Here is a 72,089-nt window from a genome sequence, read left to right on the forward strand (position 1 = left end):
GTGACCTTTTTCTACTATGACACCTCCTAAAAACTACACCTACATCCCCCTACTAAGTCACATGGACAAAGTGACTCTCTCTAATACATTCACACCTATTTATTTAATATCCACACCTCCTACAAGAGTCATTCAAATGATGCTCTTTTATTTAATGCTTGGCCTTGCCCCTCATGGTTTGGACTTGGGCTTCTTGGGCTTGGGCTTTGGGCTTGGGCCTCATCTTTTGCAAAGACTAATAAGAAGAACTTTAAATGCTTTGGCCCTTGTCCATTTCTTCTATTGATAACATCTTTTTTATTCTCATCATACTCCCCAAGTTGGAGAGAATTCGTCCACGAATTCAGTACTCCTGCATAAAACAAAGTCAGTGTGCAATTAGATAAGAGAATACAAGAAAAAATAGGCAAACATGACTTAGTATGTTGAAATGTTGGGAGTTCAGAAAAAGATGTCCTATACATAGTCCATGTTGGAAAAGATTGTTTAGAAATGATATTATTTGAAAAACTAGAAGGTATGAAAAAATCATCCTTAACATTCTTCATCCAATATGGTGTATAAGTAGGAACCTTGGGTAATGAACAAGACAAAGAAGAAGGATACCTTGTAGGCGTAGCACGAGTCAACAAAATTGAATTAGTTGAGAAGGTATTATGACTCGGTTTAGCATGTACTTCATTTGTTTTTTCATTTTCTCTTTTAGTTTCTTTGGGATTGGTCCTATATGCAGGGCTATTTGGTAAAGAAACCCCGAGCATGAAGTCTATTTGGTGTTCAATCCCTCTTAGAGGTGGTAAACCTTTAGGAGGATCTTGAAACATATCGTCATATTCTTTTACCAAATTGTCCAAACATGTGGGACTATCCTTAGCTGACTCACATCCAATAGTCCTAGGAATAGCTAAAAAAATAGGCTTTTGAGTAACTATTACCTTTGTAACTTGTTGTGTCGACATGAGAAGGCTTCTCTTGGAATTTTTTTATATCATTTTCTTTCTCTCTCTTTTCTCTCATTTTAACTTGGTCCTCATGAACTTCCTTTGGAGAGAGAGACTTAAGAATGACTTTGTGCCCATGGAAGTTAAAAGACATTTTGTTGGTAAAGCCATCATGAAAAACTTTTCTATCAAATTGCCATGGCCTACCTAAAAGAATATGTGTGGCTTCCATTGGGACAACATCACACAAGACCTCATCTTTATATTTGCCAATGGAAAATGTAATGAGGACTTGTTTGTTCACCACTATCTCACCCACCTCACTCAACCATTGTAACTTGTAGGGCTTGGCATGAGAGATGGTAGGCAATCCTAGTTTGTCTACTACTCTTGTGCTTGCCACATTTGCACAACTCCCCCCATCCACAATCAAAGAGCAAACTCTATCATTAATAAGACACCTTGAATGAAAAATATTTTCTCTTTGAGTTTCATCAAAAGGTTTTAACACTTGTACAAGCATGCGTCTTATTACTAATAGGTCACCCTCATGTGGGCTTTCACTTTCACTCTCACTTGGGGATCTAGAAGGTGAGGAATGTCTAGAAGATTCGGACTCATGCTCACTACCATCTACCCCATCATGCATATACATAGCTCGTTTAGAAGGGCAATTAGAAGCAATATGTCCATAGCTTAAACATTTAAAACACTTCTTACTAGACGTTTTAGGTGGTGATTTAGGCCTAGAAGTGGAAGTGGAAGGCTTAGATTCTCTAGGTTTGAAAGTAGAGTCCTTAGAATGCTTGCACACTCTCATGCATGCTTGCATAACATTTTATCCACTTGCATAATTATGCTATCTAACTCTTCTTTTTACCCTTGATGTAGATATGACTTCAGGGAAAGATAGGAAGAGGGCCTTGCTGGAGCTTGCCCGGACTAGGGGAGCCAAGGGGACTGGTTCTTCCTCCTCCACCACCGAGCCTATTGCAGCACCCCCTCTCTCGGTCGCGCCAGCTGAAGGCCCCGAGCCAGAGAGGAAAAGAAGAAGGCTAGTAAAGGCCCTTCCCACCACTGTGGCGGTCGCTGCTGAGCCTACCCCCTCAACTGAGGAGGAGAGTTCTGGCTCTCCCCTCATACATCGCAAGAGGAAGCATCAAGAGGTTGGGGGGCTTCTTCTCTCAGGCCTAAGGGAATTGAGGTGGTACAGATCGAGGAGGGTTCACCCTCACCTCCTCCTGCTCAACCTGCCTCAGCACCAACTCTCTCTCTCTCTCCTCAGCGCCTCCCATCTCCGACGCCTCAACCACCCTCTCCAGCGTCACTTCCACCTCCACCCCCAGCGGGCTAAGTTATTGGTCAACTCACTCCACCTGCTGGGGGTGACTCTGCCCATTCAGGGGGTCTTTCAAGACTTCCTGCATCACCACCACCGCCAACCTCTGCTGCTATTGCTGAAGGTGGTGATGCCAGCTCGCAGCCAAGCGGCTCTGGCGCCAGCAATGAGAATTTCAGTCGGGTCATTGCCATGGTTCGACACTTCATACGCAGCCGCGAGCTTTTTGAGTGGAGTGGGCAGGAGGTGGATGCGCACTTGGCTAAGCAGACAGTGCTTTCCCTGGAGTTTTCCACCCAACACCGCAAGCAACTAGTCCTGGAGAAGAGGATCAACGAGCTTGAGCACGACAAGGAGTCACTGTAGAGTGACTTTGAGGCTGCCCAAGGGTCCGTGGATCTGATGAGGGACATGGTGGAAAAGTCCAGGAAAGAGTACCTATCTCAGGTCCAAGAGACCATCAAGACTGAGATCTTGATGGGGCAAACTGTCAACGCTCTGGACAGCGAAGTGGTGGAGCTGCGGAGCAAGGTAATCAACTTAGAGGCTGAGACTTCCTCCCTACGCCAACTGAACTCACAACTAAAGGAGGATCTCAAGTCCACCAAGGAGGAGGCCACTAACGAGGAGAAGAAACTTGAGGAGGCGGTGAGTGAGCTTTCTGGAGTGAAGATTGAGTTGTCTGAGGCAAAGGGCCAATTGAAAGAGGCTGCCTCTTCCATTGCTTCCCTTACCACCGAGAAGAACGCTGCGGAGACTTCAAAGAAAGAGCTCGAAGCTGAGAATGCCGAGCTTATGAGCATGGGTGCTGATGCCCTTGTTGATGGGTTTGAGCTGGCACTTGAGCAGATTCGATGCGTTCTCCCGGATTTGGACCTTACACAATTCAGCATTTACCATGAAGTTGTAGATGGCAAGCTCGTTCCTCCTCCTTGAGCTCTTTTCTTGTAACTTTATATTTCTGCACCATTCCTGTACTTTGATCTTATATAAAACTTGGTGTGAATGTATATATTTGTTTCAGCTATATGTCTTTTTCTCTCGCCTTTTCTTAAGCTTTGTCTTTCTTCTTGCGCGCAACTAACTGTTGACTAGCTTAGGTTTAGCGCGATCTGTACTCTTTGATCTACCTTGATCACGACCAACAACTCCCTTAGCTTGTCTTTTCGACAGTTCTTATGCACAGCTTCGTACTGGATGACTGACTAGGCGTAGTCTGTCTGCCTCAGCTTGTTGTGTAAGAACTTGTTTGGAAAAGTTTCCTCCGACAAGGCACAACTGATCAGTCATCGTTCTTCAAGCAGCGTACCCACCAACAACTCATCAGTCATCGTTCTTCGGGCAGCGTACCCACCAACAACTCATCATTCATCGTTCTTCGGACTTCACTTTGCTTCTCTGTCGCTCTAGCGCTGAGTGCATAGAGGACATCGATCGTCAGAGGTGATACCTTGTTTTGGGGGAAGAAGAGTGTTTCTCGGTAACCCCTCTTACTTTCCCCAAGGTCATCAACCTTGGGCTGATCGGGTTATTCTTTCCCTGCCTCACTCCTGGGGTGAGAAGGGTTTAAACTAAGAGCTTTACTGGGCCAATATTGGTATATGCCAAGTGGGTAAGGACGTTTGTCAAAATCCTTCCTTTCCCTCTCTTGGTCTTACTAGCACCCCTGGCCTTTCGAACCCTAGTCGCCTACACTCACACCTGGGGTGATGATGTGAATGTAACTACAAGAACACATGATTCTTGACATTCTTAGGAACAACTTGAGCTGGATTTGAAAGGCACTTTACTTTAGAATTGGATCAATGTTCTAAATTCAAGAAGTCACCAAAACTAAGCACCAACCAAGACTCATATTGAAGTCCATGTATTGTCAAATTGAATCAAAACAAAAGGAAAGAAGAACAAGAATTAAAACTGGACAGAATTAAGAAACTAGCTACTGAACCGAAAAAGAAATGTACCGCCCTGGTGGTCGGGTGTGATGACGTGGCATCCTGCTACAGTGTAGGCGTGTTGACAAGGCGCCAGGTTGGCAGAAGGGGAGGAAGTCGGGGGGGACGCGTAGTCGCCAGTTGTTAAGCTGGCGTGTTCCGACTTCCAGTTTACCCGAATGGGCGATCGCCAGGTTGAAGATGAAGTCGCCAGATGTAGACCCAGGCGACCAAGCAGTCGGAGATCGCCAGAACAAGCACATCGCCGAAGATGAAGGAGAAGCAAATTATGAAGGCGGCCGGCGAGACCACAGGGAAGGTGTATGAAGGCCCTAACTCGCCAGTTCCAGATCGCACTCCTAAGTTAGCTATGCACTGGGCAGTACCATGCATAAGTAACTTAGCCAAAATGAGAGTAGAAGCAGCGCCAAGTCAGGGAGCCTCCAGATGATGGCACGTGTACAGTTGGATGCGAGCCACGTGTCCAAGTCTGTAACTGTCAGGAGAGAGAAAGCCACCAGGTATATAAGAGTTCTTAACAGATTTTCTGAGGTACGCACGTTCAGTTCATACACTTTACGTTTGCGAGTTAGAGCTGATTGTGAGAGAGGATTTGCACGGTTCTAGTTCTCTTAGTTTTTGGTGACCGTCACTGACTTGAGCGTCGGAGTGCGATCGGCCGCAGCGGCGCCGTATCGTTTCTTTGCAGGTTCTTGAAGTAGATCCCGGAGAGGAACGAAGGTAAGAATCGGCGCGCACGTCGATCCTTTGACGAGGCATTCTCCAGTGCTCCGGTCAACAGGCAGGATCATCAGGCGCCCACCGTGGGGCCGTGTAAAACTTGCTCCCATCCACAGCGTGAGTTCGTGGAAGTTTTCGAGGTTTTCTGCGTGGTTGTGTGCTGGTGCAACCGTCGTTCGCAGTTTCTTTGAGTTTCGTTCGGTGAATCTGCGTTTTGAACCGTTCGTTTGGCTTTTCGATCGGTGGAGTAAGGTTTACTGCTGCTTACGCGTAATCTGTTCGGTGGAAGTTCGAGTTCTTTCGCTTGTTTGGTTGTTCGCGGGAAAACGGTGGTTTTTGTTGAAGTTGTGGTTCTCTTCGAAGGTTTGCGGTGTTCTTGAGTTCTTGCGCAGTTCTTGAGTTTTCTCCGATTGATCGCTGATTCGATCGTGGTTGAAGTATTGTTTGCTGTATTCTTGTGGTTCGCTGAAGTTAATGAGAAAATGAGAAGCAATCGTTCCAGTCCCGTGGCGCCTGTCGCTGCCGAAGGCGACGCCGCCATGACCATGGCGCAGATGGCAGAGATGATGCGCTCGTTGCAAGCAACTGTGGAAGCTTCGCGCGTAGAGCAGGCGAGGATACATGAGGACCTGGTCGCCTCTCGCGCCAGGAACGAAGAACTCAGCAAGGTGACTGAGGAGCTGCGTCGAGCTCTTCAGGAGCAGCAAGGACGTTCTTCTGTTGAAGAGGTGGCACCGTCGACGCCACCTCGTGTTTTCCCAATGCCATTTGTTCAGGCGATTACCGACACGCCTATTCCCACGAGCGTGGTTCCGGTTAAGGCTGCCTTTACCGGCGTGGAGGATCCAGAGGCTCATCTGACCACGTTCCACACGCAGATGATGCTGTCGGGAGGGTCAGACGCCGTCTACTGCAAGATGTTCGTGAGTACGCTCCAGGGAACGGCGATGGAGTGGTTTGTGAGCCTGCCTAACGGCCGCATAACCAATTTTCAACAGTTCTCGAAAATCTTTGTCGAGCAGTACATTGTGAATAAGGCACCGCCCAGGGTGTCCTATGATTTGTTTGATATAAGGCAGTACCATGGGGAGTCCCTCAGAGACTACCTCAATCGCTTCGGAGCGCAGATGGTCAGATCGCCAGCCAAGGATGAAGAAATGCTGGTCTATGCCTTCAAGAAGGGCGTGCAGCCAGGGCCATTCTGCGAGGCCTTGATCAGGGCTCATCCAGCGACGTTTGCTGAAGTCAGGCGACTTGCGGTGGCCCACATCGCCGACGAGAGTGAAGTCGCCGAGAAGAGAGGCAGCGTGGCTCCCGCCAGGCCACGCGCACAGACCAGGATCCAGCCGCAGAGGGTGCTGGAAACGGCGGCGGCGGCCAGAAAAGACCAAAGGACTCGCTATCCTTACGACAGGAGAAATAAGGGAAGAAGCCAAGCGCGCCAACAACCAGCATGCCGGGAATACAATCGCCCGCCTAAGCACAAATTTGTCATGGGACTAGCGGACCTGATCGCTATCCCCAACATATCAGCTAGGTTGAAGGCGCCTGAGAAGGTGGGCGACAAGGTGCTGGGGACAAAGCCGGACGCCTGGTGCGAGTTCCACCAGTTTTTTGGCCACAACCTGGACTCGTGTTTGTCTTTAGGATACCAGCTCGACGATCTGGTTAAGAGCGGTTTCCTGAATGACTATCTGCTGGATAGAAGGACGGGGGGAGCGTCGAGTTCCCAGCCAGCAGGTGGAGAACCCAGCAACACGAGATGCCTATCCACGGGGAAATCCACACCATTGCAGGGGGTTTCTCAGGTGGTGGATGCACCGCATCGCAGAGGAAAAAGTATGCGCGATCGGTGATGACAGTGGACATGTTTGAAGATCACTCGCCAGAAGTGGACATTACGTTCACAAAGCAGGATCTTCGGGACGTTGTGCCTCATGACAACGATCCCATAGTTATTTCGTTGGTTACGGCGGGAAGGAAGGTCCACAGAGTTCTGGTGGACCAAGGAAGCTCGGCAGACGTGATGTTCTGGCCGACTTTCACGCAGCTGGAATTGCCCCTTGACCAGCTGAGGCCCTATGGAGGGTGCTTATATGGGTTCGCTGGTGACCAGGTGGAGGTCAGGGGGTACATTGAGCTGAGAACCACGTTTACAGATGAGGCTGGGTCGAGGACGGAGAAAATCAAGTACCTCATCGTAAACGCCCCTTCAGCATATAACATCCTGTTGGGAAGGCCCACTCTTAACAGGATAGGTGCCATTCCGTCGACTCGGCACATGAAGGTGAAGTTGCCGTCCATGGAGGGGGTGGTGATCACGATAAAGTCTGATAAGAAAGAAGCGAAAAGGTGCTATGAGAATAGCCTGAAAAACAAAAGATCAGTGAGTTATGTAACAACCACCCCGCCTCCCGGTGTGAAGCCCAGACCGCCGGTAACAGAGGAGGCCGCCGGAAGAGACGTGGAAATGGTGGATGCTGAGCTGGGGGAGAGGAATGCTGGCCTGGAGGAGGAAGAGGCGCGGAATCGCCCCGAGGAAGCAAGGGAGCAGGGAATCGCCAGGGCGGTGATCGCCAGAGAATCCAGGCCCAAACCTGTCGAGCAGTGGCTCGAGAAGGAGATCGGAGGGAAAATCTTCAAGCTCGGAAGATCTCTGGAGGTCGATCTCCAGGACCAGATCGCCAAGGTGATTGAGCGGCATCTGGACGCGTTTGCTTGGTCCGCTTTGGACATGCCCGGGATCGATCCCGACTTCTTGTGCCATCATCTGGCGATGGACAACATGGTGAGACCGGTGCGACAAAGGAGAAGAAAATTCAATGAGGAGAGGAGGCAGGCGATCAGGGACGAAACACAGAAACTCCTCGCTGCAGGCCACATCAGGGAAGTCCAGTACCCTGAATGGTTGGCAAATGTCGTACTGGTGAAGAAGAGCAATGGGAAATGGCGCATGTGCGTCGATTTCACCGATCTGAACAAAGCTTGCCCAAAGGATTCGTATCCTTTACCAAGCCTTGATGCCCTGGTTGATAGTGCTGCCGGGTGCAAGCTGCTGAGTTTCCTGGATGCCTTCTCGGGCTATAATCAGATCAAGATGCATCCCATGGATGAAGAAAAAACAGCCTTCATGACGGAGAGGTCGTGCTACTGCTATAAGGTGATGCCGTTTGGGCTGAAGAACGCGGGGGCCACGTACCAGAGGTTGATGGATCGAGTACTTGCACCGATGCTGGGAAGGAACGTGCAAGCCTACGTCGATGACATGGTCGTGACCTCGCAGGAGAAGCTAACCCAGACAAGTGAAAGGGGAATAGAAGCTAACCCAGACAAGTGCGCTGCCATCTTGGCGATGAGAAGCCCGGCTACAGTGAAAGAAGTCCAGCAGCTGACAGGTCGGATGGCAGCCCTATCTCGCTTCGTGTCAGCTAGCGGAGAAAAGGGACATCCCTATTTTCAATGTCTGCGGCGCAATAATAAGTTTGCTTGGACGAAAGAGTGCGAGGAAGCTTTCGTCAAGCTGAAGGAGTATCTGGCGAGCCCGCCGGTTCTGTGCAAACCGCTGGCGGGAATCCCTCTCAGGTTGTATTTCGCTGTGACTGAGAGGGCGGTGAGTGCGATGCTCGCCCAGGATCAAGATCAGGCTCAGAAGCCTATTTATTTCGTGAGCAAGGTGTTGCAGAGCCCAGAAACGAGATATCAGGCCCTGGAGAAGGCTGCGCTGGCTGTGGTGTTTTCGGCGAGGAGGTTGCGCCACTACTTCCACAGTTTCACAATACTGGTGATGACTGACCTGCCCATCCAGAAGGTCTTGAAGAAACCTGACGTTGCGGGAAGAATGGTGAAGTGGGCAGTGGAGTTGTCAGAGTTTGACATTAAATATGAGCCTCGGGGCCCGATCAAGGGGCAAATCTTTGCAGATTTTGTGGTTGAGCTCTCATCGGAGGCGACGCGGGTTGAAGGAGACAATTTCCGCTGGGTACTTTCGGTGGATGGATCGTCGAACCAGCAAGGCAGCGGTGCTGGAGTCATATTGGAAGGACCCAACGGCGTGCTGATTGAACAATCTTTGAGGTTTGCCTTCAAAGCCAGCAACAATCAAGCAGAGTATGAGGCGCTGATCGCCGGTATTTTGCTGGCCAAGGAGATGGGAGCTAGGGTGCTGATGGCTAAGAGTGACTCGCTGCTAGTCACAGGGCAAGTAACCGGCGAGTTCCAGGCTAAAGATTCACAAATGGCGGCTTACTTGGCGTATGTGCAGGAATTGAAGAGTTCCTTTGCCTCCTTTGAAGTAGTGCATGTGCCCAAAGAGCAGAATGCCCGAGCTGACTTGCTTGCTAAGCTCGCCAGCTCAGGCAAGGGGGGTAGGCAGAGGACGGTGATTCAAGAAACTCTGAAGACGCCGAGGGCATTTGTAGCAGATCACCTGGTCCTTCAGATAAGCAAGTCGACGGAGAGAGCAGCGAGAAGCCATAAGTCCTTGACGCAAGAAACTCTGAGATCGCCGAGAGTTAGAGCATGCCGAGGAGAGAAGGTGGACGTGATGCAGGTCTGCGCCGCCCATGAGCCAGACACTTGGATAACACAGTACAAGCGGTGTTTGGCAGATGGCCTCCTCCCGCTGGATCCAACAGAAGCTAGGAAGGTAAAGAAAAATTCCAGCAAGTACACGTTGATTGATGGCGATCTGTACAGGTTTGGGTTCACTCACCCACTCCTGGAATGCATACACGGCGAGAAGTGCACGAGAATTATGGCAGAGCTCCACGAAGGCATATGTGGAAGCCACGTCGGGGGTCGAGCTCTGGCCGTGAGGACTCTCCGTGCAGGCTACTATTGGCCATCCATGAGAGAAGATTGCAAGAAGTATGCCCAGTGTTGCAAACAATGCCAGCAGCACGCCGATTGGCACAAGGCACCTCCCGAGGAGTTGAAGTCGATCTATAGCCCTTGGCCGTTTCATACTTGGGGAATCGACATCCTGGGACCTTTCCCACTGGCGATCAGGCAGATGAAGTACTTGGTGGTAGCGATTGAGTATTTCACCAAGTGGATTGAAGCAGAACCAGTGGCCCAGATCACCGCACACAAGATCGAAGGTTTTGTATGGAAGAACATCGTGTGCCGGTTTGGAGTGCCTAAGCGCCTGGTATCAGATAATGGGACGCAGTTTGCAAGCCACCTGTTGAAGAAGCTTTGCGAAGGGGTGGGAATTCAACAAGTGTTTGCATCCGTCGAGCACCCTCAAACAAATGGCCAGGTGGAATCAGCTAATCGGGTGTTGTTGAGAGGTTTGAAGAGAAGGCTTGAGAAAGCCAAGGGAAGTTGGGCTGAGGAGGTGCCCCGTATAGTCTGGGCGTACCACACCACCGAGCAGTCAGGAACCCATGAGACCCCGTTTAGCTTGGTCTATGGGTGTGATGCCATGATTCCCGTGGAGATCCAGGAGAGCTCGCCGAGATTCCAGAACTTCGTAGAGGAAGATTCGAATGAAGAGAGAAGGCTGAACCTGGATCTGCTGGATGAGGTCAGGGAAGAGGCGAGGTTGAAAGCTGAAGCTGTGAAGAGAAGGGTCGAACGAAGATACAACTCTAAGGTGATGCCAAGGCAGTTTGGAGAGGGCGACCTGGTGATGAGGAAGGCCCACCAGTACGAGATGGAGAATAAATTGTCACCCAAGTGGACTGGACCGTTCAGAATAACCGAGGCGCTCGGGAACGGGGCCTACCGCTTAGAGACGCTGGAAGGAGGGGCGATCCCTCGCACCTGGAACGCCACACACCTGAAGTTGTACTATAGTTAAGAGCTTTGTAAGTAAAGACAAACACAAATGTTATATTACAATGTCTCGGTTAAAACAGTTTCAAGGGGGCACTCTTTTTTCCCTAAGGAGGGTTTTTAATGAGGCCACCCAATAAAAGAAGAGTTTTCGAAGTATAAGGTGTTTTCAGATTGCATGTGTGCTATTTTCAAAAGTTTTGAAGAAAGACCTTGTCATTTGTACATGATTTAAGGCAAGAAAAGATATATCGCGTGCTTTCTAAAAAGTTTTAAGTCCTCATCGTCTTTCGGCGATTGGAGGCACCAGTTAAGTTTTAAGTCCTCATCGTTTTTCGGCGATTGGAGGCACCAGTTAAGCTTTCAAAGTCCTCATCGTCTTTCGGCGATCGGAGGCACCAGATGGAAGACCTCAACGCTATCGCGCGTCCTGAGGCAAGTAAAAGACCTCCTCGCCGTCAAGCGAGTGCAGGCGAGAAAGAGAAAAAGTCCTCCGTGTTTCTGGGAGCGAGAAGATGTAACTCCTGGGGCAATGTAGAGGCAAGTTAAAAGACCTCCTCGCCGTCGAGCGAGTGCAGGCGAGAAAGAGTAAAAGTCCTCCGTGTTTCTGGGAGCGAGAAGATGTAACTCCTGGGGCAATGTAGAGGCAAGTTAAAAGACCTCCTCGCCGTCGAGCGAGTGCAGGCGAGAGAAAGAGAAAAGTCCTCAGTGCATCCGGGGGGGAGGAGATGTACACCCTGGGCAAGTTGAGGCACCAGATAAAGTCCTTATCGCCGTTGTGCGAGCTAAGGCCAGTTAAAGACCTCCTCGCCGCCGAGCGAGTGCAGGCGAGAGAAAGAAAAGGTACTCAGTGCATCCAGGGGGGAGGAGATGTACACCCTGGGCAAGTTGAGGCACCAGATAAAGTCCTTCTCGCCGTTGAGCGAGTTCAGGCGAGTTAAAAGACCTTCTCGCTCACGTGCGAGCATAGGCAAGATAAAATCCTTCTCGTCTCGAACGAGTTCAGGTATGGCGAAGAGGGTGGAAGAAGCTTGAAAGGTGGCTAAGGTAGGTTCGAAGAGAACGCCTAGTCAGCCAGTCTTTTGCTCTGAAGTTCAGGGGGGCAAAGGAAGATCCCAAAGGGCGCTTCTACCCCAGATAAAGAAACGATTGCCAAAGCATGAGGCTAGGAAAGGCTGATGTTACCAAGAGGTCTTGGCGATCGGGAAGAGTTTAAACGACGGCGAGAAGGTTGAAAGACTTGTTTGATAAAGCAGGTCGAGTGGGACGTTGTTTGAGCCAATGATTGGGCTACAGTTCGCTGCTTGAAGGGTATTCTTGCAATAAGGTTAGTTGCCTTAAGAGTACAAGTTGTTTAAAGTGATTTTTGCTTAAGTTTGAATTGGCTCGAGGCGGTTACGTCAAAAGTCGCGTTTGCAAAATCACTAAGTTAAATCCGACAAAGTTAAACATGCAAAGAAGGTTAAAGCGCTTAAAAGGGGTCAGGGGAGAGAATATCCAAGCCTTGTGATTGAAATAAGTATTTGATAGAAGCACACATACAAGAGTTTTTACAGAATAACACGAGGGAAATCATAAAGTAGCAGATGAGGTGGAGTTGATTAGTCTTCAGCAGGAACGACCTTTCCATCTACTACTTCGTTGTTCAACGACACCATGCTGAGGTCGAGATCGGGGAATAGGCATGCGAATTGTTCCCGAGCGGCTTCGAATCCAGCAGCCAGAATCTGAGCAGAATTTAGCTTAAGTTCTTCAATTTGCCCTTGAAGTTCTTCAACCTGTTTCTTGAGCTCTTTGTTCTGCTGCTCCAGCTCTTCAACCTGTTTTCGGAGTTGTTCGTTGGTCTCTTGAGCATGGAGAAGGTCGTCAGTAACCTTCTTGGATTCCGTTTGAGCTTGGGCCAACTCGGCAGCCATCTTTCCTTTCTCCTTGTTTGCCTCGGCGAGATCAGCCATGGTGTCGTCCCTCGCTTTTTCTACTTGCCCAAGTAGCTTCTCGCGGTCGATCGACTTCTGCTCCAGTTTTTGCACCCTGGCGGCGTCAGCTTGAATGTGAGCCTCCAGGTCGCTCACCTTGGTGCGCAGAGGCACGATTTTGCTTTCCAACTCGACCTTCTCTTGGGCAAGATCGTGAACTTTGCGGCGAAGGTCAGCAGCTTCCTTGCGCGCCAGCCTGAGCTCGGTATTAAGGGCATCCTCCACTCGGGAGTGATCAAGTTCTGCGAGCGTCAGGCTGAATGACATTTTCTCCACCTCGACCTTCATAGTGCTGTTTTCAGTCTTGAGGTGGTAGAGATCGTCCTGAAGCCTCCTGGTGGAGCTCTCCACAGCCCTCGTTATGATCGATGGGATATCCTCTGCTATGGTTTTGAGTTTGGCAGTCAGAGGTTCCCACATCCTTGTGACTTCAAGGGAAAGGTTTGCTGCTTGGAGAGGCGCCAGGGGGGCTTGTTGAGGGTTCTCGCCGCCACCTTCCTTGGCAATATCTTCAGTGGTTGCTTCCTGGCGTGGCGACGCAATCGGGGATTCGGTAATCAGGATTAGAGAGGTATGAGCCACCTCATCCCCGATTGGAGCATTTTCTGCAGCTGAAGCGTTTGAAGGGGGGCCCCCTCCAGCTGACACGTACGGCGTAGAGGCGCTTGGGGGGTCCTCCAAGAAATTTGGCTCTTGGGCCTCAGCTGCAGGTGGCGCAGTGGCCAGTGGAACTGCTTGGACTGGTGATGAAGGAGCTTGTGGTGTTGGCGATGAGGGAGGAGGAGTAGGCGTTGATGGTGGTGTTGAGGTTGGAAGAGGGGGTGGGGCAGGTGGTGAAGATGGTGCCACCCTTTTCCTCTTTGTAACGAGGCCATCCTCGGTGACCTCGTCGTCCTCTTCTTCCTCCTCTTGGACGACTTGGGGGCTTTCCTTTTGGGTCTCTTCAGGACCAATTTTTTGCGTTGGGCAGGTTCCTTCGGTGGTGATCGCCCATGGACAATGGCGGCCTCCACCACTGAGTTTGGTACTGTTTGAGAACCGCTCGCCAACCCGTGGCTTCGGGCGAGTGTCTTCAATTCGGAAAGCATGTTCCCGGGCAACATGTCGTCTGCATGGAATGAAAATGCGCGAGTTAACTCAAGGGAAACGAATAAGTGCATAAGTGTAATAAAGCAGCAAAGCAGGTAGTATATGCAGGAAAGTTAAAACCAAAGTCTTGCGCATAGCGCACAAGACGCCCAGAAATAGCTAAAACAGAAGCAATGTCAAGACAAGAGTGTAATGTCCTAACCTATTCGGATATCTAGCTGATCTTCGTAGAATTCGAAGCATATCAAGGTGGCAGTGAGGAATGATACATTGGCGTCCGCCACCTTCTTCCAGAAGAGACAAAGGTCTCTGTCCAAAGCTCCCATGCTATCAGGACTTCTGGGCCTCCTGAAGCAGCTCTTGGACTCCTTTTTCCCCTTGTCCACCCAGTACAAGGGGAAACCGTCGAGAAGAGAGGTGTCCTTGTCGTTTGCACGTACTTGGACAAATTTCCCCTTCCAGTCTTTGTACGATTGTTGGAAGATGGTAAAAATGGATCTCCCAGCAATCGCATTCAAGCTCACCCACAGGCGGTCTCCTGGGTGCTTGGCTTCGAACAGGAACAAAAACACGTCCACCGACGCGGGTAACCCCAGGTGGGCGCATGTCACTTGGAAGGCTCGAACAAACGCCCAGCTGTTGGGATGAAGCTGGGCGGCAGCAATGTTGAGCTCAGTCAGAAGTTCCCTCTCGAATCGAGTGAAGGGAAACCTGAGCCTGACCTTCTTGAACAGGGTCGTATAGACAAAGCAGAAGGGCCCGTCGGCGCTTACTTTGTCATCAGCACACACGGGCAGGTCAGCGGGGCAAGGCAGCACCATCATCTTTTCGTCGTGCTCCTTGTGAAACGATTGGTAGACCTCGTCTCCCTTAGTCAGCCGCAAGACTGCTCCCGCGGTGTTCACGGAGGACGTCTCTTTTAGGAGGGTTGGGGTGGCCCAAGGATATAATGTTTTGAAGTCTGGCAGAGGGACGGGGGCTCCTCCAGCATTAGGTGGAGTCGCCTGGGCCAGAGCAGGTTGGGAAGATGCAGGCCTCTCAGCCTGCGAAGAGGAAGCGCCACGAACTTGCGTTGAGTCGTGTGCTTGTGAAGGAGGGTTTCGTGCTGATGGAGGGGGGTTCGGGGTAATCTTGGTGCGAGTCATGATGGCAGCTGCAAAGGAAGAAGAAAGGAAAAATAATCAGGGGGGTTACGAAGGCTGACTCGATCATGGAAGGAAGGTGAAAGACGAACGAATGTGAGTTCGTTGCGACGATCAACAAAGCCCTAAGTTACGCAGAAGGAGAAATGGAAAAACAACCCACAGCGTATGCACCAAGCAGTTACAGGATGATGCGAATCGGTGAAAATGCAAGGAAAACCAGCAGATGAAGGAAAGTAATTACCTTTCGATGATCAGGAAGTCGATGGAGGAAGATGGTGATCTGGAGCGTTGAAGAGCGTTGAGAGTTTTCGCAGAGGGAAGTTAGAGCGTTTGCAAGCAAGAAGAAAGTGATGGAACAGTGGAACGAAATGGGTTTAAGGGTTTTCGAAATGGTTTTAGGAAGCGCAAACGGCAAATGAAGAGAGTCGTTGATGAAGCCACGCGTCGAGCGATGGGTGAGGGGTTTGGTGGAGCGTCAGAGCAGCAGAAGGTACAACCGCTTGGAATTCCGCGTCAAGGCCACGTAGATCAGTGTTAACGAAGGCTCTTTCAGTCTTTTCGCTAAGACAGGTCTTCGCTTAAGACTGGGGGGCTTGTGTACCGCCCTGGTGGTCGGGTGTGATGACGTGGCATCCTGCTACAGTGTAGGCGTGTTGACAAGGCGCCAGGTTGGCAGAAGGGGAGGAAGTCGGGGGGGACGCGTAGTCGCCAGTTGTTAAGCTGGCGTGTTCCGACTTCCAGTTTACCCGAATGGGCGATCGCCAGGTTGAAGATGAAGTCGCCAGATGTAGACCCAGGCGACCAAGCAGTCGGAGATCGCCAGAACAAGCACATCGCCGAAGATGAAGGAGAAGCAAATTATGAAGGCGGCCGGCGAGACCACAGGGAAGGTGTATGAAGGCCCTAACTCGCCAGTTCCAGATCGCACTCCTAAGTTAGCTATGCACTGGGCAGTACCATGCATAAGTAACTTAGCCAAAATGAGAGTAGAAGCAGCGCCAAGTCAGGGAGCCTCCAGATGATGGCACGTGTACAGTTGGATGCGAGCCACGTGTCCAAGTCTGTAACTGTCAGGAGAGAGAAAGCCACCAGGTATATAAGAGTTCTTAACAGATTTTCTAAGGTACACACGTTCAGTTCTTAACATCACCCTAAACCCTAAACCCTAAACCCTAAACAAAGCACAAAGCTGGAAAACAGAATGTAAACGGTAGAAAATGAAGGAAACACATTAGGAAATGAAACTACCGAATGGAAAATTGAAGAAAGGAAAGAAGACACTTATATGAAGATGCTTGCTGGATTTTGAGGATTGGAAGAAGCCATTCACGCCACTTGGAACCTTGAACCAAGATAAGTGATGGAGTGCCACCACTTGAAGCTCACCATAGCTCACAAGATAAGGCAAAGAAGAGGAAGACTCAAAACTCACAAATTCTCTCCCAAATTGAGTATAGTCTCTCTACTATAAAATTCCAATATCAATTGTGAAGGACCTAAGCCCTCCTTTTATAGGAGTAAGGGCTGGTCATTTACATAGCTTATTCCCTAAGCTACCCAAAAAACTCCTAAGATCACACCCTCCTTACTAAGCTCACTCCCCAAGCTTCTAGAATTTGCTAAACTAAAGCCTAAAGATGCTTTTACAAAATAGGTGTCTCATGTTTCCCTCTAAGCACCTTTCTAAACATTATTCTATATTATTTACAATTTAAAAGAAACTATAAAGAGAGATATTTAATATGAAGCCTATTATTTGAGAGTTTGTAGACTTCTTTATCTTTAGGCTTGATCTTCTCTTTGACTTCTTTTAATTTGTGAGAAGACTAGAAGGAAGAACTTCAAATGTGTAGGTGAAAATCCTCTTCCTTCATTAATAAAATCCTCTCCTAGTGGATATCCATCATACTCCCCGAGTTGGAGAGAATTCGTTCACGAATTCAGTACTCCTGCATAAAACAAAGTCAGTTTGCTATTATATAAGAGAAGACAAGAAGAAATGGGCAAACATGACTTATCACTTTGAAATGGTGGGAGTTCAAAAAAAGATGGTCTATACACAGACCATGTTGGAAAAGATTGTTTAGGAATGATATTATTTGGTAAAATAGGAGATATGAAAAAATCATCCTTAACATTCTTTATCCAATATGGTGTGGAAGTAGGAACCTTAGGTAATGAAAATGACAAAGAAGAAGAAGACCTTGTAAGCGTAGCACGAGTCAACAAAAGTGATTTAGTTGAGAAGGTATTAAGACTCGGTTCATCATGTACTTCAATTTCCTTTTCATTTTCTTTTTGAGTTTCTTTGGGATTGGTCCTATATGCTAGACGATGTGGTAAAGAAACCCTGGGCATTAAGTCTATTTGGTGTTCAATCCCTTTTAGAGGTGGTAAGCCTTTAGAAGGATCTTGAATCACATCTTCATAGTCCTTTACCAAATTGTCCAAACATGTGGGACTATCCTTAGCCGACTCACAGTCAATAGTCCTAGGAATAGCTAAAAAAATAGGCTTTTGAGTAACTATTACCCTTTTAACTTGTTGTGTGGACATGAGAAGGCTTCTCTTGGAACTTTTTATATCATTTTCTTTCTCTCTTTTTTCTCTCATTTTAACTTGGTCCTCATGTACTTCCTTTGGAGAGAGAGACTTAAGAGTGACTTTGTGCCCATGGAAGTGAAAGGAAATTTTGTTGGTAAAGCCATCATGAAAAACTTTTCTATCAAATTGCCACGGCCTACCTAAAAGTATATGAGTAGCTTCCATTGGAACAACATCACACAAGACCTCATCTTTATATTTGCCAATGGAAAATGTAATGAGGACTTGTTTGTTCACTACTATCTCACCCACCTCACTCAACCATTGTAACTTGTAGGGCTTGGCATGAGAGATGGTAGGCAATCCAAGTTTGTCTACCACTCTTGTGCTTGCCACATTCGCACAACTCCCCCCATCCACAATCAAAGAGCATACTCTATCACTAATAAGACACCTTGAATGAAATATATTTTCTCTTTGAGTTTCATCAAAAGGTTTTAACACTTGTCCAAGCATGCGTCTTATTACTAATAGGTCACCCTCATGTGGGCTTTCACTTTCACTCTCACTTGGGGATCTAGAAGGTGAGGAATGTCTAGAAGATTCAGACCCATGCTCACTACTATTTACCCCATCATGCATATACATAGTTCGTTTAGTAGGGCAATTAGAAGCAATATGTCCATAGCTTAAACATTTAAAACACTTCTTACTAGACGATTTTTGTGGTGATTTAGCCCTAGCATTGGAAGTGGAAGGCTTAGACTCTCTAGGTTTGAAAGTAGAGTCCTTAGAAGGGATGTTTGAAAAAGAGTTTTTATTTTTCCAAGAAGAGTGGTAGTAGTTATCTTTAGAAGAATTTTTGAAAGCATTTTTCCTTGCAAGTTGATTTTCAATTTTGCTAGCAAGGTGCACCACATTTTCCAAAGAAGAATATTCTTGTAACTCTACCACGTCTTGAATATCCCTTCGAAGTCCACTCACAAACCTAGCTATCTTAGCCTCCTCACTCTCATCCATATTAACTCGAATTAAAAGCGTGTCTAGTTGTTTAAAGTAATCATCCACACTTAGCGCGCCTTGATGAAACCGTTGGAGTTTCAACATAAGGTCTTTCCTAAAGTGTGGGGGTACGAATCTAGCGCGTAAACATGCTTTCAAATCGTTACAAGAGACCACGGGCGGCCTCTTGTGTAGGTCAATGTCCATGAGGTATTGATGCCACCATTACATGGCATAGTCCAAAAATTCTAAAGAAGCTAACTTAACCCTATGCTCATCCCTAATCCCATTTACATCAAAAATTGGGTCCACCTTAGCCTCCCATCCTAAGTATACATTGGGATCACTTTCACCACTAAAACTAGGAAGTTTTACATTTGGAGAACAAGGGCCAGCCACATGTTGGCGCCTCTCTTCATGGTGATGATGTCTTGGCCTTGGATTATCTTCATAATAACCATGGGAGTGCCTTGAAGAATGCTGACTAGGCGGAGGAGTTCTTCTCTCACGGTTGTGATGCATTTCTTCTCGGTTTAACTCCAAACTTTGGAGCCGTGCTTCCATCTTCCTTATCACCTCAAGATAGTGAGCATTGGATTGCTTGGCATTCTTTAAGTCTTCATAAAGGGCTGCCTTTTGTGGTGAACACGGTTTGGAGGACTCTCCACTAGAGAAATGAGCCATGAGCAGAAAATACACAAAAACAGAAAACAAAACAGTGAAAGAAACTTGTTAAACAATTAAAAACAGTGAGATATAGGTTGCTGGAAAATGCCCAAGAAAGCACTCAAACCACTCCAAGAAAATATTCTGTCCTCAACCAAGCCTTGCTTGTGAAATGGAGTAGCTTCAAGTGAAATATGTCACAGCAAACCAACTTACTTAAGAACAAGTCTCCACACAACTTTAAGAAGAACAAAAAGACAAGCAAGAAAAAGGTGTAAACAATAAAAGCTAAACCAAAAACAGAGAGTAATGTATGACAAACTAGAAAGAATATGAATGAAAGACAATCAAGAAAAATAAGGAACTCAATGAATAAAGAAGGCACACAAAAAGAGTCCTAAAGAAAAGTGCTAGAGTAGATTAAAGAAAACAGAAAACAGCTACTGGAAATTTATTTATTTTTATTTTTTAAAGCAAACTGTGCTATGTTTACAGATTTAACTGTACCGATTGAAAGCGAACTGGAATGTGAAAAATTAACCACAGAAACTTCAATGTCTTAACTCAAAAATGGCGCTGGAATGAGGTAAAAACAGTAAGCCAATTGAGAGAAATATTTTTTTCAAAATTGCTGCCCAATTACCGTATTCTTTTCGGCAGTATTGTACACTTTTCGTATTTTATTTATCATTTTTTGTGTACTTGGAATTTTTGAGTAATTCTTTTTTCTATGCTTTTGTAACACTTTGAAGTATGTAAATCCAAATTTTTACAAATTTATTATGAGCCAATTAATTGCAGTAAATTGAAAACAGTAGCACGTTTGTAAGAAAACAGAGGAGCCTATTTAGGAATGAAAAACAGTATGATGAACTAGCAAAGACATAATGGAAATTGTGTAAAGGACTTAGATTAGCGCCCATATTCGCACCTAAGGCGAATAAGGCCTAACCGATTTCCTGCACTCGCGCCTGGGGCGAGGAGGATTTTAACTTGAAAACTTTCGCACACTTGATATACTGATAATCTTTTCATTGGGTGGCCTTATTAAAAACCCTCCTTAGGGAAAAGAGTGCCCCCTTATCTGTTCAACTGTTTTCAGTATATACACTGGGTGTGTCTTTAGCGCGAGAACGCAACTACTTTACAACTGAAATAAAATTTCAAGTGGGTGGCGTTCCACGTCCTGGGGATTGCTCCTCCTTCCAGAGTCTCCAGCCGATAAGCTCCATTCTCCAATGCCTCAACCACCCTGTATGGGCCTGTCCACTTTGGAGACAGCTTGTTTTCCATCTCATTCTGATGCGCCTTTCTCATCACCAGATCACCTTCCTGGAAGCGCCTGAGCCTCACCTTGGAGTTGTGCCTCCGTTCTACTCTTCTCTTGACGGCTTCAGCACTAACTCTAGCTTCTTCTCGCACTTCGTCTAGTAGGTCGAGATTCACCTTTCGCTCTTCATTGGATTCTTCGGCAATGAAATTCAAAAACCTAGGGGAGCTCTCCTGTATCTCCACGGGGATCATGGCATCCGTCCCGTGGACAAGGCTAAAGGGTGTCTCATGGGTGCTGGACTGTGGAGTGGTATGGTAGGACCATACGATTCTGGGGACTTCCTCTGCCCATTTTCCTTTTGCTTTCTCTAGTCTTCGTTTTAGCCCCCTGAGCAGTACTCGGTTGGCTGACTCCACCTGCCCATTGGTTTGTGGGTGTTCCACCGAGGCGAAAACCTGTTGTATCTTTAACTCCTCGCACATCTTCCTTAGTTGATGACTTGTGAACTGGGTGCCATTGTCGGAGACTAGCCTCTTGGGTACTCCGAAACGACAGACGATGTTCTTCCAGACAAAGTGCTCGACTTTCTGTGCGGTGATGTGCGCGACTGGTTCTGCCTCCACCCACTTGGTGAAATACTCGATGGCCACGATGAGGAACTTCATCTGCCTTATCGCCAGGGGAAAAGGTCCCAGGATGTCGATTCCCCATGTGTAAAACGGCCATGGGCTATGGATGGACTTCAACTCCTCGGGGGGTGTCTTATGCCAATCTGCGTGAAGTTGACACTATTTGCAACGTTGAGCATGCCTCACGCAGTCTTCCTTCAGCGTTGGCCAGTAGTACCCTGCGCGAAGGATCCTACTTGCCAAAGCGCGACCGCCCACATGACTTCCGCACACCCCCTCGTGTAGCTCTGACATAAGCCTAGTGCATTGCTCTCCATACACGCAGATCTGCACAGGATGAGAAAACCCAAATCTAAACAGGTTTCCATCAATCAAAGTAAACTTACTCGAGCTCCGCTTTATTCTTTTTGCCTCTGCCGGGTCCAGTGGGAGTACACCATCTTCTAAATACAACTGGTACGGTGTTATCCACGCGTCGGGCTCCCTCACAGCGCAGACTTCCATCACCTCATCGGTCTTTGCCGGTCGCGCTTTAACCCTTGGCGCTTTCAACGTCTCTTGGGTTAGTGAACGATGACCGATCGCCAGACGCTCCATCGACTTGTACACTTGAAGTACCTGGTTGTCTGACATGAACGCTCGCGGTACCTTCAAGGTCTCCTGAATGACGGTCCTCTGCTTTCCCCCCTTGCCTGAGCTGGCCAGCTTGGCAAGCAGGTCTGCTCTGGCATTTTGCTCTCTCGACACATGAACCAGTTCAAACTCGGTGAAGGACGTCTTCAAGAGTTGTACATACTTTAGGTAAGCTGCCATCTGGGGATCTTTCGCCTGGAACTCCCCCGTAACTTGCCCGGTGACTAGCAAAGAGTCACTCTTAGCAACCAGACTTCTCGCTCCCATTTCTATGGCTAGCAACATTCCTGCGATCAGGGCTTCATACTCCGCCTGATTGTTGCTAGCCTTGAAGGCAAAACGGAGGGACTGCTCGATCAGCACTCCGTTCGGGCCTTCCAAAATGACCCCAGCGCCGCTTCCTTGTTGATTAGAAGAGCCATCCACCGATAATACCCATCGGAAGTCTAATCCTTCCGAAGGTGTCGCGACCGACGACAGCTCGACCACAAAGTCGACGAACACCTGCCCCTTTATCGGTCCTCGGGACTCATACTGAATGTCGAACTCAGACAATTCCACCGCCCACTTGACCATCCTTCCCGCTACATCTGGTTTCTTTAGCACCTTTTGAATGGGAAAATCTGTCACTACCACTACTGTGAAGCTGTGGAAATAATGTCTGAGTCTTCTTGCTGAAAATAATGTCTGAGTCTTCTTGCTGAAAATACCACCGTCAGGGCAGCCTTCTCGAGGGCTTGGTACCTTGTTTCAGGGCCTTGCAGTACTTTATTCACAAAGTACACAGGCCTCTGGACCTGATCTTGCTCTTGCACCAGGACTGAACTGACTGCTCTCTCCGTCACAACAAAGTATAGACGAAGAGGGGTGCCCACCTGTGGTTTACACAAGACCGGTGGGCTTGCCAGGTACTCCTTCAACTTGATGAAGGCCTCCTCGCACTCCTATGTCCAAAGGAATCTGCTGTTGCGCTTAAGACACTGGAAATACGGATGACCTTTCTCCCCTCCAGCGGACATGAACCGGGATAATGCTGCCAGCCGCTCGGTGAGTTGTTGCACCTCCTTCACCGTCGTTGGACTCCTCATAGCCACGATTGCTGCGCATTTCTCTAGATTAGCTTCGATTCCCCGCTCTGTCAGGAGGAAACCCAAGAACTTCCCTGCCTCCACGCCGAAAATGCATTTCTCAGGGTTGAGCTTCAACCTGTACCTGAGGATGGTGGTGAATAGTTCCTCCAGATCGGTCACATGATGCTCCTTCTCTCGGGATGTGACCACCATGTCATCTACATATGCATGCACGTTTCTTCTGAGCATGGGCGAGAGCACCCTGTCCATTAGTCGCTGATAGGTAGCCCCCGCATTATTCAGCCCAAACGGCATTACCTTGTAGCAGTAGCAAGACCGTTCAGTCATGAATGCTGTCTTGCATTCATCCCTGGGGTGCATTCTGATTTGGTTGTATCCCGAGAATGCATCCAAGAAACTGAGTAGCTTCCCCCCTGACGCGCTATCCACCAGTGCGTCTATACTGGGTAGAGGGTAGGAATCTTTGGGGAATGCCTTGTTGAGGTCAGTGAAGTCCACACACATCCTCCATTTGCCGTTTGGCTTCTGAACTAGTACCACGCTAGCTAGCCACTCTGGGTACTGGATCTCCCTTATGTGCCCTGCGGCAAGGAGCTTCTGCGCTTCGTCATGGATCACTTTCCTCTTCTCTTCGTTGAATTTCCTTCGCCTCTGTCGCACAGGTCGGACTTTAGGATCCATCGACAGGCGATGGCAAAGGAAGTCAGGGTCGATTCCTGGCATGTCAGATGCTGACCATGCGAACGCACCCATGTGCCTCTCAATCACCTCGGCGATCAACCCTCGTTCTTCTTCGCCGAGCGATCCTCCCAACTTGAACTTTCTCCCCCTTATATCTACTTCTACCCACCCCTCAGCTGGGTGGGGTCTTCTCTCGCTGGCGATGACCGCCCTCGCGAGGAGTGATCATGCCCTCCTCTTCTGCTTCCACATGAGCTACCCGGGAACCCCCCAGTGTAGCAGCCTCCGTCTCCGGATCGCCACGCGTTCCCCTAACCACCGATCGTTCTTCGAGCACACCTGGTGGAGGTGTTGTGGTGACATGGCATACGCTCCTTTTCTGCCTGAGGCTGTTCACATAACAGCGTCTAGCCTCAGCCTGATCTGACTTGATGGTTATTATGGTCCCCTCCATCGGCGGCAGCTTCAGCTTCATGTGCCTCGTCGATGGCACTGCACCCAACCTATTGAGTGTTGGCCTTCCCAGCAAGATGTTGTACGCAGAAGGGGCGTTCACCACCAAGTACCTTATCTTTTCGGTGCGAGCTGTTGTTCCATCGGTGAATGTTATCCTCAGCTCAATGTACCCCTGCACCTCTACCTGATCCCCTGCAAACCCGTAAAGGCATCCAGTATATGGCCTTAGCTGATCGGGGGACAGCTCCAACTTGTTGAACGTCGGCCAGAACATGACGTCTGCCGAGCTCCCTTGGTCTACGAGCACTCTGTGCACTCGCCTTCCTGCTGTGATGAGGGAGATGACCACAGGATCGTTGTCGTACGGTACGACGTCCCGTAGATCAGCTTTCCTGAAAGTGATATCTACCTCGGGGAAATGGCCCTCGTCCACCGAGTCCACGGCCATTACCGATCGAGCATACCTTCTTCTTTGCGATGCGGTGCATCCCCCACCGGAGAAGCCCCCGGCAATCGTCTGCACCTCCCCGTGCACAGGGATTTCATGCTGCTGCTCTTCTGCCTGGGACCCCGACGCGCGATCACCCTGCGCCTCCCGCAGGTAATCTGCTAGGAACCCAGACTTCACCAACTCCGCCAGCTAGTGCCCCAACGCCAAACAGGAGTGGAGTGTGTGACCAAAGGTTTGGTGAAACTCACACCACTCGTTCTTTTTCCTCCCTAGTACCTTGTCTGTCTTCTCCGGTACTCGGAGCCTCGCGGCTATGGCAGGAAGGGCGATTAGATCCGTCAACCCTACCATGAAATCGTATCTTAGGGGTGCATTGTTCTCCCTTGCACGCCCCCTGCCGTGGTCCTTCCTGGGTGCATAAGGACGAGGTTTCCCCTGCACCTTCTTTCCCTCCTTTGCCTCATGCACCCTCGTGTGCTGCTGTTGTTTCCCCTGTCCACCACGCGGCTTCAGCGGTGCCGAACTTCCTCTTTTCTCAGAAACCTCTGTCTCTACCACTATGTGCGCCACTGCGCGTCGCCGTATCTCCGCAAAGGTGCTGGGATGGCTCCTGATGAGGGATTCACTGAAAGGACCAGGTAGCACTCCCTTCTTAAACACATGCACCAGCATATCCTCGTCCTTGCTGGGCAATCTAACCACTTGCACTCCAAAGCGGTTGAGGTAGTCTTTCAGCGACTCACCTTAATACTGGCGTACGTCGAACATATCGTACGACACCACTGAAGGTGCTTTGTTAACAATGTACCGCTCAGTGAAGAGCTTCGAAAACTGATGGAAGAACGTGATATGACCCTCTGGCAGACTCACGAATCATTCCATGGCGATTCCTCTCAGAGTGCTCATGAACATCTTGCAATACACGGCATCTGAGCCTCCAAACAGCATCATCTGAGTGTGGAACGCCGTCAGATGCGCTTTTGGGTCTTCTACCCCTGTGAACGACGCCTTTACTCCCACTAGGTTGGGAGGTACCATGGTCTGCATGATTTCAGGGGAGAACGGCATAGGGAACGCTCTCGGAGGCGATGGTGGCATCGACATCCCTTCTCCAACTGCGCGTTCCTTCTACGTCTGTAACGTCCTTCTCAGCTCCTCATTAACGCGATTCAGCTCATCGTTTCTACTCTGCGATGCAGCCAACTCCGCCTGCATCTTCTCTTGTTCAACTCTCGGCGCTGCAACATTGTCCTGCAGCGCACGCATCATCTCCAGGACCTGCGCCATTGTCACAGCTCCTTCCTCAACAGATGGCTCAGGTGATGTTTGTCTTGTTCTCCTCATTTTCTCAGCAAAGACTTTGAGAAACTTCAGAAACTTTGGTGTGGATGGGACCACGATTCAAACGGGCCCCACGGTGGGCGCTAAATGATCCTGCCGACAACTCAAGCGTGGAGGAATTGCCTTGTCGCTTCCTTGCCCCGCCTATGGAAACTGTGATATCTGCAAGAATACTCTTAGAACCTCCTCCTCTGGGAACTCCGAACGCAACCTGCAAACACACAGACAGCGCCTCTAGCGACCGTTTGCACTCCGACGCTCAAGTTAGATCACAGAATCACTAACAAAAATAATGTGTGTGTGTATTTCTCTCTGATTCTCTTTTTATCTCCCTCTGTGTCTGTGCCTAACAGAATTCTGTTACGCTGTTCTCTGCGTGTGTCAGAATTCTGTTATGCTTTTGTACGAAAACGTACCACAGTCAGGGTCGTGGGTGTCTGGGTTTTCTGTCTGTACCTTTCACGACACGGAATGCACCTTTATCTGGGCCGCGCCCCCCTCAGACAGCGACACATGGAGGCATGCAACTCACATCTAACCGTACACGTGCCACCACCTGAAGGGCTCTAGCGCATCTCTTTGTGCGCCTAAGTTATTCCCTTGCGGAGTAACTTAGCGCGTTTCTTCCATCTGGGTGAATCGCACATTCCCAGGAGAACGCCAGGTGTGGCTGGACTAGGCACACTCACCAAGCACTGCTCTCTGCATACGCGATTTCCCCTCCACGACGTCATGCACGTAATGGGTTGAGGGAGTCACCAATCACTGACTGGCTTACTAACTCCCTCAGGCCACTCTCGCGCACGATTATACCGGCTAGGAGCTCTTCTTTCTCTGAGGTATGATCATGCGAGGTCCATGCGTAACGCTCTCGCTGGGAATCTCAGTCCCAGTTTAACTGCGTGTAACACGAGACCCCGATGATCATGCACCCGATGACTGATCGGTGTTCTATTGCTTCTCGCGTTCTCCCCCGGGTGTTTATCTTGGAACTGATCTGTCGGTGACCACTCGGTTACTGACCACCGATCACCATACCGGGTGATCTCCTCCCTGATTTCTCAGCCACCTGATCCACGTGTCACCCTGCGAGTGGTCCACGTGGTTATCTGCTGCTGACGTCATCGACTACCGATGACCGACCGGATCAAGTACCAAAACAACCGATTGATTCGAGGAAACAACCGATTGTTTGTTTTGGAACCATAACATAAAAAATGTTTTCTGTTTGACTGAGCTTTAAATGTTTTAACTGCTTACGCTCCAGTCATTAAATGATTTGACCAATCTTTTAATGCAATTTAAGAGTTTCTTAAGATTTGATAACAAACTACACCTTTGAATAAATTCAGAAAAACAGATTTGAGTATTAAGAATCTTTGACAAAGTTTTTCAAAGTGCTGAGATTGCTAAGAGTTTGTGGTTGATCAAAGTGTTGGAGTAGGATTCTACTTGTATTGATTTCAGATAATCATCTATAACAAGTGTAATCTTTGTACTCTGTTGAGCAATTCATTTTCTGTGTTTGCTGAGATTGGCTGTGTGTTCTTGAGGTGTTCAAGATCAGCAATCTTAGTGTTGGCCAAGGAGAGTGTGTTTCTTGAGGTGTTCAAGGTCATTCTCTTGGTTGTGGTGTAAGTGATCAAGTGGTGGTTGCTTAGTGGATTTTTCCTCATGGTTTCTGAGAAGACTGGATGTAGCTCTGGTTTGGAGTGAACCAGTATAAACAATTGTGTACAATCTCTCTATCTCTATCTCTTTAAATTCAGTTTATTTGTTGTTTGCTGGTATAAACAACCGATTGTTTCTACGAAACAACCGATTGTTTCTACGAAACAACCGATTGTTTCTACGAAACAACCGATTGTTTTTCTGGTACTACAGCTTTTGCTTGCTGTTTTGGCTAACTGAATTGTTGAATCAATTGGTTTCTAAGATAAATTCATTTTAGTTTTGAAAAGTTTGCGAAAACCCTTTTTAAACAATTCACCCCCTCTAGTTTAAAGCCATCTTTTCTAACAATTATGACGGTTCAACATTGAAAAGATATAGTAAATACTTACTACGTTAGTTCTAATTTTAGCCGTCATAATAAACTTCATGATTATTACAAAAATGTCACTACACCACCTTTTGTGACCGGTATTGATGGAGATCAAATAGGGGAGACTTTTATTAATAAAGGAAGAGGTCATTCACCCACACATTTGAAGTTCTTCCTTCTAGTCTTCTCAAAATTAAAAGAAGACATAAAATAAAGAGAGGATCAAGCCTAAAGCCAAAGAAGTCTACAAGCTTTCAAGAATGGGCCTCAATTAAATATCTCTCTTTATAGTTTCTTTTGTATAAAATTGTAAATAATATAGAATAGTGTTTAGGAAGGTGCTTATAGGGAAACCTTAAGATACCTCTTTTGTAAAGCATCTTTAGGCATTAGTTTAGAATTTTCTAGAAGTTGACTCTTCATTTGTTCACTATAGGCGCTAGAGTAGGTAATAGGGAAGGGACCTTTGGTTAGCTTCTTGTGTAAGCTTTGTGTACTCTTGGACCGGTCCTTCTCCTATATAAGGAGGGCCTGGGTTCTTCTAAAAACAGAATTGATTTTTGAAGTAACGAAACTCTCCCAAATTGGTGATTGAATGAGTGAGATTTGACTTTTCCTCTTCCTAGTCTCATCTTGAGTGCCTTGGTTCCCTCAAGTGGCGGCAATCCACACTTATCTTGTAGCAATCACACTTCAAGTGGCGTGTTCATCAACCAAGAACTCCAACCACATAAGTCTTCTCTCTTTTCCATCTAGTTCTTCCATTTCCATGTCCATATGAACTCTTAAAAACATGTCTTAGGTCTTTTCTTGCATTTCTATTCGGTGCTTTAGCTTTATTTGTTGTTTTGTTCGGTTCATCTTCTTCTTTGCTGAATATAATCGGTTCATCTTCCTTTTCTCTTACTTTTGTTCGGTTCAATTCATTTTTAAGGCAATTTAATCGATTCATTTGAGTTCTTATGCCTTTTAATCGGTTCAATTGACAAGAAATGGATTTCTATATGAGTTATGGTGTGGTGGCTCAAGTTTTGGTGATTTCTTGAATGAAAGAACATTGATCCAATTCTGGAAAAGTGCCTATTCCTTTTCCAACTCAAGTTGATTCCATAAAATGTCAAAGAATCATATAAATCTTGCAATTGGAATCATATCAGGTATACTGCACCCGTCATAATAACTTGTCATTGTTTCTTCTTTTTCCACTAGTGACCTATTACGAAGAATCCAAGGAATGTTAGCTCTAGCATTAAATGCAACACAAACCTAGACAGAATCACATTCAAGACATAAACTAGTAAGACCCATCTTTGACGGTGAGCGATGAATTAAGTGCTCGAGTCTGACTGGGGAACTTTGACGGTTTGAATCGCTTGCAAAATTCTTGTGCGTGTTTCTTATTTCTGTGTTCATTTTATGTTCTTTTCTTGGAGAGATATGGAAAACAGAAGATGAATTTGAATCCAAGGTTTGTGCAAAACCTTTTTGAATTGTTTCGTTGTTGTTTCACTGAAAATTCCATTACCAGTACGAGCTGAAATTGAAGTTTACGTTCATTCCTTGTGGTGGTTATGTTCGAAAATTAGAGAGTTTCGCCTTCGTTTGTGTGGATTGATAATGTGACCGTGGGAGAATTGTTCTAATGTGCATTTGATTGATTCGGTGATTCAAACCAACGCATAAGAGTGAAGTTTGTGGTGGTGCAATAGAGAATTAGCGAATTAGTGAAAAATCTAGTGTGGAATGTTGGTGTTGTGATTGAACAAGAAACTCATTATGTTTGGACAATTGTTGTTGTAAGGTGTGGGCACCAACTGTATGATAAAAGTATCGAATGAGTTGTTTGTGAAGTGCTGATCCAAGAATTGGTGATTAGAATTGGTATTTGAAAATTGTGAGATTTAATTCAACACTTAGTTTCTAGAGTGAGATTAGGCCAACACTACTAGAAGGAGTCCAAAAATTTGTCTAGCAAGAAAACAACTTTAGAGATAACTTTGAATAAGTAAAAGTGTCTCAATTGGATAACATTTCACTACTCAAATCAAAGTTAAAAATCATGTACAAGAGACTCCTAGTTATAGGAGAAAATCTCTAAAAACCTCTAAAATGAGAGTGTGACAAGTGTCACCACCTTATTCGTGCAAATCCTCTCTATTGAGAAGAAGACATGTGGAGCCTCATGCCTTCCCTGCCTTATTTCTATTTGCACCCCTCTTTTACTATTTTACACTTTACTTTCTTTTCTATTTACATCCTTCTCCACTTTGGTCCAAAATACAAGTTCCAAAACCTCCTAACTGCTCTACAATTTTTACAAGGCTAAGAAGAAGAAAAAGACTTGATAATATCTTCAATAACTCTCGATCTTCGTCTATCCTCTTAGCTGAAAATTTTGAGATCGGATAGTTTTCATCAACAAGTTTCCAAATCATGTCTACAAACTCAAGAAAGCCTTGTATGGACTAAACAAAGAACCTAGGCAATGGTATGAAATGCTAAGCAACTTTTTATCATCTCCAGGATATGAAAGAGGCCAAACAAACAAGACACTTTTCATTAAGAAAAATAAGAATGATATTATTTTGGTACTTGTCTATGTAGATTATATCATCTTTGGTTCAACAAATGAAGCCTTGTGTGAAACATTTGTGAATGGCATGAAAAGTGAGTTTGAAATGTCCATGATGGGTGAGCTTAACTATTTCTTAGGACTTCAAATGAAACAACTAAAGGATGACATCTTTAGCTGTCAAACAATGTACTGTAAGGATTTGCTAAGAAAATTTAAAATGGAAAAATGCAAAGCAGTAAGCACTCTAATGTCAACCAATTGCATCTAGATAAAGCTATGTTTGGAAAGCCAGTGGATCAAACCACTGCAAGAAGACCAGGCATAATGTTTGTTATATGCATGTGTACAAGGTTTCAATTTGCTCCAAAGGAGTCACATTTTAATGCTGCCAAGAGAATTCTGAAGTACTTGCATGGAATGAAAGAAGTTACTTTGTGGTACCCTTGTCATGTTTCTTTAAATTTAATTGGATATTCAGACTCTGATTTTGCAGGATGAAAGATAGACAGAAAAAGTACAAGTGGAACTTATCATGTATGTACCGACCAGGTCATCAGGCGTGATAACGTGTCTTGCACGTGCTCGGGTGGGGCGTGCTCAATGGAACGCGTAGGCTAGAAAAGATGAATGGTTCAGAAGTGGGCATAGTCGCCGATCGCTGAATTGGCGTTCTCCAATCTCTAGTGTGCGTAACTGGCAGTCACCAGAGTTACGTCGCAGTCGCCGTATGAGAGTGCTAGGAGAACGGATGATCAGAGATCACCCGGGAATGCCAGGAGATCGGGTGGTTTACACGCCGCCGCAAGGAGCACATCGTCGGATCTCCCAGCAAACTTAGTTAAAGCTGTTGAAGGCTCAGAAGGGTAATTTCAAGTGTGTAAGCTCAGCACATGTGATGTTTTGGCCAACTTTTGAGAAGTTACAATTGTCCCCTGATCAACTAAGACTATATGGGGGTTGCTTGTACGGTTTTTGCGGTGACCAAGTGGAGGTGAGGGGGTATATCGAGCTGAGGACGACTTTCACTGACGATTTGGCCTTACGAACGGAGAAGATCAGGTATCTTGTTGTAAACGCCCCGTCAGCGTACAACATACTGCTGGGAAGGCCAACGCTCAACAGAACAGGAGCTGTGCCTTCGACGAGGCACATGAAGGTCAAGTTGCCGTCTATGGGGGTATGATCATCACTATTTGCTCCGACCAGAAGGAGGCGAAGAAGTGTTACGAAAACAGCCTCAAGAACAAGAGGTCTGTGTGCCACGTAACCACAACGCCTCCCCCTGGCGTGGAGCCGGAGCGCGAACCCCGGCGAGTTTCGGATGCGGCGTTAGAGGTGGTCGCCGAGGGAGATGTGCTGATGGGGAATGTAAAGGCGAGGTTGGAGAGAAACTGCTCGGAGACCGCCAGAGAAACCGGTATCGCGAGGGCGCTAAGTAGAGAAATGGTTCGAGAAGGAGATCAGCGGTAAGGTGTTTAAGTTAGGAAGAACCCTGGATAGCAAGACGCAAGACCAGATCGCCGAGGTAATAAGTAGAACTTGGATGCGTTTGCGTGGGCTGCTTCAGATATGCCGGGGATCGACCCCGATTTCTTGTGCCATCATTTGGCAATGGACCCCCAAGTCAGGCCCATCCGCCAAAGAAGAAGAAAATTCAATGAGGAGAAGAGATAGGCGATCATAGAAGAGACGCAGAAACTACTTGCAGCGGGCCACATCAGGGAAATCCAATATCCAGAATGGCTCGCTAACGTTGTCCTGGTCAAGAAGAGCAGTGGAAAATGGCGGATTTGCGTTGACTTTACAGACCTGAACAAGGCCTGCCCGAAGGACTCTTACCCTTTGCCAAGCATAAACGCCCTAGTAGACAGTGCATCAGGGTGCAAGCTGCTCAGTTTTCTGGATGCCTTCTCGGGGTACAACCAAATCAAAATGCACCCCATGGACGAAGAGAAGACCGCCTTCATGACGGAAAGGTCATGTTATTGCTACAAGGTAATGCCCTTCGGGTTGAAGAATGCAAGGGCCACATACCAAAGGCCGATGGACAAGGTGCTCGCGCCCTTGCTCGGAAGGAATGTGCAGGCATACGTCGACGACATGGTCGTGACGTCCCTGGAGAAAGACAAGCACGTCACAGACTTGGAAGAGTTGTTCATCACAATAGCTAGGTACAAGCTAAAACTGAATCCTGAAAAGTGCGTTTTGGTGTAGAAGTAGGGAAATTTCTGGGGTTTCTCCTGTCAGAGAGGGGAATTGAGGCTAACCTCGAGAAGTGCGCCGCCATTTTGGCAATGAGGAGCCCCGCTAATGTGAAGGAGGTGCAGCAACTCACGGGGCGGATGGTCACCTTGTCTCGAATCGTATCGGCAAGCGGAGAGAAGGGCCACCCATACTTCCAATGTTTGAAGAGGAACAACAAATTTGTTTGGACAAAGGAGTGTGAGGAGGCCTTCGTAAAGCTCAAGGAATATTTGGCGAGCCCTCCAGTTCTGTGCAAGCCCCAAGACATAACACCCCTCAGGCTGTACTTTGCCATAACTGAGAGGGCGATCAGCGCAGTGCTAGTGCAGGATCAGGACCAGATCCAAAGGCCTATATATTTCGTTAGCAAGGTGTTGCAAGGCTCGGAGGTAAGGTACCAGGCCCTAGAAAAGGCAGCATTGGCGGTTGTATTCTCGGCGAGGAGATTGCGCCATTACTTCAAGAGCTTCACGGTACTAGTGATGACTGATCTGCCAATCCATAAGGTTTTGAAGAAGCCCGATGTGGCTGGAAGGATGGTGAAGTGGGCGGTCGAGCTTTCGGAGTTCGACATCAAGCATGAACCCTGGGGATCGATCAAAGGGCAAGTCTTCGCCGATTTCGTGGTCGAGTTGTCCTCCGAGGTGGCACAGAACGCTGAGGCCAAAAAAATAAAGAAGAGTTCCAGCAAGTTTACCCTTTGTACCGTCCCGTATCCTGGCGTTGACTAAGTCAAGGTCAAAGTCAACGACTGGAGAGTCAGAGTCAACGCAAGGCGTCGCCTAGGTGGAGAGACGCCAAGTGCCAGCATCGCCAAGAGGAAGCGTCGCCGGGACAAGGCGTCGCCTAGGTGATGGCGTCGCCCAAACAGGGCGTCGCCAGATCAAACAGTACTAAAGCAAGGCAATCACGGTGTGGTTCCCCGATACCCATGGGTAGGAAAGACCATGGAGGGAGCAACGCCGTGGGGAGGCCTCAGGTCCCGATAACCCGAGGCAGTGATAAAGAGAAGGAAAAGGTGGCTTCAAAGCCATAGTGATAGTACCAATGTAGGGCAGCCTGACTCGTGAAGTACCCCTGCCGCCCCAGAGACGCCTGTGGGGCAGATACGACTCAAAAGGGAGGTCACGCCCAGGGTAGCCGGGTGCAGGGTACAAGAGGAAGGGAGATACGCTCTCAAAGTAAGTGACTAGATAATTGGGGGCATGAGTTGGCACCCAAAAAGTCACCCCTAGCGCAGTAGCACTCCTAAGCAGGAGGACTCACACGTGGAAACGTCCCCAGATGGGCAGAAACGCCCCCAGATGGGGTCATGGCGTCGTGAGGACCTCCACGAGTACGACAACCATGCCAGAATAGAAACAACCTTTAGTCAGGTGCCAGGTAATTAAAGTCATTCAATACAGTTTCCCTTTCGAGCATTCAGGTGTTATAATGGCTCCCAAGCGTTTCAACGTCTTAAATGCGCTACGTTTTCTAATTAAATACGCTGATTGAGTGCGTTACATTTGTAATTAAAGGCGCTTTAAATGCTTGGGTAGTTTAAATAGCGCGGAGAATGTTGGAAAGAGGGTGGGAACTTTCTGCAAATTTACCAGAACTCTCTAGTTGCTTGCTCGTGCTTCAAGGTTACGAATAGGGAACTGGGGAATATTTTTGCCTGAGAGAGAGAACACAGACACACAATACACAGTTATTTCTTACCACCTTCAGAGTGCCACACGCGGTGCTCAGAGACGGAGGTGAACAGTTTTGGTGTTTCTTGCTGGCTGATTTGAGCGTCGGAGTGCAAACGGCCGCTAGGGCGCCTCTTTGTCCTCTTTTTTGCAGGTATCCACAGGCAATCAGTGGGAAGGAGTCCCTAGCTGACGGTTGAGGTCGCGCACGAAGACGTCCCGGTGAACGGGATGGAACATTTGGCGCCCACCGTGGGGCCGATATAAAACATCAGTCCCATCACAAGTTCGAGAAAATCTACGAAGTCGCAGTAACGTTGGAGGAGGTTGGAGTGACGATGGCCCCCACCAGACGAAGCACAGCACGCGCAGCCCCAGCAAAACTATCCATGCAACAGGTCCTGGAGATAATGAGGGGGCTGCAGCAGGACATGGCGGATTCAAAAATGGAACAGGAACGCATGCAGGCAGACCTTGACGCCTCGCATGAGCGGAACGAAGAGCTCCACCGTGTGAATGAGGAGTTGCGCCAGGGCCTGAGAAATGATCGGAGGCGGCCTGGACATGACGAGATGGAGAACCATTCCCCACCAAGGGAGTTTTCCACTCCTTTCTCGCAGGAGATCCTAGACGCAGCGATCCCGAACACGTTCGCGGGACCCAAGGTGATCTTCACCGGGATGGAGGACCCAGAGACGCACCTTGCTGCATTTCACACACAGATGGTCCTGATAGGCGGTTCTGATGCTGCCAAGTGCAAGCTCTTCATGAGCACCCTGACCGGGATGGCTATGGACTGGTTCATTAGCCTCCCAGAGGGTCATATCACATCTTTCCGCCAATTGTCGCGATTGTTCAGGGAACAATACTTAGCAAACAAGGCCCCGCCGCCAGTCTCTTACGACCTGTTCGATGTGAAGCAGTATCAAGGGGAGACCCTGAAGGAGTATATCAATCGCTTCGGGGCCCAGGTCGTGAAGGTTGGTATGACAGAGGAGCCTATGATCGTGTACGCGTTTGTGAAAGGCGTGTGCCCCGGTCCTTTTGGAGAATCCATCATCCGCAACCGCCCTAGGACTTTCGCTGAACTACGGCGCAGGGCGGTAGAACATATAGCGTCTGAAGGAGAGGTGTGTGTGAAGCGCACCAGCGTCGTGCCCTCACGCCCAAGGGGACCGGCGCGAGCCCAACCCGTCAGGGTCAATGAGACCACGACGGGAAGAAAAAAGCCAGAGGCGAGACGCCCCTACGAGGCCAGAAAGCCCCAGCCCCGGGGTCCAGCAGGAGGCGATCGCCCCGCCAGAGAAAAAGCGAGACCGGCGAGGTACAACTTCGTGGTTGAGTTGAAGGATTTGATCGCCGTGCCTAACATAGCTGAGAGGCTGAGGCGACCGGCGAAAACCGACAAGGTGTTGGGGCCTCGTAAAGACTCTTGGTGCGAATTCCACGAGGCTTTCGGGCACCACATTAACAATTGCCTGTCGTTGGGCTACCAGCTAGATGAGCTGGTGAGAACTGGGTTCTTGAAGGACTATGTCGCGGAGCCCGCCACGACCGCCACCTTGCCGCCGCCGGCAGAAGAACCAGCACACGAGATGCCTGTGCTTGGCGAGGTCCATACTATTGCTGGAGGTTTTTCCGGCGGGGAACCCACCGCCTCCCAGCGGAAGAAATACGCGAGTGGGGTAAATTCAATCGAAGAGAGGCTCTCGGGGTAGCCATGGGAGTCGGATATCGTGTTCACAAGAAGAGACCTCCGAGATGTGGTACCCCACGACAACGACCCCGTTGTCATCTCAGTCGTCACAGCCGGAAGGAAGGTGCACAGAGTGCTTGTCGACCAAGGAAGTTCGGCAGACGTCATGTTTCTGTCGACCTTTAATAAGTTACGGTTGTCCCCTGATCTGTTGAGTCCCTATACGGGATGCCTGAATGGGTTCGGGGATAACCAGGTGGAAGTCCGGGGTTACCTGGAGTTGAGGACTACGTTCACAGATGGAGAGGCCTCCCGTACCGAGAGCATCCGGTACCTTGTCGTGAACGCCAACTCTGCCTACAATATTTTGCTGGGCAGACCGGCGTTAAACCGTCTGAACGCGGTGTCCTCCACACGTCACATGAAGATGAAGCTGTCGGACCTCAATGGCCAGGTGCCCAAAGTTGATGCACCAATGGAGGAAAGCCCTGAGGACGCAGTGCCCGTAGAAGAGGCGGCGCCCGTCGAGGATGATAGCAGGGAACAACCAACATCTAACGCCGTAGAAAGGGAGATTGGCGGCAGGACATTCAAGCTAGGGAGTTCGCTGAGCCCAGAAGAACAGGAAGGGGTGGCGGAAGTAATTTCACGCCACCTGGATGCCTTCGCATGGTCCGCCTCGGATATGCCCGGCATCGATCCCGATTTCCTGTGTCACCACCTCAGCATGGACGCCACGGTCCGCCCCGTGCGTCAGAGAAGGAGAAAGTTCAATGAGGAACGACAGCAGGTGGTGAAAGACGAAATGCAAAAGTTGTTGAGTGCTGGCCACATCAGGGAGATTCAGTACCCTGACTGGCTCGCCAACGTCGTCCTGGTGAAAAAGGCGAACGGAAAGTGGAGGATGTGTGTTGACTTCACGGACCTGAACAAGGCATGCCCAAAGGACTCGTATCCGCTGCCCAGCATCGACGCCTTAGTAGACAGTGCGTCCGGCAGCAAGGTGCTGAGTTTCCTGGACGCCTTTTCAGGGTACAACCAAATCAAGATGCACCCAAGAGACGAGACCTGCAGTTACTGCTATAAGGTGATGCCTTTTGGGCTGAAAAATGCGGGCGCCACGTACCAGAGGCTAATGGACAAGGTCCTGGCGCCAATGCTCGGGAGGAATGTGTACGCCTATGTAGACGACATGGTGGTGGCGTCGCAGAATAGGGCGCAGCACATGGCGGACCTGGAGGAGTTGTTCGTCACAATATCCAAGTACCGCCTCAAGTTAAACCCTGAGAAGTGTGTTTTCGGGGTCGAGGCTGGTAAGTTCTTGGGTTTTACGCTCATAGAGAGGGGGATAGAGGCGAACCCCGACAAATGCGCGGCGATCATCGCCATGCGGAGTCCGACGTCGGTAAAGGAGGTGCAACAGCTGACAGGGCGGATGGCGGCGCTCTCTAGGTTTGTTTCCGCCGGAGGAGAGAAGGGGCACCCGTATTTCCAGTGCCTCAAGAGAAACAGTCGCTTTGCATGGACTGATGAATGCGAAGCGGCTTTCATTAAGCTGAAGGAGTACCTGGCGACGCCACCGGTCCTCTGCAAGCCGGTAGCGGGCGTGCCCCTCCGGTTATATTTCAGTGTAACGGAGCGGGCCATCAATTCCGTGTTAGTCCAAGAGCAGGACAAGAGTCAGAAGCCCATCTATTTCGTAAGCAAGGCCTTGCAGGGAGCTGAGACGAGGTACCAAGCGCTAGAGAAGGCGGCGCTGGCGGTAGTATTTTCTGCCAGGAGGCTCCATCATTACTTCCACAGCTTTACGGTGGTGGTGATGACCAACCTCCCTATACAGAAAGTGCTGCAGAAGCCGGATGTGGCGGGAAGGATGGTGCGTTGGGCGGTTGAACTGTCAGAATTCGACATCCAGTATGAGCCTAGAGGATCCATTAAAGAGCAGGTGTACGCAGATTTCGTAGCGGAACTTTCGCCCGGAGGTGAGCAAGAGGCGGAAGCGAGTTCGCAGTGGCTGCTCTCGGTTGATGGCTCTTCCAACCAACAAGGGAGCGGTGCGGGAATAGTCTTGGAGGGACCCGACGACATACTGATCGAGCAGGCCCTGCGCTTCGCCTTCAAGGGAAGTAACAATCAGGCACAATATGAAGCCCTGATAGCAGGAATGCTCCTGGCCAAGGAGATGGGCGCACAGAACCTCCTGGTGAAGAGCGACTCCCAGCTGATTACGGGGCAGGTGTCGGGTGAGTTCCAGGTGAAGGACCCACAGATGGCGGCGTATCTGAAATACGTCCAGTTGTTGAAGGGAGCATTCAACGCTCTTGAGCTGATACATGTCCCGAGGGAGCAGAATGCCAGAGCTGACCTACTTGCAAAGCTGGCCAGCTCAGGCAAGGGGGGTAGACAGAGGACAGTGATCCAGGAGACTCGCAAAGCTCCGCGTAGATTCGTGGAAGACAACAGGGTGGATGTCCTCCAGATTTATACATCAAGGGGAAGGCCGAGGAGTCATTGCTCTTTGACCCAAGATACGCAGAGGGCGCCCCGCATCAGCATGTACGCGAGTGTGCCTGAGGAAGAGCAGATGCAGGTATGCGTTCTGGCCAGGGGAGACACCTGGATGACGCCCTACAAGCGATACCTGGCGGATGGGGCTCTCCCAGTGGAGCCTGTAGAAGGTAAAAAAGTCAAAAGAAATGCCGCAAGATATACTTTGGTGGATGGGGTGCTGTTCAGGCACGGTTTCACCCACCCTATCCTAACATGCGTCAGTGGCGATGAGTGCACCAGGATAATGGCGGAACTACACGAAGGCATCTGCGGGAGCCAGGTAGGGGGAAGATCCTTAGCCTCCAAGGTAATACGCGCAGGTTTCTTCTGGCCAACAGTGAAAGAGGACTGCGCACGGCACGCCCAGCGGTGTAGGCAATGCCAAAAGCACGCCGACTGGCACAAGGCGCCGCCAGAAGAGTTGCGGTCCATATACAGCCCGTGGCCTTTCCATACATGGGGAATCGACATCCTGGGCCCCTTCCCACTGGCGATCAGGCAGATGAAGTATTTGATCGTTGCCATCGAATACTTCACCAAATGGATAGAGGCAGAGCCCGTGGCACAAATCACAACGCACAAAGTACAACATTTTGTGTGGAAGAACATTGTGTGCCGTTTTGGCGTACCTAGGCGGCTGATATCCGACAACGGAACCCAATTCGCCAGTCAACAGTTGAGAAACCTATGTGCTGAGGTAGGCATTAAACAGGTGTTTGCATCAGTCGAGCACCCCCAGTCTAATGGGCAGGTAGAATCGGCAAACAGAGTTCTGCTGAGAGGGTTAAAAAGAAGGTTAGAGAAAGCCAAAGGGGCGTGGGCGGAAGAGGTACCAAGGATCGTATGGGCATATCACACCACGCCCCAATCCTCTACTATGAAGACGCCTTTCAGTTTGGTTTACGGGTCGGACGCGATGATCCCGGTAGAAATACATGAGAGCTCGCCACGTTTTCAAAACTTTGTGGCGGAGGAATCCAATGAAGAGAGGCGGGTAAACCTGGATCTGCTAGACGAGGCCAGGGAAGAAGCTAGAATAAAAGCTGAAACGACGAAGAGAAGAGTAGAGCGGCAATATAGCTCTAGGGTAAAGTCGCGACAGTTTCAGGTCGGCGACCTAGTGATGAGGAAAGCTCACCCATACGAGTTGGAGAATAAGCTGTCTCCCAAATGGACCGGACCCTTCAGAGTTACTGAGTCTAAGGGCAACGGTTCGTACAACCTAGAGACTTTGGATGGAGGTCCTATTCCGCGCAGTTGGAATGCAGCCAACCTAAAATTTTATTTCAGTTGACTTATGTAAGCAGTTATGTAACAATTTAGTTGAAGGGGACGCTCTTTTTCCCTCTCGGGGGTTTTTTTAATGAGGTCACCCTAATAAAAGGTAAAACCAATTTGAGAAAAAGAAGTGCCTTGGTTTTTAGCCTGTATATTTCTCCGTTTGAAGTAAGGTAAGGCGTCGCCAAGAAAGAAGGCGTCGCCAAGAAAGAAGGCGTCGCCAAAGAAGAAGGCGTCGCCCGGATGGAGGCGGGCGCCGCTGATGAACAGGGCGAAGGAAAGCGCACAATATGCGAAGTGTATGCAGAAGTAAAGTGACGTTGCAAAAATCAACTGATATAGAAAAAGTTGGTGTTACAAACAATGTTCAATACAATTGAAATAGCCCAAATGGGGCGAATATTACAACTCATGCAAGTCACAAAAGAGCCACTTTTCAGAGGTCATCAGAATCAGCACTGGAGGAAGGCGAAGCCCCTTTCCCAGCCCGCAGAGCTCGAGTAAGTCGTGTCCTCCTTTCTTGGTTTATTTTCGAACCTGCGCCAAGGGAGATGAATGTGTCAGAAACACCATGAGGCAAGACATGCACGTACAGGAAACAACAAAGGCCGGAGTTTCTAGGGCAGCGACTCTTACCTATGTACTTTTCGAGAGTCCCAGCGTTGAACTCCAGGCTGATCAAAGTGGCAGAGTCAAAACCTCCCGCCTCAGCAAGAATCCGGCAAGCTATTTGATCACTTGGAGCCAACTTCTTGAAGGGTTTGGTTTTGAGGGCCCTCGTCTCTCTCACCCAATACAGCGGAAACCCATCCAGAGCGTCGGGAACAAGGTCAGTACGGCAGATCTTGAAGAACCGGCCTTTCCACCCGGAGAACGAGCTTTGGAAGGGTGTGAAGAGAACCCTCCCGGGTACATTACTGAGAGTTACCCAGAGGTTGTGTCTCTGCCTCTTCACCTCAAAGAAGTGAAGAAAGAGGTCAACCGAGGGTGCACAACCCAGAAACCCGAAGAGAATGTCGAAGGCTTTGACGAAGGCCCAGCTGTTGGGGTATAACTGGGCCGGAGCAACGTTGATCTCCGACAGCAGTTCCTTCTCGAACCAAGAGAAGGGTAGGCGCACTCCGATGGTCTTGAACACCACTTGGTAAAAGTAAAAGAAAGGGACCCCTTCGTTGGCCCGTTCGTCTCCACATACTGGCTCCCCTGGAGTGCAAGGGAGCACAGCGATGTCGTCGTCATTCCTCCTCGCGAAGGCCCGGTGGTCATAAGAACACGAATCCCCTTTGTGCTCCCTTATGGCCCTGGTAGAGAGTAAGCATGAACACTCGGCAAGAAGTTCACTCGAAGCCCAAGGGTACAAGTCCTTGGGAGTGACCCTGGAGGAAGCAGCGTGAGAAGACATTCTTTAACAAGATCAGGGATTGTCAAGAGTGTAGGGACTGCCAGAAATGCAGGAGTTGAGCGAGGGAAGTGAATGCTGGAACAACCCTTCGTGAGAGAAGGAAGGGTGCAAGAAGGAAAGGTGCAAGAAGAAAGAACGTAAATGGGTTATGGAGAGTGAGAAAATGACTAGGATAGTTTCAGAGTTTGAAGAGTTAAATAAAGCGGTTAGAGTATAAAAGCCAGCCTGGAGCTCCAATGCCTCTGCCAGTTGCCTCTCAGTTTCTGCTTTGGACTCTTGCGCTTGCTTCAGAGAGGTTTGGTAGGTTTCGTTCTGGCGTCCCAGGGTCCTCATTTCCTCCTCCAGAGTAGTCGCCTTTGTTTCCAAGGCCTGGAGAGTTTGGGCTTGCAGGACCGCGTTTCAGGCCTGGGCGCGCCATTCAAGGGCCACCGCCAAGAAGGCCCCCAAGTAGAAAGGCATGCCTTCCTTCCTGTCGGTGCCCTCTGGCAGAGTCCCGCCACTGAAGCCCCTCATTAGATGCATAATCGGAGGAGGGATGGCGATGAAATCGGGGGCGGCAGCGACGGAAGCAGGGGAAGCAGTGGCTTCTGCCGGCGACGGAGGCGGGGCAGATTCGGCGCCTTCGCCCTCTTCCTCTTGGAGTGTCGTGGGAGGGAGTGAGGTCGCACTTGGGGGGTTATCCATGAAGGGGTTCCCTCCCTGGGGCGACGCCTCTACCAAAAGAGGAACCTGCGCAGATTTTCTTCTTTTGAAGGGTGCCATGCCTTCTGAGTCCTCATCATCTGATAGAATCTCCAAGACCCTTTTCCCTTTGTCAAGGGGGGTTGGAGCCGGTGACGAGGCCGCGGCTAGGGGAACAGCGGCTGATCCTGCCTGTTGACCGGAGCGCTGGAGAATGCCTCGTCAAAGGATCGACGTGCGCACCGCTTCTTACCACCGTTCCTCTTCGGGATCTATCTCAAGAACCTGCAAAGAAACGATACGGCGCCACTGCGGCCGATCGCACTCCGACGCTCAAGTCAGTGACGGTATCACCAAATACTAAGAACGAGAACCGTGCAAATCCTCTCTCACAATCAGCTCTGTCACTCGCAAGCGTAAAGTGTATGAACTGAACGTGCGTACCTCAGAAAGTCTGTTAAGAACTCTTATATACCTGGTGGTTTTCTCTCTCCTGGCAGTTACAGACTTGGACACGTGGCTTGCATCCGACTGTACACGTGCTATCATCTGGAGGCTCCCTGACTTGGCGCCGCTTCTGCTCTCATTTTGGCTAAGTTACTTATGCATGGTACTGCCCAATGCATAGCTAACTTAGGAGTGCGATCTCTACTTGAACTGGCGAGTTAGGGCCTTCATACACCTTCCCTGTGGTCTCGCCGGCCGCCTTCATAATCTGCTTCTCCCTCATCTTCGGCGATGTGCTTGTTCTGGCGATCTCCGACTGCTTGGTCGCCTGGGTCTATATCTAGCGACTCCATCTTCAACCTGGCGAGCGCCTATTCTGGTAAGCTGGAAATCGGAACACGCCAACTTAACAATCGGCGACTACACGTGCCTCCCGACTTCCTTCCTAACTGCCAACCTGGCGCCTTGTCAACACGCCTACACTGTAGCAGGGTGCCACGTCATCATACCCGACCACCAGGGCGGTACACAAGCCCCCCAGTCTTAAGCGAAGACTTGTCTAGCGAAAAGACTGAAAGAGCCTTCGTTAACACCGATCTACGTGGCACTGACGCAGAATTCCAAGCGATAGTACTTTCTGCTGCTCTGACGCTCCACCAAACCCTTCACTCATCGTTCGACACGTGGCTTCATCAACGGCTCTCTTCATCTGCCGTTAGCGCTTCCAAAAATCATTTCGAAAACCCTTAAACCCATTACGCTCCACTGTTCCATCACTTTCTTCGTGCTTGCAAACGCTCTAACTTCCCTCTGCGAAAACTCTCAACGCTCTTCAACGCTCCAGATCACCATCTTCCTCCATCGTCTTCCCGATCATCGAAAGGTAATTACTTTCCTTCATCTGCTGGGTTTCCTTGCATTTTCACCGATTTGCATCATCCTGTAACTGCCTGGTGCATACGCTGTGGGTTGTTTTTCCATTTCTCCTTCTGCGTAACTTAGGGCTTTGTCGATCGTCGCAACGAACTCACATTCGTTCGTCTTTCACCTTCCTTCTATGATCGAGTCAGCCTTCGTAACCCCCCTGATTATTTTTCCTTTCTTCTTCCTTTGCAGCTACCATCATGACTCGCACCAAGATTACCCCGAACCCCCCTCCATCAGCACGAAACCTTCCTTCACAAGCACACGACTCAACGCAAGTTCGTGGCGCTTCCTCTTCGCAGGCTGAGAGGCCTGCATCTTCCCAGTCTGCTCTGGCCCAGGCGACTCCACCTAACGCTGGAGGAGCCCCCGTCCCTCTGCCAGACTTCAAAACATTATATCCTTGGGCCACCCCAACCCTCCTAAAAGAGACGTCCTCTGTGAACACCGCGGGAGCAGTCTTGCGGCTGACTAAGGGAGACGAGGCCTACCAATCGTTTCACAAGGAGCACGACGAAAAGATGATGGTGCTGCCTTGCCCCGCCGACCTGCCAGTGTGTGCTGATGACAAAGTAAGCGCCGACGGGCCCTTATGCTTTGTCTATACGACCCTGTTCAAGAAGGTCAGGCTCAGGTTTCCCTTCACTCGATTCGAGAGGGAACTTCTGACTGAGCTCAACATTGCTGCCGCCCAGCTTCATCCCAACAGCTGGGCGTTTGTTCGAGCCTTCCAAGTGACATGCGCCCACCTGGGGTTACCCGCGTTGGTGGACGTGTTTTTGTTCCTGTTCGAAGCCAAGCACCCAGGAGACCGCCTGTGGGTGAGCTTGAATGCGATTGCTGGGAGATCCATTTTTACCATCTTCCAGCAATCGTACAAAGACTGGAAGGGGAAATTTGTCCAAGTACGTGCAAACGACAAGGACACCTCTCTTCTCGACGGTTTCCCCTTTTACTGGGTGGACAAGGGGAAAAAGGAGTCCAAGAGCTGCTTCAGGAGGCCCAGAAGTCCTGATAGCATGGGAGCTTTGGACAGAGACCTTTGTCTCTTCTGGAAGAAGGTGGCGGACGCCAATGTATCATTCCTCACCGCCACCTTGATATGCTTCGAATTCTACGAAGATCAGCTAGATATCCGAATAGGTTAGGACATTACACTCTTGTTTTGACATTGCTTCTGTTTTAGCTGTTTCTGGGCGTCTTGTGCGCTATGCGCAAGACTTTGGTTTTACCTTTCCTGCATATACTACCTGCTTTGCTGCTTTATTACACTTATGCACTTATTCATTTCCCTTGCGTTAACTCGCGCATTTTCATTCCATGCAGACGACATGTTGCCCGGGAACATGCTTTCCGAATTGAAGACACTCGCCCGAAGCCACGGGTTGGCGAGCGGTTCTCAAACAGTACCAAACTCAGTGGTGGAGGCCGCCATTGTCCATGGGCGATCACCACCGAAGGAACCTGCCCAACGCAAAAAATTGGTCCTGAAGAGACCCAAAAGGAAAGCCCCCCAAGTCATCCAAGAGGAGGAAGAAGAGGACGACGAGGTCACTGAAGATGGCCTCGTTACGAAGAGGAAAAGGGTGGCACCATCTTCACCGCCTGCCCCACCCCCTCTTCCAGCCTCAACACCACCATCAACGCCTGCTCCTCCTCCCTCATTGCCAACACCACAAGCTCCTTCATCACCAGTCCAAGCAGTTCCACTGGCCACTGCGCCACCTGCAGCTGAGGCCCAAGAGCCAAATTTCTTGGAGGACCCCCCAAGCGCCTCTACGCCATACGTGTCAGCAGGAGGGGGCCCCCCTTTAAACACTTCAGCTGCAGAAAACGTTCCAATCGGGGATGAGGTTGCTCATACCTCTCCGATCCTGATTACCGAGTCCCCGATTGCGTCGCCACGCCATGAAGCAACCACTGAAGATATTGCTAAGGAAGGTGGCGGCGAGAACCCTCAACAAGCCCCCCTGGCGCCTCTCCAAGCAGCGAACCTTTCCCTTGAAGTCACAAGGATGTGGGAACCTCTGACTGCCAAACTTAAAACCATAGCAGAGGATATCCCGTCGATCATAACGAGGGCTGTGGAGAGCTCCACCAGGAGGCTTCAAGACGATCTCTACCACCTCAAGACTGAAAATATCACTATGAAGGTCGAGGTGGAGAAAATGTCATTCAGCCTGACGCTCACAGAACTTGATCACTCCCGAGTGGAGGATGCCCTGAATACCGAGCTCAGGCTGGCGCGCAAGGAAGCTGCTGACCTTCGCCGCAAAGTTCATGATCTTGCCCAAGAGAAAGTTGAGCTAGAAAGCAAAATCGTGCCTCTGCGCACCAAGGCGAGCGACCTGGAGGCTCACATTCAAGCTGACGCCGCCAGGGTGCAAAAACTGGAGCAGAGGTCGATCGACCGCGAGAAGCTACTTGGGCAAGTAGAAAAAGCGAGGGATGATGCCATGGCTGATCTCGCCGAGGCAAACAAGGAAAAAGGAAAGATGGCTGCTGAGTTGTCCCAAGCTCAATCGGAATCCAGGAAGGTTACTGACGACCTTCTCCATGCTCAAGAGACCAATGAACAACTCCGAAAACAGGTTGAAGAGCTGGAGCAGCAGAACAAAGAGCTCAAGAAACAGGTTGAAGAACTTCAAGGGCAAATTGAAGAACTTAAGCTAAACTCTGCTAAGATTCTGGCTGCTGGATTCGAAGCCGCTCGGGAACAATTTGCATGCCTATTCCCCGATCTTGACCTCAGCATGGTGTCGTTGAACAACGAAGTAGTAGATGGAAAGGTCGTTCCTGCTGAAGACTAATCAACTCCACCTCATCTGCTACTTTATGATTTCCCTCGTCTGCTACTTTATGATTTCCCTCGTATTATTCTGTAAAAACTCTTATATGTGTGCTTTCAACAAATACTTATTTCAATCACAAGGCTTGGATATTCTCTCCCCTGACTCCTTTTAAGCGCTTTAACCTTCTTTGCATGTTTAACTTTGCCGGATTTAACTTAGTGATTTTGCAAACGCGACTTTTGACGTAACCGCCTCGAACCAATTCAAACTTAAGCAAAAATCACTTTAAACAACTCGTACTCTTAAGGCAACTAACCTTATTGCAAGAATACCCTTCAAGCAACGAACTGTAACTCAATCATCGGCTCAAACAACGTCCCACTCGACCTGCTTTATCAAACAAGTCTTTCAACCTTCACGCCGCTGTTTGAACTTTTCCCGATCGCCAAGAACTCTTGGTACCATTAGCTCTTCCTAGCCTCATGCTTTGGCAATCGCTTCCCTGTGTGGGGCAGAGATGCCTTTAGGGATCCCTTCTTTACCCTCCTGGACTTCAGAACAAAGACCGGCTGACTAGGCGTTCTCTTCGAACCTACCTTAGCCACCTTCCATACTTCTTCCACCCTCTGCACCATACCTGAACTCGTTCGAGACGAGAAGGATTTTATCTTGCCTAAGCTCGCATGTAAGCGAGAAGGTCTTTTAACTCGCCTGAACTCACTCAACGGCGAGAAGGACTTTATCTGGTGCCTCAACTTGCCCAGGGTGTACATCTCCTCCCCCCTGGATGCACTGAGGACCTTTTCTTTTTTCTCGCCTGCACTCGCTCGACGGCGAGGAGGTCTTTAACTAGCCTTAACTCGCTCGACGGCGAGAAGGACTTTATCTGGTGCCTCAACTTGCCCAGGGTGTACATCTCCTCCCCCCTGGATGCACTGAGGACCTTTTCTTTCTCTCGCCTGCACTCGCTCGACGGCGAGGAGGTCTTTACTGGCCTTAGCTCGCACAACGGCGATAAGGACTTTATCTGGTGCCTCAACTTGCCCAGGGTGTACATCTCCTCCCCCCTGCATGCACTGAGGACCTTTTCCTTCTCTCGCCTGCACCCGCTCGACGGCGAGGAGGTCTTTTAACTTGCCTCTACATTGCCCCAGGAGTTACATCTTCTCGCTCCCAAAAACACGGAGGACTTTTACTCTTTCTCGCCTGCACTCGCTCGACGGCGAGGAGGTCTTTTAACTTGCCTCAGGACGCGCGAGAGCGTTGAGGTCTTTCATCTGGTGCCTCCGATCGCCGAAAGACGATGAGGACTTTGAAAGCTTAACTGGTGCCTCCAATCGCCGAAAAACGATGAGGACTTAAAACTTAACTGGTGCCTCCAATCGCCAAAAAACAATGAGGACTTAAAACTTAGCTGGTGCCTCCAATCGCCGAAAAACGATGAGGACTTAAAACTTAGCTGGTGCCTCTAATCGCCGAAAAACGATGAGGACTTTAAACCTTTTAGAAAGCACGCGATATATCTTTTCTTGCCTTAAGTCATGTACAAATGACAAGGTCTTTCTTCAACACTTTTGAAAATAGCACACATGCAATCTGAAAACACCTTATACTTCGAAAACTCTTCTTTTATTGGGTGGCCTCATTAAAAACCCTCCTTAGGGAAAAAAGAGTGCCCCCTTGAAACTGTTTTAACAGAGACATTGTAAAATAACATTGTGTTTGTCTTTACTTACAAAGCTCTTAACTATAGTACAACTTCAGGTGTGTGGCGTTCCAGGTGCGAGGGATCGCCCCTCCTTCCAGCGTCTCTAAGTGGTAGGCCCCGTTCCCGAGCGCCTCGGTTATTCTGAACGGTCCAGTCCACTTGGGTGACAATTTATTCTCCATCTCGTACTGGTGGGCCTTCCTCATCACCAGATCGCCCTCTCTAAACTGCCTTGGCATCACCTTAGAGTTGTATCTTCGTTCGACCCTTCTCTTCACAGCTTCAGCTTTCAACCTCGCCTCTTCCCTGACCTCATCCAGCAGATCCAGGTTCAGCCTTCTCTCTTCATTCGAAACTTCCTCTACGAAGTTCTGGAATCTCGGCGAGCTCTCCTGGATCTCCACGGGAATCATGGCATCACACCCATAGACCAAGCTAAACGGGGTCTCATGGGTTCCTGACTGCTCGGTGGTGTGGTACGCCCAGACTATACGGAGCACCTCCTCAGCCCAACTTCCCTTGGCTTTCTCAAGCCTTCTCTTCAAACCTCTCAACAACACCCGATTAGCTGATTCCACCTGGCCATTTGTTTGAGGGTGCTCGACGGATGCAAACACTTGTTGAATTCCCACCCCTTCGCAAAGCTTCTTCAACAGGTGGCTTGCAAACTGCGTCCCATTATCTGATACCAGGCGCTTAGGCACTCCAAACCGGCACACGATGTTCTTCCATACAAAACCTTCGATCTTGTGTGCGGTGATCTGGGCCACTGGTTCTGCTTCAATCCACTTGGTGAAGTACTCAATCGCTACCACCAAGTACTTCATCTGCCTGATCGCCAGCGGGAAAGGTCCCAGGATGTCGATTCCCCAAGTATGAAACGGCCAAGGGCTATAGATCGACTTCAACTCCTCGGGAGGTGCCTTGTGCCAATCGGCGTGCTGCTGGCATTGTTTGCAGCACTGGGCATACTTCTTGCAATCTTCTCTCATGGATGGCCAATAGTAGCCTGCACGGAGAGTCCTCGCGGCCAGAGCTAGACCCCCGACGTGGCTTCCACATATGCCTTCGTGGAGCTCTGCCATAATTCTCGTGCACTTCTCGCCGTGTATACATTCCAGGAGTGGGTGAGTGAACCCAAACCTGTACAGATCGCCATCAATCAATGTATACTTGCTGGAATTTTTCTTTACCTTCTTAGCTTCTGTTGGATCCAGCGGGAGGAGGCCATCTGCCAAGCACCGCTTGTACTGTGTTATCCAAGTGTCTGGCTCATGGGCGGCGCAGACCTGCATCACGTCCACCTTCTCTCCTCGGCATGCTCTAACCCTCGGCGATCTCAGAGTTTCTTGCGTCAAGGACTTATGGCTTCTCGCTGCTCTCTCCGTCGACTTGCTTATCTGAAGGACCAGGTGATCTGCTACAAATGCCCTCGGCGTCTTCAGAGTTTCTTGAATCACCGTCCTCTGCCTACCCCCCTTGCCTGAGCTGGCGAGCTTAGCAAGCAAGTCAGCTCGGGCATTCTGCTCTCGGGGCACATGTACTACTTCAAAAGAGGCAAAGGAACTCTTCAATTCCTGCACATACGCCAAGTAAGCCGCCATTTGTGGATCTTTAGCCTGGAACTCGCCTGTTACTTGCCCTGTGACTAGCAGCGAGTCACTCTTAGCCATCAGCACCCTAGCTCCCATCTCCTTGGCCAGCAAAATACCGGCGATCAGCGCCTCATACTCTGCTTGATTGTTGCTGGCTTTGAAGGCAAACCTCAAAGATTGTTCGATCAGCACGCCGTTGGGTCCTTCCAATATGACTCCAGCACCGCTGCCCTGCTGGTTCGACGATCCATCCACCGAAAACAGCCAACGGAAATTGTCTCCTTCAACCCGCGTCGCCTCCGATGAGAGCTCGACCACAAAATCTGCAAAGATTTGCCCCTTGATCGGGCCTCGAGGCTCATATTTAATGTCAAACTCTGACAACTCCACTGCCCACTTCACCATTCTTCTCGCAACGTCAGGTTTCTTCAAGACCTTCTGGATGGGCAGGTCAGTCATCACCAGTATTGTGAAACTGTGGAAGTAGTGGCGCAACCTCCTCGCCGAAAACACCACAGCCAGCGCAGCCTTCTCCAGGGCCTGATATCTCGTTTCTGGGCCCTGCAACACCTTGCTCACGAAATAAATAGGCTTCTGAGCCTGATCTTGATCCTGGGCGAGCACCGCACTCACCGCCCTCTCAGTCACAGCGAAATACAACCTGAGAGGGATTCCCGCCAGCGGTTTGCACAGAACCGGCGGGCTCGCCAGATACTCCTTCAGCTTGACGAAAGCTTCCTCGCACTCTTTCGTCCAAGCAAACTTATTATTGCGCCGCAGACATTGAAAATAGGGATGCCCCTTTTCTCCACTAGCTGACACGAATCGAGATAGGGCTGCCATCCGACCTGTCAGCTGCTGGACTTCTTTCACTGTAGCCGGGCTTCTCATCGCCAAGATGGCGGCACACTTGTCCGGGTTAGCTTCTATTCCTCTTTCAGTCAAGAGAAAACCCAAAAATTTTCCCGCCTCCACGCCGAAAATGCATTTCTCCGGGTTGAGCTTTAACTTGAACTTGGCGATCGTCGTGAACAATTCTTCCAAGTCTGCAACGTGCTTGCTTTTCTCCTGCGAGGTCACAACCATGTCATCGACGTAAGCTTGCACGTTCCTTCCCAGCATCGGTGCAAGTACTCGATCCATCAACCTCTGGTACGTGGCCCCCGCGTTCTTCAGCCCAAACGGCATCACCTTATAGCAGTAGCACGACCTCTCCGTCATGAAGGCTATCTTTTCTTCATCCATGGGATGCATCTTGATCTGATTATAGCCCGAGAAGGCATCCAGGAAACTCAGCAGCTTGCACCCTGCAGCACTATCAACCAGGGCATCAATGCTTGGTAAAGGATACGAATCCTTTGGGCAAGCTTTATTCAGATCGGTGAAATCGACGCACATGCGCCATTTCCCGTTACTCTTCTTCACCAGTACGACATTTGCCAACCATTCAGGGTACTGGACTTCCCTGATGTGGCCTGCAGCGAGGAGTTTCTGGGTTTTGTCCCTGATCGCCTGCCTCCTCTCCTCGTTGAATTTTCTTCTCCTTTGTCGCACCGGTCTCACCATGTTGTCCATCGCCAGATGATGGCACAAGAAGTCGGGATCAATCCCGGGCATGTCGCTCAATCACCTTGGCGATCTGGTCCTGGAGATCGACCTCCAAAGATCTTCCGAGCTTGAAGATTTTCCCTCCGATCTCCTTCTCGAGCCACTGCTCGACAGGTTTGGGCCTGCATTCTCTGGCGATCACCGCCCTGGCGATTCCCTGCTCCCTTGCTTCCTCGGGGCGATTCCGCGCCTCTTCCTCCTCCAGGCCAGTATTCCTCTCCCGCAGCTCAGCATCCACCATTTCCACGTCTCTTCCGGCGGCCTCCTCTGCTACCGGCGGTCTGGGCTTCACACCGGGAGGCGGGGTGGTTGTTACATAACTCACTGATCTTTTGTTTTTCAGGCTATTCTCATAGCACCTTTTCGCCTCTTTCTGATCAGACTTGATCGTGATCACCACCCCTTCCATGGACGGCAACTTCACCTTCATGTGCCGAGTCGACGGAATGACGCCTATCCTGTTAAGAGTGGGCCTTCCCAACAGGATGTTATATGCTGAAGGGGCGTTTACGATGAGGTACTTGATTTTCTCCGTCCTCGACCCAGCCTCATCTGTAAACGTGGTTCTCAGCTCAATGTACCCCCTAACCTCCACCTGGTCACCAGCGAACCCATATAAGCACCCTCCATAGGGCCTTAGCTGATCAAGGGGCAATTCCAGCTGCGTGAAAGTCGGCCAGAACATCACGTCTGCCGAGCTTCCTTGGTCCACCAGAACTCTATGGACCTTCCTCCCTGCTGTAACCAACGAAATAACTATGGGATCGTTGTCATGAGGCACAACGTCCCGAAGATCCTGCTTTGTGAACGTAATGTCCACTTCCGGCGAGTGATCTTCAAACATGTCCACTGCCATCACCGATCGCGCATACTTTTTCCTCTGCGATGCGGTGCATCCACCACCTGAGAAACCCCCTGCAATGGTGTGGATCTCCCCATGGATAGGCATCTCGTGTTGCTGGGCTTCCCCACCTGCTGGCTGGGAACTCGATGCTCCCCCCGTCCTTCTATCCAGCAGATAGTCATTTAGGAACCCGCTCTTAACCAGATCGTCGAGCTGGTATCCTAAAGACAGACACGAGTCCAGGTTGTGGCCAAAACACTGGTGGAACTCGCACCAGGCGTCCGGCTTTGACCCCAGCACCTTGTCGCCCACCTTCTCAGGCGCCTTCAACCTAGCAGATATGTTGGGGATAGCAATCAGGTCCGCTAGTCCCATGACAAGTTTGTGCTTAGGCGGGCGATTGTACTCCCGGCGTGCTGGTTGTTGGCGCGCTGGTTGTTGGCGCGCTTGGCTTCTTCCCTTGTTTCTCCTGTCGTAAGGATAGCGAGTCCTTTGATCTTTTCTGGCCGCCGCCGCCGTTTCCAGCACCCTCTGCGGCTGGATCCTGGTCTGGGCGCGTGGCCTGGCGGGAGCCACGCTGCCTCTCTTCTCGGCGACTTCACTCTCGTCGGCGATGTGGGCCACCGCAAGTCGCCTGACTTCAGCAAACGTCGCTGGATGAGCCCTGATCAAGGCCTCGCAGAATGACCCTGGCTGCACGCCCTTCTTGAAGGCATAGACCAGCATTTCTTCATCCTTGGCTGGCGATCTGACCATCTGCGCTCCGAAGCGATTGAGGTAGTCTCTGAGGGACTCCCCATGGCACTGCCTTATATCAAACAGATCATAGGACACCCTGGGCGGTGCCTTATTCACAATGTACTGCTCGACAAAGATTTTCGAGAACTGTTGAAAATTGGTTATGTGGCCGTTAGGCAGGCTCACAAACCACTCCATCGCCGTTCCCTGGAGCGTGCTCACGAACATCTTGCAGTAGATGGCGTCTGACCCTCCCGACAGCATCATCTGCGTGTGGAACGTGGTCAGATGAGCCTCTGGATCCTCCACGCCGGTAAAAACAGCCTTAACAGGAACCACGCTCGTGGGAATAGGCGTGTCGGTAATCGCCTGAACAAAAGGCATTGGGAAAACACGAGGTGGCGTCGACGGTGCCACCTCTTCAGCGGAAGAACGTCCCTGCTGCTCCTGAAGAGCTCGACGCAGCTCCTCAGTTACCTTGCTGAGCTCCTCGTTCCTGGCGCGAGAGGCGACCAGGTCCTCATGTATCCTTGCTTGCTCTACGCGCGAGGCTTCCACGGTTGCCTGCAACGAGCGCATCATTTCTGCCATCTGCGCCATGGTCATGGCGGCGTCGCCTTCAGCAGCGACAGGCGCCACGGGACTGGAACGATTGCTTCTCATTTTTCTCATTAACTTCAGCGAACCACAGGAATACAGCAAACAACACTTCAACGACGATCGAACCAGCGATCAATCGGAGAAAACTCAAGAAACTGCGCAAGAACTCAAGAACACCGCAAACCTTCGCAGAAAACCACAAAAGAACTCGAACTTCCACCAAACAAATTGCGCGCAAGCAACAAAAGACCTCACTCCACCGATTGAAAGCCAAACAAACGGTACAAAACGCAAACTCACCGAACGAAACTCAAAGAAACTGCGAACGACGGTTGCACCAGCACACAACCGCGCAGAAAACCTCGAAAACTTCCACGAACTCACGCTGTGGATGGGAGCAAGTTTTACACGGCCCCACGGTGGGCGCCTGATGATCCTGCCTGTTGACCGGAGCGCTGGAGAATGCCTCGTCAAAGGATCGACGTGCGCACCGCTTCTTACCACCGTTCCTCTTCGGGATCTATCTCAAGAACCTGCAAAGAAACGATACGGCGCCGCTGCGGCCGATCGCACTCCGACGCTCAAGTCAGTGACGGTATCACCAAATACTAAGAACGAGAACCGTGCAAATCCTCTCTCACAATCAGCTCTGTCACTCGCAAGCGTAAAGTGTATGAACTGAACGTGCGTACCTCAGAAAGTCTGTTAAGAACTCTTATATACCTGGTGGTTTTCTCTCTCCTGGCAGTTACAGACTTGGACACGTGGCTTGCATCCGACTGTACACGTGCTATCATCTGGAGGCTCCCTGACTTGGCGCCGCTTCTGCTCTCATTTTGGCTAAGTTACTTATGCATGGTACTGCCCAATGCATAGCTAACTTAGGAGTGCGATCTCTACTGGAACTGGCGAGTTAGGGCCTTCATACACCTTCCCTGTGGTCTCACCGGCCGCCTTCATAATCTGCTTCTCCCTCATCTTCGGCGATGTGCTTGTTTTGGCGATCTCCGACTGCTTGGTCGCCTGGGTCTATATCTGGCGACTCCATCTTCAACCTGGCGATCGCCTATTCTGGTAAGCTGGAAATCGGAACACGCGAACTTAACAATCAGCGACTACACGTGCCTCCCGACTTCCTTCCTAACTGCCAACCTGGCGCCTTGTCAACACGCCTACACTGTAGCAGGGTGCCACGTCATCATACCCGACCACCAGGGCGGTACAACGGCGATGGGTAGAGGAGAGCTGGGAGTCTGAAGTGCTGCGAGGATGTGTGGAGATGAAGGAGGTGAACTAAGGGGAGCTTCGGCGGTGATCGGAGGAGGCGGTGACAGAATTGGTGGGAGAACCGGATCAGCAACAGGGGTGGAGGAGGCGCCCGCGAGCCTCCTTCATTGCTTTCGCCAACATCATTCTCTTGGAAGCGCCCATCACCGATCCTACATCAAGACAAACCAAACAGCAAAAATTAGGACCAAAGCAGCTATGCGAAACTACAACACACATGGAGGCGTGAAATGCAAGTAACATGGCACAATATAAAACGAGCATAATAGTCTGGGGAACAAACGTCCGATAGCAGGCTGTTCATAACAAGAAGGATGAGGGGAGAGTCCCCTTACCAAAGTAGGTGGTCAGGGCATGAGCATTGTACTCGCTAGCAACAAGCTTCAAGGTATCGAAAACGATCCCCAACCTGGCCAAGGCTTTGCTTAACTCCCTGTTGGCGGGAGATAGCTCTTCCAGGGTTTTGGCCCTGAGCAGTTTAGGGCGCTCCGTCCAGTAAAGGGGGAAGCCATCCAAAGCTGTGGGATCGTGCTTGGCGCTGCACACCCTGAAGAACTTCCCTTTCCAGTTCTTGTAAGAATTTTGGAAGAGGGAGAGGAGGATCCTGCCTGCGATCCCGGAAAAGCTTACCCAGAAGCTCTTCCCCTGCTTCTTCACCTCAAAGAAATGCAGGAAGACATCTACAGAAGGGGGGATACCCAGGTGTCCACAAAGAATTTGAAAACCCCTCACGAATGCCCAACTGTTGGGATGGAGCTGGGCGGGGGCAGTATTGATTTTAGTGAGGAGTTCCCGTTCAAAGGGGGTGAACGGGAGACGTACTCCTACGCGTTTGAACACGGTCTGGTACATGAAGAAGAAGGGTTTCCCCTTTCTAGGTCTGTCGTCCAAACAAACAGGTTCTCCAGGCCTGCCGGGATGGACAGATATGTGGGCGTCGTGTGTGCGGCAGAAGGCGTTAAAGTTGTACAAATGGGGATCCCCACGATGAACTTCCAGATCCTGGAAGGAAGTCAGGCTGGTGCATTCACTCAAGAGTTCATCGGGGGCCCATGGGTAGAAGGCTTTGTAGTTGGACAGGGTCGTGGGGGAGGAATCAGGCTCCGCGTTCGCGCGCGTCATGGTGTAAATAAATAGCTGGAGAAAGAAGAGAGGAAAAAGGGTTTAGCAAGTGTAGCCATGGTAGGAAGGGGAGAGAGCCCCAGGAAACATCACCCACGCGAAAAAACCCAGAGGAGGAAGAAGAAGTGGAGAAACGCAGTAATGCATGAATAACAACAGTCCCAGGCAGTTCAATAAATCATATAATGCGACGAAAGGGAAGAGTTGTGAGTACTCGAAATCGTACCTTTGCTATTGGAGTGGAGGCAGTAGAAGGGCACAGGAAGGAGAGAATCGCAATTGCAGAGAAAGAGGGTTGAAGGCGATGAACAGTGAGGAGATGCAGAGAGAATGAATGTAACAGTAGGGTGAGCGCGGGGTTTGGAGTAACTTAAACGTTACATTCCGCAACTCAAGAGGCGCTAACTAAGGGCCGTGAGATCGTGCCACGTGTCAAAGGATCAATTGCCCAAGGGAAACGCAAGGGTCTCTGGAGGCTGGCCGCACGATGGGCCACGTGGCGCGCGACAAAGGTAGCCCCAAAAGGTGTTATTATCATCATTTCAGAGGAGGTCCAATCAGTCAGTAAGAGCGCTCCTAGGGTTCAGAGAGCGTCACGTCAACAATTCGACAAATGGTGAGTCAGCGGGGAATGACACGTCATCAGGATGGCACGTGGACGGCGTGGGCGAGGCTTTAGTCTTCGCGCTGAAGACAAGTCTTTGGCTTAAGACTGGGGGGCTTGTGTACCGTCCCGTATCCTGGCGTTGACTAAGTCAAGGTCAAAGTCAACGACTGGAGAGTCAGAGTCAACGCAAGGCGTCGCCTAGGTGGAGAGACGCCAAGTGCCAGCATCGCCAAGAGGAAGCGTCGCCGGGACAAGGCGTCGCCTAGGTGATGGCGTCACCCAAACAGGGCGTTGCCAGATCAAACAGTACTAAAGCAAGCAATCACGGTGTGGTTCCCCGATACCCATGGGTAGGAAAGACCATGGAGGGAGCAACGCCGTGGGGAGGCCTCAGGTCCCGATAACCCGAGGCAGTGATAAAGAGAAGGAAAAGGTGGCTTCAAAGCCATAGTGATAGTACCAGTGTAGGGCAGCCTGACTCGTGAAGTACCCCTGCCGCCCCAGAGACGCCTGTGGGGCAGATACGACTCAAGAGGGAGGTCACGCCCAGGGTAGCCGGGTGCAGGGTACAAGAGGAAGGCAGATACGCTCTCAAAGTAAGTGACTAGATAATTGGGGGCATGAGTTGGCACCCAAAAAGTCACCCCTAGCGCAGTAGCACTCCCAAGCAGGAGGACTCACACGTGGAAACGTCCCCAGATGGGCAGAAACGCCCCCAAATGGGGTCATGGCGTCGTGAGGACCTCCACGAGTACGACAGCCATGCCAGAATAGAAACACCCTTTAGTCAGGTGCCAGGTAATTAAAGTCATTCAATACAGTTTCCCTTTCGAGCATTCAGGTGTTATAATGGCTCCCAAGCGTTTCAATGTCTTAAATGCGCTACGTTTTCTAATTAAATACGCTGATTGAGTGCGTTACATTTGTAATTAAAGGCGCTTTAAGGCGCTTTAAATGCTTGGGTAGTTTAAATAGCGCGAAGAATGTTGGAAAGAGGGTTGGAACTTTCTGCAAATTTACCAGAACTCTCTAGTTGCTTGCTCGTGCTTCAAGGTTACGAACAGGGAACTGGGGAATATTTTTGCCTGAGAGAGAGAACACAGACACACAATACACAGTTATTTCTTACCACCTTCAGAGTGCCACACGCGGTGCTCAGAGACGGAGGTGAACAGTTTTGGTGTTTCTTGCTGGCTGACTTGAGCGTCGGAGTGCAAACGGCCGCTAGGGCGCCTCTTTGTCCTCTTTTTTGCAGGTATCCACAGGCAATCAGTGGGAAGGAGTCCCTAGCTGACGGTTGAGGTCGCGCACGAAGACGTCCCGGTCAACCAGACGGAACACCCTTATTGACGGCGAGCTGTACAGGTTTGGATTCACACACCCTCTTCTTGTATGTATACACGGAGAGAAGTGCACGAGGATTATGGCTGAGCTCCATGAGGGAATTTGCGGGAGCCACATTGGAGGTCGATCGCTGGCGACAAGGACTATCCGTGCAGGCTATTACTGGTCCACGATGAGAGAAGATTGCAAGAGATACGCCCAGCGTTGCAAGCAATGCCAGCAGCACGCCGATTGGCACAAGGCACCCCCAGAAGAGCTGAAGTCGATTTACAGCCCCTGGCCGTTTCATACTTGGGGAATTGACATTCTGGGACCCTTCCCATTGGCGATCAGGCAGATGAAGTACTTGGTAGTGGCGATTGAATACTTCACCAAGTGGATCGAAGCGGAGCCAGTGGCCCAGATCACCGCACACAAGATCGAGAGCTTTGTATGGAAGAACATAGTGTGCCGGTTTGGTGTGCCTAAACGCCTGGTGTCAGACAATGGGACTCAGTTTGCAAGTCACCTCTTGAAAAAGTTGTGCGAAGAGGTGGGGACACAACAGGTGTTTGCATCTGTCGAGCACCCACAGACGAATGGCCAAGTGGAGTCTGCCAATCGGGTGTTGCTGAGAGGTTTAAAGAGAAGATTAGAGAAAGCTAAGGGATCGTGGGCTGAAGAGGTACCCCGCATAGTTTGGGCATAGCATACCACTGAGCAGTCAGGAACCCACGAGACCCCCTTTAGTTTGGTTTATGGATGTGATGCGATGATTCCAGTCGAAATCCAGGAAAGCTCGCCGAGATTCCATAACTTTGTGGTGGAAGACTCGAACGAAGAAAGAAGAATGAATCTGGATTTGCTGGATGAGGTCAGGGAGGAGGCGAGACTGAAGGCCGAAGCAGTAAAGAGAAGAGTTGAGCGAAGGTACAAATCTAAGGTAATGTCAAGGCAGTTTAGAAGTGGCGATCTGGTGATGAGGAAGGCCCATCAGTATGAGATGCAGAACAAGTTATCGCTTAAGTGGACGGGACCGTTCAGAATAACCGAGGTGCTCGGGAATGGCGCCTACCGCTTGGAGACGTTAGAAGGAGGGGCGATTCCTCGCATTTGGAATGCCACACATCTCAAGTTGTATTACAATTAAAGCCTTGTAAGTAAAGACGAATATGAAGAGATTTGAATAGTTTCTGTTAAAACAATTTCAAAGGGCACTCTTTTTTTCCCTAAGGAGGGTTTTTAATGAGGCCACCCAATAAAGAAGAGTTTTTCAAAGTTTAAAGCTTCTAAGTTTGCATGCTTATGGCTTTGAGATTTTAGAAAAAAGGCCTTAATACCCGTATGTGATCTAGGGCAACAGTAAAGTCATATTGCATGCTTCAATAGTTAAAGTTTTAAAGTCCCCATCGTTTTTCGGCGATCGGTGGCAATAGTAAAAGTTTTAAAGTCCCCATCGTTTTTCGGCAATCGGTGGCAATAGTTAAAGTTTTAAAGTCCCCATCGTTTTTCGGCGATCGGTGGCAATAGTTAAAGTTTTAAAGTCCCTGTCGTTTTACGCCGATCGGTGGCAGTAATTAAAAGTTTTAGAGACCTCATCGTCTTTTGGCGATCGGAGGTACCAGTAGTGCAAAAAGCCCTCAGCGCTCTCGTGCATTTTGAGGCAAGAGAAGAAGTCCTCCTCGCCCTTGAGCAAGTGCAGGCGAGAAAGAGAAGAAGTCCTCCTCGCCCTTGAGCGAGTGCAGGCGAGAAAGAGAAGAAGTCCTCCTCGCCTTTGAGCGAGAAAAGGCAAGATTAGAAGTCCTCAGTGCATCCAGGGGGGAGGAGATGTACACCCCGGGCAAGTTGAGGCACCAGAGAAAGTCCTTCTCACCTCCGAGTGAGTTCAGGCAAGATGAAACTGAAAAGTCAGGGATGTTCGTGACCTTAAACGGCGGGAAGGGAAGGTCGATGGAAAACGCCTTTTCCCCCTTTAAGAGAAACATCAATATTGACCCAGTAAACCCAGTAAAGGTCAGATAAAGCTTCCACGCTTGTGGGCGGTGTGAAGATAGATAAAATCCTTCTCATCTTGAACGAGTTCAGGTACGGCGTGAAGGGTGGAAAAAGATAAAGGACAACTGAGGTAGGTTCGAAGAGAACACCTCACTACCCAGATCATTGTTCTCAAACTCAGGGAGGTAGATAAGGATCCGAAAGGCGCCTCTACCCCCAGATGAGGGAACAATGATCAAGTTATGCAAAGAAGAAAGATAACATCGCCAGAACCCTATGGCGTGAAGGTTGAGACAGTGAAGGGGTTGTGCGGCGAGTGCCAGATCAGAAGAGTTCCGGGCGATGACAGAAGTAGGGGGCACTTCACTTGGCAGATCAGGTAAACTGTATTTTAATACTAGTTTGAGTCAAAACCTGCTGCCTAGTAAGTGATTTTATGTTAAGGTTTGTTGCCTTAAGTTCACAAGTTTTATTGAATGTCATCGCCGAAGAGTTTATAGTTGCTCAAATTTACTCTGAGTTAACAGTTTGCCAAGTTTGTTATAAGGTTAACAATTTGCTCGAGTTAAAAGCGGTACGTGGAGGGTTAAGCTCAAGTATTGCTGAGTTCACGCAGTTGAGCAAGTTTCGCCAGTTATGTTAGTTAAACCAGTTGATTGCACAGCAGATAAGTTAGAAGATTATATATATATATATGTATATATGCATATATGTGCACATGAGCATCGAACAGTTCGAACAAAGTGAAAATTATTACAGAACAAGGTAAAGCATAAGAGTTTTCAAGGAGATAAGTCAATCGGGGGCATGATCTTGCCTTCCACCACCTCGTTGTACACTGAGAACTCAGAAAGATCGAGGTCAGGATATTTGCAAGCAAACTGCTCGAAAGCAACGCGCCAAGCCACGTAAGCCGCCGGATTTTGAACCTCTTTAGTCTCCTTGCTGAACAAGTCGTAGCTCGAGACTGGGGGGCTTGTGTACCGACCAGGTCATCAGGCGTGATGACGTGTCTTGCACGTGCTCGGGTGGGGCGTGCTCAATGGAACGCGTAGGCTAGAAAAGATGAATGGTTCAGAAGTGGGCATAGTCGTCGATCGCTGAATCGGCGTTCTCCGATCTCTAGTGTGCGTAACCGACGGTCACCAGAGTTACGTCGCAGTCGCCGTATGAGAGTGCTAGGAGAACGGATGATCAGAGATCGCCCGGGAATGCCAGGAGATCGGGTGGTTTACACGCCGCCGCAAGGAGCACATCGCCGGATCTCCCAGCAAACTTAGTTAAAACTGTTGAAGGCTCAGAAGGGTAATTTCAAGCGTGTAAGTTCAGTAAGACGATTGTGGCACCAGCATGGGGCATGAAGGTCGAGTGGGTTGGGGGATTCCCAGAGTGGACATTTGTTGGTGGGAAGGTTTCCCCAGCTAGAACATGCATGGCGTAGCAGTAAGGAGGGTGCCATTCGCGATGAGCGATATCACAGAGATGATGCACTTTGTTGCATCCGATACTCGCCTTGTCGGGTGGTGTTTCACAGCGCATTATGTGCTAGGTTGCTCCTTGAGTTGCGGACTTAGCTGTGCAGCTGGTTACTATATAAGAATGACATTCAAGTTGCCCCAATCCAGATGACGACACGTGCAAGGTTGGATGTCACCAGTTACTCCAACCTAGATGATGACACGTGTAGGGTTGGGAGCAATGGAGAAATGACGCTCAAGTTGCCTTAGCTCAGATGAGGACACGTGTAGGGCTGGGCGCTACCTGCTATCCCAGCCTAGATGGCGACACGTGCAAGGCTGGATGCGAGCCACGCGTCCAAAAGCATAACGGCCTGGAGAGAGAGGAAACCTAGCTATAAAGGTAACCTTAACAGAATTTGCAGAGGTACGTTTTTCATTACGGCTGATACTGCTAGGGTTGTGTGCCTACAGTACGGTCCTACAGAGCATATTCTCTCTTAGTTTTTGGGTGTTCTTGTCACTGACTTGAGCGTCGGAGCGCCACCGGCCGCAGAGGCGCCACTGTGTGTTTTTTAGGCTCTCAGAGAGGCTATCTGTGGAATGGACTTGGAGGGCACGTGGTGTCAAGCTGGTGAGGAAGATCGTGACAAGGCAACGCTCTTGCGCTAAGTCAACCAGCAGGATCAATGTATATGGATCTAGTTTAATCTCATGACATTGCAAGAAGCAAGCATGTGTGGCTTTGTAAACAGCAGAAGCTGAGTACATAATTGAAGGGAGTTATTGTGCACAAACCTTATGGTCAAAAGAACAACTAAGTACTTAGGGGTAAACTTGAACAATATTTCTTTATTATGTGATAATACCAGTGCTATAAACTTAAAAATAAGCCTATCGTGCTTTCACGCACAAAGCACTAAGATTAAACATCATTTTATTAGTGAACATATTTCAAATGACAATTGTGAAATTAAATTCATTGGAACAAAGAAAGAATTAACTGCTTTGTTTACTAAACCACTTGCACGGGATAGATTCAATTATCTCATAACTGAATTAGGCATTAACTTAAGTAATATTTCTTAATAAAAATTTAATTGGTTAAAATAAATGTCAATTGATTCTTTTTCATAATATTTGTTATTATATACTTTATTAGTTGACAGAATATTGTTTTAACTAATTCTATTTTCTTTAAATTTGTGTGACGTGTATTGGTCATATATATATATATATATATATATATATATGACTGTTTGAAAATGCATGAAGAGTAAAGATTTAAGTGAGCTTTTGTTATTAAAGCTTTAAAGTTGTTGGGATTTGGTACTAACCAAAATCTTCTTTTGCAGTTTTTTTTCCTTTTTCAAATACTGTCAATCATATAAGTCAAATTGCATTGATTAAAATTTCTCTTTCCCATAAGAAATTAGTTAAATGTTATAAACACATATTAAATTCTATTTCTTCACATAAATGCTTCTTCCTCATTATAATATCTAGCCTTTTGCACATTACACTATACTACCATCTTCTATTCTTCTCTATGTTTGTTTGCAAGCTCTCATGCAAAATTTTAAAAAATATGAAGCCAAATCAATATCTAAAATTTAATGAATAGAGAGAGAAAAGTACCGATGGAATTTATACTGGTTCACCCACCGCTTGGGCTACTTTCAGTCCCTTTAAGAAATTCTCTTAAGAGACTTTATCAATGCAAGTATTCGACACCTCTCCAGGTACACAAGTATTCTCCACTTCTTCAGGTATACAAATATTAAACATCTCTCTAGGGAACAAGTATTGAACACCACTCCAGGAAACCAGTCTTAATATCCCCTTGAGATTAAGACCTCTCAGCAAGTGACAGAAACACTCTCGATAAGATAGCAGATAGTGAAAGCTCACAGGGTAAACTTAACACAGTAATTCAAGGCTCATTCCCCAAACTATGAGTGCTCTAAAAGGAGATATACAATTTTCTCTTAGAAAGACAATACGTACTAGGAATGCTTTTAAAATCTTTGCAAGCGTATGAAATCATGTACTTCTATGTGTGTCTTCTTGATAGTCAAAGTCTGTATATAGTCTTCATTATTTACCATTGAAGCTTTGAATCTTCTTTTCGTTCATAGATTCGTTAGATGGTGGATATGGAAATCCTTGATACTGATTAATTCTTTTGCGTCTTGGACATTGAATGAAATTGATTTGTTTCGTGTTTTAGTTCCAATGTGAATGTTAAATTGTTAACATTGTAATCTGATGGAGGACCATCCATTAAAACTCATATAGGACCTCTCACACGTGCCGTGGATAGACGAATAGAGAAGGGTGAGACCATTCAAAAGACTCTCCTCACAAGCACAGTAAAATATTAAAATCTTCTAGTGATACAATCCAAACCCACAAGGAGATGACCAAGGACTCACATTACCATCCATACTATGAGAAGTCTTCTCAACTTTCAAGAAAGACCCCACCAAAAATCTAGCAGACCTCACCAAAGGGAGAAATGGGCAAAGACCTAAACATCAATTGTTCTTCCTTTTGGTGTTCTTAAGAATAAAACAAGTTGTAAATAAATTGGGTTCACTTGAGGGGTCCAAATAGCAAGATAGGCTAGAATAAGGTTCTTTTAGCATAATAGGGGATGTAGCTATCATTTTATCTTGTTTCTAGCCCTTTATGAAGGAAATTTGATTTAGTTTCTAGAGGGACAAGCCTAGGGTGCGATTTTGACTTAGTCAAACCCTAAACGCAACCCCTCTCCCTATTACAATCATGCCATTACTCTTCTTATTTTCCAAGGCACCATCATCTATAAATAGGGTGCCTTACTCCTTGTATTTTAAACTTGAAATTTATAGAAGAAAAAAAACTCTGCACAAATTGTGTGAGGTGTTTGTGAGGCTCGTGTCCTCTTATCAATTGGGTCTTATCTTGATTGAGTTGAGAGCTCTCAGGTGGCGGTCTTCTACACTTATCTTGGAGGAAACCACCCTCCAAGTGGCGTGTCCCTTCTCTTCCACTACCATAAGCATTCTTTCCTTCATCTCTTTTCCCATTGTTTTCCTTTCTGCCAATTTACTCTTTGGTTTATGTTCTTGTGTTAGTTGGATCACAAGAAGATTTAGCTCAAGCTAGAGGATTTAGCTCAAGCTAAAACTGTCTAGAGTTTGTTAAAGGTGCAGTACTGATCTAGCTCAGGCTAGAATCGCAAGCTCAAGCTAAAAATGCACCGAAAGATCTAGCTTAAGCTAAAACGGGCTAGCTTGAGCTAAAGTTGATTATATAAATTTTGAAACACAACTCAAAACCAGCGGTGGAAAAAGATTGAGCTTTTATAGAGAGAGACTAGTGAGAGAAAGAGAAGAAACCTTTGTTCTTAGGAGAAGAACTTGCTCATATCAGTCCTTCTTATGCAATCCAGATCAAGAATGAAGATTGGAGGAGTTGTCATGAGTGGCTAAGTTCTTTCTAACTTGGGATTGAATGTAATTTACCTTGATCAAATGTATTCTTGGTGATATATATATATATAATTCTCTTTTCTACTTGTTCTTGGTATTTTCGTTTTATGCTTATTGCTTGATTCTGTCTGATCAATAGAGTCTTGATTTTGATCCTTAAATTTAACTGGAAAGTACCTTTAAGGATCTGAAATAAACGAAAATACTTGATAACTTGTAATGCTAGGAATAGATTCCAGGTTATTGATTGCATTATAATTCTGTTCCTAAAGCTGGATGATTTGTTAAATATCTGAGGAATCGGTGTTTCAGAAATTATCTTATGAATTTCATCTGTGAGGAATCTGTTGGGTCTATTAGTGTCTAAGTTCAAGAGGGGAGGGGTGAATTGAGCTTATAAAATTTTCGCAAGAACACACAATTTTTCAGTATTCCAGAGGCAAAAAGAACAAATTGTTTTTACTTGAAACAGATTGATTCTTCAGAGCAGTCTTGGCACAATTTGAATTTTGTTCAATGTAAAATTGTGATCAACAGAGAATTATCACAGAACCAGATCAGCTTAATATTGTGAGGATGAAGGATACAGCTATGCTTAGAAATCAACCAAAAAATTTCACAACACAAGATTTCAAGAAGTATGATCCTTTCTCAGGTTTTAATGAATGGTCAGTTTGTTCACAATTCACTTAAGCCATTATATGCAGCAACCTTGTTTATGATCAGAAAACTTTAACAAAACAGAAAGAACAGTTTTCACTTAACCCAGAATTAACAGATTCAATTTAAAAAGAACAGATTTAGTTCTTGACAGAATTAAGCAAAAAACCAGAAAAGAGTGTAGGGATGAGGATACAAGATACACACGTTTTTATACTGGTTCACTCATACAGAGCTACATCCAGTCTCACCTTACCCCAAGGTGGAATTCACTAAAAACAGTACCAATCACTTACAAAACCAGCAGTTCTTGAACACTACAAGAACAACACACACAATGCTGAAAAACCCTATTTCAGCACACCTTGCACTCCAAGAAACCCTATCAAGGAGTGACTAACACTTACACCTTTACACAACAGAATAAAGGAAAGATTACACCTGAAAAGAAGATGCAAGAACTCAAAACCAGTAGTTCAATTTGCTGCAGAACTGCACCAACACCTTCACCAAGATCAAAGGTTTCCTAGAACAAGAACACTTGAAAATCTCTTTGGAAAACCTTTCAAAAACTCTTTCAATCCTTCTTCTCACATGGAAATTGTTTGATCTCTGTCAAAAGCGTAATTCCTCAGCCCTTATTCATGTGAGAGAGACTTTTCTTTATATAGAAAACAGTCTCTAACTTCTTTTCAAAAAACAGTTGAAAAGCAGTTAAGAAAACAACAGATTCATTTTTGAACTTAACAGATTTATTTTGTGAAAACTGCCAACTCAGCTAACTGAAATAACTGTCTGAGTTGTACCTTTGGTGCCCTAACTAACTTGTGAAAAACCTTTCAGCAGACCAAAGAATAAATCTGTTCTTTCACAGTAAAACAGATTAAAGTATAACAAACAGGCCAGCTCAGCTTAACTGAAATAACGAACTGAGCTTTCCCTTGGTGCCTTAACAGAAATTTAGAAAAGCCTTTTAACAGAGAAGAAATAAACAGATTCTTTCTCCATAAAACAGATTTATTTGTGTACTGTTTTAAAACTTTTAAGAGCACTTTCAAAAGCTTCTCTGAGCAGACGGCGATCGTAGATGGCAATGCTCCACATGATCGCCGGTCGGTGGTCAGCATAGCTACTTGAAAAAGCGGTGCATGATCGCCGGTCGGTGGTCAGCATAGAACACTTTCAAAAGCTTTTCAAAAAACCATTTAACCACATCATGTGCTTGATCTAGACTTGGTTAGGCATCTAGGATAGGTTATACAGCAAAAGGCAATCATACACACTTACAAGCCTAATTACAAATGAACCTAAAAACCTATTACAATCTTCAAAGCACTCAAGCCATTTTCTTCATCAAACACACATCAAGCCTTGGTAGGGAAGAAGCTACCTCCAGCTTCAACAATCTCCCCTTGTTTGATGGAGACAAATTCCCTTTGCTTTGCACAGCTTTGAAGAGAGATCATGACCAAATCTGTACAAAACTATATACAAAGAAAACAGGTGTTAAAGCAGAACAAACAGATTTAGAAATGATATACCTGCAGATTTAACATCGGAATCATATCAGCAACCACTGTGAATATCATCTGCAGAACCTGTACCAGGCTATTCTTAGGCTGTTATGTACTAGGCTATTCTTCTCCCCCTTTGGATTCATCAAACAGAATGGGAGCATAAAATACCACAGAAAAAATAATAGCCATACATAACAGTTCAAATAAAACCAATAAACCATAGAGGTTCATTACAAACCACAAAACAACTAAAAGATTAATTTCAAATTGTTCATATAAAAGATAAAGACTTAGAAATAGGATCACTTGTTGTTGTAATAGAGCTCAGCTAGCTGCACTTGAACTCCTTCAAGTTGATCATCCAAGTGTTGAAACCTGGCGTAAGTCATCTCATGGTGTGCTTTCTACTCTTCTGTGAGTGTGTCCAGCCTGCTTAGCACCTGTCTTTCAAACATAGACAGAGGTTCACCTCTGTACTCAGGTGCCTCATATGCAACTATTGCATTTTGACTAGTGGCAGCAACATCTTCATGTTCAGCAGAATGTACTGGTGATTCGTCCATGTGTTGCACTCCATCAGCATTTTCTTCTTCTTCATTTCCTTGAGGAGCAGCTTCTTGCTCAGCCCTTTGTCCAGCATTTCTTCTAAAAACCCAACCATCTTCATCTTTATAGAATCCCATTTTCATGAGTGTGGAGTTATCTATTTCACTTGCAGCCTTAATAGAGTCATTCCTTTCATTGGTAGTGTCCACTTTAAAGTGATCAATTAGTTTTGACACAAATATTGCATAGGGAAGACGATAATCAGGTAGTCTTGCAGATTTCAGCATATGTTCAACCATAGTACTTACCCAATTTACCTTAAGCTGGTTCATGATGCAATACAGCAGTATCAAGTCTTCCTCATGAAGTACAGCATGATTACTTCCTCTAGGTTTAAGCTGCCAAGCAATTATATGAGCTAAGAGTCTAGGAATTAGAGTTAGGCTACCTGCATGATACCTAGCTACTGGTTCAGTGGGATTCCTCACACAGCTTCTATAAAATTGCAATTTGTTGAATCCTTGAATTCCAGCAGTGTTTCCTTTGCTCACTTTCAGTCCTGAATATTTGATTCCACCCACATTGCTCCAGATTTCCCTAGTGATCTTCAGCTTCACTCCTTTTACATGGGAAACCAGATTTTTACCCTCTTGTTCAAGGTTGCAGTAAAACACCTTCACAAGGTATGGATAAACATTTCCATTCATCTCCAGAAATCCTTTCAGCTTTTGATGCTTGAGCAAGTCTTTGGCTTCTATCAGATTCTCCTCTCTCAGCCATGAGAACTCAAGCAGCTTGGGTACATTGATTTGCTTCCTGCCAGTCTCATGTATGAACCTTGTCATTGCCTCTGAATCTCCAGCAAACCAGTTTTCCAGGATACCTTGGCTGCTTTGAGATTGCTCCTTGGATTTCTTCTTTCTATGTGAGGAGGATGCCATGCTTAATCTGTTCTTCCCTGCATCAACACATTACCATACAATTCTAGAAGACAGACATTACAGATTATTATTCAAAAGCAGAAACAAAACCTGTGGTGAAGCAATGTGCACCTGGGACAGCTTATAGTGCAAGTGAGATGGTGTGAGAGACGAGCTAAATTGTGCTAGGTTTATATAGAATTATTAAACCAAAATTGAAAAGCACAAATTTTAATTCAGGGCAATGTAATCAGATTTTGGAAATAATGAATTTTGAAGAAAAATCAAATCCCACAGATATGCTACAGATTTTATTCCAATGGTGCAGCAGGTTCAGGTGTGGATTCACGTAAGAATATCTTGGAACCTGATTTTGGTACATCAAATCTGTTGCATCTACACAAAATCCAATTAGTTAGGATACCCACACACTAATTTGCATGGATCTGCTGGTCAATAACCGTAAAAGCAGTCAATAATAAAGTGAGAGAGAGAAAAATAAATCTTTCTCTTTCCTAGTCACAGCTGTGATTTCTGAAACATGGAACGAAACATGTTAAAACATAAAACAACAGACTGAAATTTTCACTGCAGAGGACAATTCAAGCTAATAATACCCAATTCATTTAAAAGAAAGTGAAACCTGTCTTTAGCAAGTGGTTTAGTGAATAGATCAGCTAATTGAAATTCAGTACCAATGAATTGTATATCACATGTTCCATTAGCTATATGTTCTCTTAGAAAGTGATGTCTAATTTCAATGTGCTTAGTTCTTGAGTGCATGACAGGATTCTTAGACAGATTTATGGCACTTGTATTATCACAATTTATAGGTATGTTATTTAACAGAATACCAAAATCACTTAGCTGCTGCCTTAGCCATAAGGTTTGAGCACAACAACTTCCAGCAGCTATGTATTCTGCTTCTGCTGTGGAGAGAGCAACACAAGCTTGCTTCTTGCAATGCCAAGAGATTAGACTTGATCCAAGCATGTGACAAGTCCCACTTGTGCTCTTCCTATCAACTTTGCAACAGCAAACATAATGTCAGGCCTGCTGGCAGTTAGATATAATAGGGAACCAATTAAACCCCTATACTTCGTTTGATCCACTGATTTTCCTGCAGAATCTTGATCCAACTGACAACTTGTTGAAATAGGAGTGCTGATTGCTTTGCATTGATTCATATCAAACTTCTTGAGCAGTTCCTTGCAGTATTTTTCTTGACTTATGAAAATTCCATCCTTGAGTTGCTTAACTTGTAATCCAAGGAAGAAATTCATTTCTCCTAACATTGACATCTCAAACTCACTTTTCATGGTTTTCACAAAGTCTTCACACATCTCTTCATTTGTGGATCCAAAGATAATATCATCTACATAGACTTGCACGAGTATGACATCTTCACTTTTCTTCTTTAGAAAGAGAGTTTTATCTGAATTGCCACGGCTATAACCTTGAGACAGCAGAAATTCACTTAGCCTTTCATACCATTGCCTAGGTGCTTGCTTTAATCCATATAAGGCTTTCTTAAGCATGAACACATGTTCTGGATTTTTGTGATCTTCAAACCCTGGAGGCTGAGATACAAACACCTCTTCATTGATGTAGCCATTTAGAAATGCACTCTTGACATCCATTTGAAACAGCTTGAAGCCTTGTATGCTGGAAAATGCTAGAAGAAGTCTGACAGCTTCAAGACGTGCTACTGGTGCATAGGTTTCACCAAAATCAATACCTTCTTCTTGGTTATACCCTTTAGCAACCAGTCTTGCTTTATTTCTAGTGATAGCTCCATGTTCATCCATCTTGTTCCTGTACACCCACTTGGTTCCTATGATGTTCATCTCATGCTTCCTTGGAACCAAGGTCCACACTTCATTGTATTCAAACTGGTTCAGCTCTTCCTGCATTGCTGTTATCCAATTGCTATCTTGCAGTGCTTCTTCCAGGCTTTTAGGTTCAATCTGTGACACAAAAGCTACTGTTCTGCAGAAGTTATTGAGTGAATTTCTTGTTGAGACTCCTTTGTCAATTTTACCAATTACATTGTCAAGAGTGAGATCCCTTGGAGTCTTCCATTCTTTAGGCAGTCCTGCATTCACAGTAGATTCTTTGACAGAATTTGGATTAGTAGCATCAAGCTCACTAGATTGATTCTGTTGCATAATTGTTCTTAAATCATCCATACCAGGTTCATCCATAACAGATTTGGGCACAAAAAAATCTGTTTCATCAAACACAACATGTATAGATTCTTCAACAGCAAGCAATCTTTTGTTATATACTCTATAAGCATGACCATTTATTGCATAACCAATATGTATTCCTTCATCTGATTTAGGATCAAACTTCCCCAAATTATCTTTACCATTATTTAAAACAAAGCATTTGCAGCCAAACACCCTAAGATGACTAATACTAGGCTTCCTACCTTTATACAATTCATAGGGAGTTTTCTTAAGAAATGGTCTAATCAATGTTCTGTTAAGCACATAAGAAGCAGTATATACAGCATCAGCCCAAAAATATTTAGGTAAACCAGATTCATTTAGCATAGTCCTAGCTAACTCTTCTAGTGATCTATTCTTTCTTTCAACAACACCATTTTGTTGGGGTGTCCTAGGAGCAGAATAACTATGTATGATCCCATGTTTTTCACAATATTTATCAAACTTTGCATTTTGAAATTCTCCCCCATGATCACTACGAATCTGTTTTATCCTATTTTCATTCTCATTATGTAGAACCTTAGCAAGTTTCTTAAAGGCTTTATATGCATAATTTTTAGAAACAAGAAACAAAGTCTATGTATATCTTGAAAAGTCATCAACAATCACCAAAGCATAGTAATTTCCAGCTAAGCTAGCAGTCCTAGATGGTCCAAACAAGTCCATATGCAACACATCCAAAGCTTTATTTGAAGAAACCATATCTTTTGATTTAAAAGAAGTTTTAATCTGTTTTCCCTTTACACAGGCATCACACAATCTGTTATTTTGAAACTTTATGTTTGGTAAACCAGAAACAAGTTCCTTAGATTTTAGCTTATTCAAGTGATTTGTGTGAATGTGAGCTAGTCTCCTATGCCACAACCATGACTCATCATTTTTAGATAGCAAACAGTCATTTTCAGAACAACTCTTTATAATGTCTAGGAGATAAATGTTGTTTACCCTTTTTCCAGTGAACAACACCTTACCAGAATTTTCATTTGAAATTGTACAAGTATTTGCTTCGAAATTGACCTTGTATCCCTTGTCACACAGCTGGCTAATGCTTAGAAGACTATGTTTTAGCCCTTCAACATATAGGACATTCTCAATAGTAGTTGAGTCTTTAGTACCAACATCTCCTCTTCCAAGAATTTTTCCTCTATTGTTATCTCCATATGTGACATGCCCTTCAGCTTTGAGTTTCAGATTTATGAACTGAGTCACATCACCAGTCATGTGCTTTGAGCAGCCACTGTCTAGGTACCACTGGTTTCTCCTGCTGTTTTTCTGCAACAAAACAGATTTAGCACATATGGTACCCCTTTAGTCTAGGGTCCAACATGATTAACACCTTTCCTTAGGAAGCCATTTGGCCAATCCTTTAGGAACAAGATATTTCCTAGCCTTACATGTTCTAGATACATGACCAGATTTCGTACAATAAAAACATGTTGCAGTATGCATTGTTTTTGAATTACTAAAAGAGGAAAAACCTGTTTTGGAAGGAACAAAGAAACTTGACAGCTTTTTCACATTACCTTTCATTCCAGGATTATATCCTAAACCATTTTTATTGAAAACAGCATTCTGTGAACCTAATAATGTTTCAAGATTTTCTCTTCCCTTAGTGAAATTTGAAAGTGTTTTTAACAAATACTCAACCTGTTTTTCCAGCTTTTTGCAATTATCACAAGTTTTAATTGATGCATGCAAACATGTCAATTCAAGACTAATTAATTCAGTTTTAGCTTTGTGCAGTTCTTCTTCAAGAACTTTAACCTTTGGTTCAAGTACCCTATTTACTCTATTCAATCTGTTGCACATTATAGCCAACCTGTTTGCTTCATCATG

This window comes from Phaseolus vulgaris, chromosome 11 (assembly GCF_051622355.1).
Source record: "Phaseolus vulgaris cultivar YP4 chromosome 11, ASM5162235v1, whole genome shotgun sequence".
Classification (NCBI taxonomy): domain Eukaryota; kingdom Viridiplantae; phylum Streptophyta; class Magnoliopsida; order Fabales; family Fabaceae; genus Phaseolus; species Phaseolus vulgaris.